Here is a 52,834-nt window from a genome sequence, read left to right as displayed (position 1 = left end):
GTTGAGGTCAAAGACCATGCATCTTATTAAGGTGTGTTGGCAATATCATAGTATCGAAGAATATACATGGGAACCTAAGGCTAGCATGATTGAGAAATACCCCAGTTTGTTCAAGTAGTTATCACATCAAATTTTGAGGACAAATTCTTTTAAGGGAGGAAGGATGTAATACATGAGAATTTTATTTTGGGGATTTAATTTCAATTTAGAGTTGAATTTCAAATTGAGATTTAATTCCAATTTGAATTTGAGTTGTATATGAATTTAATGTGGTATTAAATTTGGATTTGAATTTAATGATTGATGAAGTTGTTTGATTCATTTTTTTTATTAGAATGAATTATTTATATAAAAGAAGATTGATTGATTGATTTGTTTATGAGAATGAATTGCATATATAATAGGGAATGAAGTTATTTGATTTTGTTTTTTATTTTATATGTGTTGTTTATGTAACATGTGATTGATTTGTTTATGAGAATCAATTGTATATAATGTGTATATAACATGAAATGAATATGTGCTTGTAAACCGTGAGTACATGCGAATTTCAGTTTAGAAATTTTGTAAGTACATGCGAATTTCAGTTTATTCTTTTTAAATCAGAAAATAATTTTGCAAGGTACATGTGTTTATTCTTTTTAAATTAGACAGAAATTTTGCAAGGTGCATGCAAAAATTTGTTATATGCATCGCACCGATATTGCAAAAAATTCTTTTTTGCCTCCACCATTTATAGGAGATTCACCCGAAAATTTGTTGGGGAGGGGGGGGGGGGGGGGGGCAAAATTCAGGGTTTGCAAAAATAAAGCATCCGAATGCAAAAAAAGGGATTGAGAAACAAAATGGCATTCTTTCACAAATAAAGGTGTTCATACATTGCATTCATTTTATTCTTTCATAAAATAAAAATTTTCATACAACATTCATTATATTCTTTTATAAAGTGAAGTCGCTTATATATTGCATTCATTCTATTTTTCACAAAATGAAGTCACTTCTCACTGCCTCTTTGATGGAGAGAAACAGAGTATGTACAAAGGTACTTCAATCTCTTGGGTCTCAAGAAAATTGTATATCCCTGCATCTTTGATGGAGAGAAAACACTACTCTGTGTTCCCCTGAATGCTAACTTGTGGACTTTTTATTTTCTATCCCACTCATATCATAGGATGAGCTTACTGAAAAAAACTTATAGTTCATTAGAGCGGAACTCTCAAGAATAGTGCATATCCCGCCCTTACCACGTGATAGAACACTGACTGTGAGATCCATCGACTCTGTATTGATTGAGAGATAAAACATCATTATTTTCGTTCTCTATAATGAAAATGGGTTGTGGATTTTATTTTCAATGCCACCCATACCATAAGATGCCTTTACCGAAAAAACTCACGTCGATGATTTTTCGCCAAGGAAGCATTATTGATCTTCTCACTGTCGATGCTTGGCCTTCAAAAATAGTCATAAAGTCTCACTGGTTGGAGACAACAAAAAACTACTTTCTATGAAACCTTAGCTTTGCTTTTAAACTCTTTGTATAAAATTTCATAAGAAAAAAGAATTCTGCAATACCAGTATCATACTCGTCTGCAATTTCACAATTATCAGACTTAAGTAAATTTTATGATTTTTGTAGGTGATCGCACGAAACTCATCACAAGTTTCACAAATTATTAAAACTTTGTAATCCTTTTATGGAATATCGCAATGTCATATATGATTTTGTTGACGAGCTTTGTGGGTGTATTATTTTAGCGTCTTGATATGCAAAAATAAAAAATTCGCAGCTGCGAGGGTTAAATACGCCAAAACAAAATTAGAAACCTATGGAATTGTCTATTGGACGAATTTGGTAAATTGTGGGGCATTTAAAAAAATGCATCATTTTTATCATACAATAGTTCCATTTTCCACCTAATGAAATCTTTAGCTTTATATATCTATAGAATTTTATGATTATGGGTGTCAATGTTGTCAGTATCGTCAGAAGACTTTTGATATGCTGCTGAATTGGCAATTTTTTAATAAATATAAAAATACCAAAAAAATATTTTTTAATATTATTTTGTCTGGTAATGATTTTTTATTATTTTTTGTCTAATATAGAACGATTCAGCTGAGTGTGGGTATCGGGAGATACAGCTGAATAGGCAGCCCAACTATTCAGGGTCGATACCGATACTGACAACATTAGCCTTGACCAATGAACTATCCACTTTTTTTTTCATCTATGTCTCACTTCACAATACTCGTGAAAATAACACTAAAAAACAATTTTTATCAAAGTGCAACTTGAACCAACTCAGCCTAGGTGAAAATCAAGGGTCATCGCTCATACAGTTTTCAAGAACTCGATTCAGAATATAGTAGCGTTTGAGTGAATTTAGCTCCTAACTAGGTCTGTTTCAATGGTCAACGTAGCACATAAGCAGCCGTAAGTAAGAGTGTCAACGGGTCGGGTTTGGTTCGAACCCAGGTGGTATCAGACTTGGACCTAGTTTTGGGTTATGGTATCGGGTCTAGACCCGGGTCTAATCGGGTCTCCTATAAGAAAAATCATTCTCAGACTAATAAGAATTACATGAACCATACCCGGTAAAACCATATTTTTAATCAGTTTTTTATTGAAAATTTGTGGGTCTTAATTGAAACTTGGGTCGATTCCGGGTTTGGTATAAAATTTCACAAAGGACCTTAAGTTGTGGACTCAGGTCTTAATTAGGTCTTATTATTTATCACCATACCCAGACCCTATAGGGTTTGGTTCGGGTGAGGTACAGGTAAACCAGGCCCGTTGACACCCCTAGCCAAAGAGTTCCCCACACTCGATTGAATGGGTCGGCTAAGGAATGCAAGTTGAAGAACGCTGCAAGTTTGATATCCGAAGAGGTATTAGCGATGCAAACGGGTCAGATCTAGTATGAAGTTTTGTGATTTTTTGTTATTTTGACTTGATCCATGTATTGAACTGATTTGGATCCGATTCAGTCACATGGTATTGGAATGTCAAAACTCCCAACCATAATGGTGGTTTCTCTTTATTAAAAAGAAAAAAGAAAAGCTTATCACATAAACAAATCATCTAGAGACTCAAAGCTTTAGGATAGATTCATAATATTTTTTGTCTTGTAATTTTATGATATGGGTTTGGTAAATCTTTTGACCCTCTCATGTAGGGATGGCAATGAACCCGGGGGAAACGGGGCCCCACCCTCCTTTGCCCCGTTTGAACCGGTGATGAAGGATATGAAATGGGGATGAAGACAGGAATGGAGGTTAAAATCAAAACCCGTGCAGGGATGGAGGCGGGGATGGACTTATGCTTTCCCCCGCCCTGTCCCCATCCTCGATCCTTGCCTTGCCCTGCCCCGCTTCGCCCCATCCCAGATATTTCTTTAGAGATGGCAGTGGACCGAGGAAAAATGGGGCCTCACTCCGTTTGGAGCAGAGATGGAGGACATGAAACAGAAATGAAAGTGGGGATAGTGGTTAAAATCGAAACTTGTGCGAGGATAGAGGCAGGGATAGAGTGTAGGATTTTGATACTGGGTGGAGGTGGAGACGTTGTCCCCCGCCCCTCGCCTCGATCCACTGCCATCCCTACTCTCATGGTCATGGGCATGGTCTCAGGTTTACATAACATCCACTTTGAACTCTTTGTCAATAGCAACCAATGTTGTCAAAATTGGTTTGAATCTGGTCTGGGTCGATTCAATTTATTTTTTTTTTATATTTTTAAAAGAGTTAAAAATAATTTTAACATTTTTTATTTCTTAACAACACATGGAGCTGATTCAAGATCGATTAGATAACTTTTTCACTTTTTTTTCAAAACCGATTCACCTAGTGAACCGATTTTAACAACATTGATATATAGTAACCTGGACACTGGGCTAGTCAGATTTTATTGCCCATCACACCGATCCCACAAAGTTTTCCCATTATAACCTACCAACCAAACAAATACAAGTCAACAGAAGATACGCCCACGAGAAGTCTGCCACCCCACGAGCTACTTGTTTAGTTTCTTTAGAAGTGTACAAAAAATACATCCCTAAATCCACACCATACCTTATTAACGTCCCAAAATACCCTTCCTCAAAGAGCATTCGAGCTAGGGGTGTCAACGGGTCGGGTTTGGTTCGGACCTACGTGGAACCAAACTTATACCTGATTGGGGATTCTGGTATCGGGTCCAATCAGATCCACTGTAAGAGAAACCATACTCGGATCCTATAAGGATTATATGAACCAGACCTGGATCATACCGGATGAAATAATATTTTATATCCTTTTTACATTGAAAATTTGTGGATCTTAGTCTGACCCAAGTTTGGTATGAAATTTCACAAATGATACTCGAATCCATATATTAATCAGATCTTTTAGATCCAATCTGGATTCTAATCAGACCTTATTTATCACCAAACCCTAACCCTCTAAGGTTTGGTACAGGTCGGGTCCGGGTCAAACCTGGTTGACACCCCAATTGCGACAGTCAAAACCAATGTTTCAGTATCGACCTGAATCGGCTGATACGTATCATATGGCAAAAAATCAATATGATACTAACCTGAATTGGTTATTTTTTAATAAATGTGAAAAAATGAATATAATAAAAATTTTAATATTTTTTAAATTGTTTTAACATGTGTCATATTCTGATTGGCACAATATTTTTTATTTATTTTTTAGCCGATTCAAAATGATTCACTTGAAGCCTATGGAGCAAACCAGCTCAGTATGCTTGGTGTAAACATGCAGCGTTCATGGGTCATACTTAACACCACTTGTGTGTTCCTGCTTCCCATCTACATATTTGCATACCACATTGCGAAGAGGAAGATATAGCAAAAATGGCAGCAAGATTTGCTCTTTACATGATACTGCAACTCTTCGCTTAGGGCTTCAACTTTCCTTTACAGAAATTCTTGCAGTCACAAAGCAAGGTCATGACCATGGCATGGATATCAGGAGTAGTCAGTGTTTTTCCACATCTTTCTGAGCTGGTTGTTCATAGTGCAGTTCAAGTGAGGCTTGCCTGGTGCAGCAGTTTCGCTAAACATCTCATGGTGGATTGTGATGTTGGGGCAGTTTTCTTACATTCTCATGGGGTACTACTGTCCAGGAGGTTGGACAGGTTTTACCTGGGGTGCTTTTCGTGGTCTTGGTGCCTTTGCTAGGCTTTCAATTGCTTCAGCGATCATGCTTTGGTAACTGAACACTAATCCAATCTATGTTGGTCCAATGATATAGATCTGTATATAGCTCTCTGAACATATATGGATGTTGCACGAATGACTTGTTGTCTCACTTTATCTGGGCAGAAGCATTACTCTGTATTCCCTGTTAAACATCTTTCTTGTGTGTGCTATGCAGCTTAAAGTTCTGGTAGTACATGCTCTTGGTTGTATTGGCTGGCCGCTTGAGGAACAATGAAGCAACAATAGTTGTTTAAAAATCATGTGGGCCTACATACGTCAAACCACGCATTATAGATTGTCTTAGGTTCAAGCCTGGTTTATGTAATCTAATCTGGTTAGGCTATGTGATATTTCAAATGGTATGGTACATTGTGTGGAGAGACTTGTTCTATTTTGTAATGGACTGAATTGGAGACATACTCCTAATTGGATACACATTAAGTATAGTCCCCAAACCTTATATTAATGACTCTCTCTTTAGACTCACCATTATCAACAAAAAAAATCAGTCCCTCTCTTATTAGGTTCAGAGAAAGGAATATGGCCGGATATATAAGTTCTGGAAGATCATACCCATCAACAATCTACAGGAGCGCTTATGTATTCAGGTATGCTTTTGCATCAAGTTTTGATTTCAACAATTTAGGGAGAAAATGTTTAACGTTCCTCTTTAGTTTTTAGTAGATTTGCAAATCCTACAATTGGTATCAAAGCTTATATTCTCGTTGAATCATTGAAAATACAATTTTATACTTCGCATTGTTTTATTTGCCACAGTGATCCAATAGTGATCGACGTCAAGGCACGGGCGGAAGAGGGTCGATCGACCCTCCGTCTTCTGGATACCAGATCGTCGTCGTGCAACAAGGGTTTACCTATTCAGTTTGCTAGACAGGAAATTCGTCGAGCTTATCCTTTCTTTGTCGATCGAGCGGAAGGGTCATTTGGCCCTTCCCTGTTTTTTTTATTGTTGGTCTGTCGTCGAGTGGTGCAGGACTTGCCCCTATTCAGAGCGTTGTTCGGGCAGACACCCAGTGCGATCGCTGGACATACATCTGCCTGCTTTGATCACCGAACGGCCTAGGCAAGCCAATGATCAGGTTCGACACTGCTTTTCTGGACTATGCTGGTGCACCTCTCAGGCCACGTTTCTTTTTTGCAGTCTGGATCGATCATCTGATCATTGATTTCGGTTGTCCGTCCCAAGCCGGTATGATCATTAGGCATGGAATGGATCGGCAGCCTTTAACCAAGAAAGTTGCCTAGGTCGGTTCACTCACCTGTACAGGGGCGGTTAAGTAGTTGATCCTGGCTCAATTCGGCCATGAGCTTCTAGCCTTTTCAATCATAAAGTGTTGGCCGGTTTGGCCTTTAGCTAATCGACCCAGACTCAGTTTGACCTTCAGTCGAACTGACCAGGGTTGGCTCGGCATTCAGTCGAGCCTGGACCAGCCTATTTATCGGATTGGGGACAGCTGACCTGGTTCAGCTCCCATTTGGTTGCGGGGACTGAATCGAGTTATGTGTCATCTTTGTGTGGGTCGGGCCTGGATAGACTCGACCCATTGCACAGGCCAGCACCCAATTTTTTGTTCTACTGGGTGTGAACCGATACGGGTCTGACCAACTTGAGACCCGCAAGTGGGTCCCGTCAGGTTCGATTGGCCGAACTTGTGCACTATGTCTTATAAAAAAAAATAAGATTTCATAGGGAGATTTGGCGGGCCTATTTTCGGTTACCTTACGGCCCATGCATGTTATGATTATGCTTAACTTATGTTCATATGTATGTGTTAACATATTTTAAATGTTGGTATTATTTTGATTTTGGGTCCAATGTTCTAAATTGAAGTAGTTGAATCAATATGTTGCCAAAATAACCTCTTTTGTGTAGATTAGTTTGTTTTGGAATATTGTGATGTATATATATGTTTATGGTTCATGCCAATAGTGATCGCCCCAAATAAAGATTATTATTTGGCCGAACCCAAATATATACTTTAAGTAATAAATATGGAACAGTTATTTGGTTTTCTATATGGATAACGAGTCAGTCCAAAGAAAGGCTCGTTGTTTGACAGGACTGATTATCCATGTTTTGAATATCGTATTGAGAGTATCACTTACAAGTTGACATTTATGTCCAATGACTAAATGTCAATGTTATGCTAGGTATCTTGTGATGGGGTTCACCATGGTTTGAATATGTTATTGCATGTGATAATGTATGGTAATTGTGAGCTTATTTGTTCTTAATCCAGTTAATACCTCTGCTTCTATGATATCTACAAATATTGATTTCATCATTGTTATGAGTGGTTCAAATTTCAAAAACTGAAAAGAGAATGCCATGATTGTTCTTGAATGTATGGATTTGGATCTTGCATTACGAGAAGATAAACCCTCTGCTCTTACTAATAGGAGTTACATTGATTACATTGAGGACAAAAGGAACTCTGAGTGATGGGATCAATCTAATTGCATGAGTCTCATGATCATGAAACGTGCAATTTTTTAATAATTCAAGGGCACTATGTTCGAAGAGGTGAATGCCAAGCATTTCCTTAAATAAATTAAAAAGCGCTTTGTAAAAAATAAAAAGGCTGAGACAAGTACCTTTCTTTTGAGTCTTGTCTCAATGAGGTATAAAGGTAGAGGAAACATTAGGGAATACATTATGGAGATGTTTCATTTTGCTTCAAAATTCAAGGCACTAAAGTTAGAGTTGTCTGAGGACTTACTCGTGCACATGGTTTTGATATCCCTTTCTGCATAATACAGTCAGTTTAAGGTCAGTTATAACTGTCAGGAGAAAAAATAGACTCTTAATGAGCTCATTTCTCACTGTGTGCAAAAAGAGAATAGGATGAAGTAAGAGAAGATAGAGAGTGCTCATTTGGCAGTAACCTTTAAGGACAAATTAAAAAGAAAAAAAGAAAAAGACTAAAGAAGCTGCAATTGACCCTCAATTGCAAAAGAAACAAAAAAGATATCCGGACCCAAAGTCTAGTTGTTTCTTTTGCAAAGATGAGGGTCACATAAAGAAGGATTGCACCAAGTATCATGTCTCGCATAAGAAGAAATGTACGTTCCTTAGTTTGGTTTATTCTTAAGTTAATTTGACTTTTGTATTCGAACACACTCGGTGGATGGATTTTGGTGCTACCACTCACATAAGTGTGTCTATGCAGGGTTGTCTAAGTTGCCGATAGCCAATTAATGCTAAAAATTTCATCCATATGAGCGATGGCAAAACAGTTGAAGTTGAGGCAATAGGGACCTTTAGGTTACTTTTAAAGACTAGAAATTATTTATATTTGAAAGAAATATTTATTGTGTCGTGTTTTAGGCAGAATTTGGTTTGTATTTTTACTTTAGACAAATATGGTTATTCTTGTTTATTTAAAAATAATGAATTTAAATTATATTTTCATTCAAATCTTATTGGGACCAGTTCCTTATCTATGGATGATAACCTTTATTTGCTTGATATTGTTATCTTATTTAATGAAACCTTGCATTTAAGTTCTCGTGGTACGAAAAAAAATAACAAATAAGAATTTTGCTTTATTATGGCATAAGCAACCTGGCAAAAAATTAAGGTCGTCAGATCTGACCATAGTGGTGAGTACTATGGTAGATATGATGGATCAAGTGAACAACATCCAGGGCCCTTTGCTAAATTCCTAGAGAAATGTGGGATTGTCCCTCAGTATACCATTTCAGGCACTCCTAACATGAATAGTTTTGCTGAGAGACGAAATAGGACCCTTAAGAATATGGTAAGGAGTATAATTTCCCATTCTACTTTACCAGAGTCCCTCTGGAGAGAAGCATTAAAGACGGCAGCTTATGTTTTGAACAAGGTACCCTCTAAAGCAGTAACCAAGACCCCGTATGAATTGTGGACAGGCAAAAAGCCTAGTCTGAAACACTTTCATATTTGAAGATGTCTAGTTGAAGCTAGGCCATATGAAAAGAAACTGAATTTCAAAACGGTTAGTTGCTATTTTGTTGGGTATTCTAAAAGATTCATGGCCTATAAGTTTTATGACCCTTTGAATAAGTCATTTTTCGAAATGGAAAATGCTTGTTTCTTTGAGGGTGTTGAGTTTGGGGGGAGTGATAAAGTAAAAGACATTGTTTTTCAAGTAGAGTTTTTTTCTCCTCCTACAATTATGGTTAACAATGATCATATTTTCATTTTTAATATTATTCCCACAAATCCGGATAAAGAAAATGCTTTAGATCTTCCTATCCAAAATCAAGTTTTTACTCCTGAATTTCAAACTCAACAACCTCAAGAAATATCTGAAGAACTAATGCCATTAAGAAAATTCAGTAGAGAGAGAAGAAGGGCAATTTCTTATTATAATATTGTCTTTCTACAAAAACATGAAGGTGATACTGGCTTAAGAAAAGATGATCTAATCAACTTTCATTGAGCCACACAAAGTTCTAATTTTCAAAAGTGGATTAAAGCAATGCATGAGGAGATTAAATTCATGAGGGACAATGATGTGTGGGATCTTGTCCCATTACCTGAAGGTATGAAACTCATTGACTGCAAATGAATATTTAAAACAAAAAAGGATTCAAAGGGTAATGTGGAAAGATATAAGGCTCATCTTGTTACAAAATGATCTACTCAAAGAAAAGGCATTGACTACATAGAGGCTTTCTCTCTGGTTTCTATAAAAGACTCTTTTAGGATTGTGATGGCACTTGTGGCTCATTATGATTTAGAGTTACATCAGATTGATGTTAAGACTGTATTCCTTAATGGGGACATCGATGAGACAATATATATGGTCCAATCAAAATATTTTGTCTCAGGTGATGCCAAGAAAATGATTTGCAAACTAAAGAAATTCATCTATGGGCTTAAGCAAGCTTTTCGTCAATAACATCAAAATTTTCATCAAGTTGTCTTCTCGTTTGGTTTTGAGATGAATGTGGTTGATGAATGCATATACTGTAAGTTCAGTGGGAGTAAATTTATTTTTCTGGTTTTGTATGTAGATAACATATTACTTGCCAGTAATGATATAGGCATACTGAACGAAACCAAGAGATTTTTGACAAAAAAATTTGAAATAAAAGATCTTGGGGATGCCTCTTTTGTATTAGGGATCCAAATACATCGAGACCATTCTTTGAGTATTCTTATATTATCATAAAAGAGCTATATCGAAAGGATTCTGAAAATATATGGCATGAAGGATTGCGAACCAAGAGATACTTCTATTGCTAAGGGAGACAAGTTTAGTTTCGCTTAGTGCCCAAAACACCCGTCTGAAATTAAGGTTATGAAAAAGATTCTCTATGCATCTGCTGTGGGGAGTCTTATGTATGTTCATGTGTGTACGCATCCGAATTTAGCGTACATTGTTGGGATGTTAGGCAGATATCTTAGTAACCCAGGTATAGATCATTGAAAAACAGCCAAACAGGTTATGCGGTATTTGCAGAGAACAAAAGGTTATATGCTCACATAAAGGAAGTCAAATCAGTTTGAGAGCATGGGATATTTTGATTTTGACTTTGTCGGATGCCAAGATAGTCGCAGATCAACATCAGGTTATGTTTTTTTATTGGCCGGGAGAGTTATTTTTTGCAAGAGTGCCAAGCAGACACTCATTGCTTCTTCTACCATGACAGTAGAATTCGTAGCTTGTTTTGAGGCATCCAACCATGGGATATGGCTATGTAATTTTATCACAGGACTGCAGATTTTGGATAATATTGAGAGACCACTAAAGTTATTTTGTGAAAATAATTTAGCAATGCTATATTCTAATAACAACAGGAGTTTCTCGAAGTCAAAGCATATTGACATTAAGTTCTTTGTTGTTAAAGAAAGAGTGCAGAATGGTCAAATATCGATAGAACATATTGGCACAAACTCCATGGTTGCAGATTCGCTTACTAAAGGTTTGTCACCCAAGGTCTTTCACCCGCATACTGCTCAAATGGGTGTTTTATCATTTTATGATATGTTGGTTTAGTGGGAGTTTATATTTGGACGTTCTATGATATAATAAAGTTTATTTTACCACTTTGGTATAAAGTTAAAGTTTTAGTTTTATTTTGTACTCATCATGTTGTGATCTCACTAAAGTTTTCAAGTAGGACCAGTTGGAAATAGGCATGTCTGATCACATTACATGTAATTTTCATGTTTCACATACATACTTGACCCATGTCATTTGGTTAAGTCGATATACGTGATCTTTCATGGGTTCAATTATATTATTTGTAATAAAGACCGCTTTGGTTTTATGTTGACATGATCAATGGACCGGATTGGTAGAGATATCAATTTCTAAGACGGTATTTTTGAGCTCATAAAGATATAATGTGTGATTATAAGGTTACGTATGTGGCTCAAGTGGAAGACTGTTAGAAAATCGTGTGGGCCTACATACATAAAATCATGCATTATAGATTGTCTTAGGTTCAAGCTCAGTTTATGTGATCTAATCCGATTAGGCCATGTGATATCTCATATAGTATGGTACACTATCTAGAGAGACTTGTTCTGTTTACAATTTTGTAATAAGCTGAATTGGATACATATTAGGTATGGGTCTCAAACCTTATATAATGACTCTCTTTAGACTCCCTATTATCAACAAGAGAATTCAGTCCCTCTCTCATTAGGTTCAAAGAAAAGAATAGGGTCATATATACAGGTTCTGGAAGATCATGCTCATCAACGATCTATCGGAGCGCTTATGGATTTAGTTACGCTTTCACATCAAGTTTTATTTTAGTTTTGATGTCAATAATTTAGCGAGAACATGTTTGGCAGTCCTCTTTAGTTTTCGATCAATTTGTAAATCCTAAATTAACAACCATTTATGTATGGTAATTGAGCTGACCAGAAGACCATGCCCATAATTTTTAATGACAGATTAGTACTTTTTTGCAGTTGATTTACCGCATAAATCTCAGTGGGTGAGAAATCATGATATTCCTGGGATTCAATGCAGCAATTATGTAAGTTGAAACTAAGGGTCATCTCTTTTTAGAACTAATAAACATGAAGAGAAATCATTTGATTTGTTGTGGTCGAAAATTTCTCAGTGTGAGGATCTCCAATGAGCTTGGTGCATTAAGACCAAGAGCAGCAAAGTTCTCAATTTTGGTAGTTGTGGTATCTGCAGCAACCGTTGGAATCGCATTCATGGCACTCGTTTTGATTCTAAGAAATGTGTATGCAATCCCTTTTACAAACAGTAAGGAGGTACAAGAGGTTATCTCTGACCTTTCAGTCTTGTTCGCCTTCACCTTGCTCCTCAACGGTGTTCAACCAGTGCTATCAGGTCAGTAAGACACCCTTCTCATAGAGCTTGAAATGATGACGGTAAAAAATGCAGAGCCAATCTTGTTAACAGCATAAATTGACTCATCATATCATTGTTTTGCTGGTGTTGCTGTTGGAGCAGGTTGGCAATGGTTATTAGCCTACATTAACCTGGGTTGCTATTACATTGTTGGACTTCCTCTTGGCTTCTTCTTGGGCTCTAAAATGAACCTTGGAGAGAGGTAGGATGTATACAATAACTACATTGTTTAATTGCATAATCCTTCTATAACGACGACTCGTAAACAAATCCTTCCATCTCCAAAGCATGATTCACAACAAATTGCCTATGCAGGGGATATGGAGTGGGATGATCACTGGAGTTGGTCTGCAAACACTTGTCCTGACAGGTACTACATTGGCCACAAACTGGAAAAGAGAGGTAATACATACATTTGCTCAACTTGTTTTTTGAATTATGAATGAATCCCATCTTCGTGTATCAAAGTATTAGCTCCATTCATTGATGATTCACACTATTGACGATTTCTGCAGGCAGCAGAAGCCGAATCCTGGATAAGGAAATGGGGTGGTGCAGGCATGTCAAAGAATGATGAAGAGGCAAAGTTTTCATTGAGTAAACTTCTCTGCAACAGTAGAGATGCACAGTTGACTAAAACAAGCATCCAATTTCCACACAATGCCACATATTTTATCTGATGGAATTGTTCTTGTGGGTTGTTATGGATACCAGAATGGTACAGTGAACAATCACTAGGAGATCTTAGCTTAAGGAATGTGGCCTGTGCTGAAAAAATACTATTGGCACTTTCCCAATCGAGACCTCTGATTAGTTTATGGCTCAGACAGAACAATTGCTTCAGACAAAAGAACCAGGTGGCTGCAAAGATGGCACAGTGGTCTCCTTTACCATAAAAGAAGGCAGCATCTCTCTCTCTCTCTCTCTCTCTCTCTCTCTCTCTCTCTCTCTCTCTCTCTCTCTCTCTCTCTCATGTTTGCGTGAGCCAACTAGTTCATAGAGTTTGGAGTAGCTTTAGGTTTGAAGATCCTATTAAGGCTTACATTTCCCCTTAATGAGGTAGAGAGTTTCTGTTTTTCATGGTAAGTTTGAGCTGCATTGGATTGGTATGAGCTTATTTACAAGATTTCTGATCAATACAAATATGCTTTTTTTTACAAGATATTGTTCCTTTAAAGTTTTGTGGAAATCCCGCATTTCAAACTTAGAACCGTTCATTTTCCTTTAAAAAGGAATAATCCGAAAGGTCATATGCTTTCTTCAAAGCTTTCTAGGTCCGCAACGACTATGGTCTACATCCGTTACTTTTCCTTGTCACCAAGCACATTCGTAATTAAAAAATATAGAAAATATATGCTCAAGGCGAAAATTTAAAATAATTAAAGAAAAACTAAAACAAACGGATCCTACTAATTTTGGCCCCAGGACCCATCTTCCTTTAAGCCCAAACTTTTCTTTAAGCTGACAAAATCTCCACTTGAAAACGATGCCAATTTAGAAGGAATTCCCACGTAATCTTTGCCACGTGGCACATAAATTTAAAAACTTTCTAACAGAGTTCTGGCTTGATAGGATCCAGATCCAAATGGATGGGGAAGAAAGGTAATTGTAGGACAGTCTACGGACTCTCCTCTCACAGCATAAAACACAAAACTGGCCTTCTTGGATCTCTCTATTTATTCCTCACGAGATCCCTTGGCCTCTAATTGGCTAGGTTGTGATGAATATAGGGCATTTTGATAAACTTGTGATATTTGAGGGTGAAATATAAGGATGATGACATAATTTAGATAAAGATAAAATTTAAAAGTTGTCAGTGTTTTGCATCCGAAAAGGGATGTTCTCCAAACCAGTTTTGACAGCTTAATTTGCAAAGCCCATAACTTTTCTTTGGTTTATTGAAAAGCTAATATCTTGAATTTTATTTTAGCTTTTAAGTTCAAGAACCAAAAAAACTACATTTATGAGTAAAAACCTAATCAAAATGAAAAATAGGGTTTCCGAGTGATTTTTTTTTTGAGAAATCTGTGTGAAACTAATTTTTTTTTTAGGGAAATCTAAGTGAAGCTTTTTTTTTAGGGAAATATGAGTGAAGCTTTGACTTGAACCACTTTAATTGTTATGGGTTAAATTGGCAACCCAAAAAATGAGTCTATTCATTTTAACTAATGAATATGCTTCACAACATCAAAGTACGGCTCAAAAATCAAATCCAATGGTTCCCCAAGTTAAAAAAATTATAAAAGGGCGACTCAGATCTTAAAAGCACCATCTGATGGTCATCATCTGTAACGATGTGTTGTGAAACTTCTTGTACAGTGTAGTTTTCCTCTAGTGCATAAACAGATCCTTGAGATATCCCCAGGGACATAAACCGGGTCGGATTGTGGTCTAACCAGGTCCTGGATCAGATTTATGTATGGTTGGAAAAAGCTTATTCCTAAAGCTTGGACCCAGTTAACCATTTGATCCTCATGAGATATTCTACAATACAATCAGGTATCAATTTGATCTTTTCCGGGAGAAATGTGAAAAGCCAAAACCAGATCCAAGCATTTAGTTAATGGGCTGCCCCAAGCCCAATTAGATCCAGTTTAATGATAAGTTATCAACTCAACATATCTCAATAACAACTCCCCGAAGTTTGAACCATTGGGAGTAATGACTGATTACTAGGTCATTAGTCCCAGTTACATTCTTTATCCCCCTAATCACAGCCTATCATCATTTTTGCTTGGAAGAAACGGTTTTGATCACTAAATAAGGGTCCACTTATCGGTTCAACAAAAAACATTCCTTTTATCCAAACAATACTGTAGTCTAAAGTTTCTCACTGAGTATATTAAGAAGGAATTCAGAGGAGAAGATGAAAAAGAAGTTGGGATTTGATTGAGAGCAGTATTTAAGAGAGGGTCCATGGGGATGAGACGGAAAATACGGATTCATTGAATCCCCTACTGTTGCTGTCTGGTAGCCCCGGTTTGGGAGATAGAAGTGAAAATAAAGTGGAGATTGCTTCACATATCCCCATTTGAACTCCATCCTAAAAAAATGTAGTTGACAACTCCACTCTCATCACCCATTTTCCTCTCCTCCCATCTCCCAAATAGAGCCTTAAACAAAGGATGCATAAGTCAGATGCAGCAGCAATCCACAAGCTCGGTCATTGATGTTTCGTATGCATTTGAGTGGGGAGCAACCATTGAAAACGAAAAAAAAAGATGAGGTTTAAGAAATATCTTTTTAAAAAAGACAAATAACAACTCACATAACCTTTTAGAATGTCACAAAACAAGCATCATCAAAACTCTGAACCAAAGAATACATGATGCATCCAATCTCTAACACCAAATTCTTCCTCACAAAAAGTTGAGACAGAAAAACCATAGACTTCTGTGCAGCTTCTGAAAAATCACCGCCTTCTCATGCCTCGTCCACGGCCTCGGAAGGCAGCTCCACCTCGACCAGCCATTGCATTTGCAGCAGCCTCACCTTGGGCACTCTCTGACTGCAGCAGAACAATGAAATGAGCATGAATAGACCAACAAAGATCCAAAACATCAAGAACAAACAAGAAGAGCACATATACCTTTGGGTTTTTCACAGTCTCATCCACACTAAGTATAAGACAAGCTGCCTCTGTAGCAGCATTTATAGCATTGATCTGCAACAGAATATTGAGTGATTTTAGTTCGCCAACAGATGAGAGAAATTAATGAGAGAAGCAAAAACTGATTTTAGTTTGCTAATAGATGAGGGAAATTAGTGAAAAAGAAGCAAAAACTGATTTTAGTTCACCAACAGATGAGAGAAACTAGTGAGAAGAAACCAAACCAGTCATGTGGACTGAGTACCTTGACAACTGAAGGTTCCCACACAAAATTTGCAAATGAATCCGCAATTCCACCAGTGTTTATGTCGACCCCATAAAGCGCACCATCACCTGTGTCAGGCAACACCATGTCAGAAAATCTTTTCTTCTTGAAGAGAAAACCAATCAAATGTGGAATGATGTAAGAACCAGATGATAGTGCATGCTTCTGTCTGAGCTTGTTTAGCACATCAGTTGCATCAAAGCCAGCATTATCGCATAACTGCCGTGGGATAACCTGCAATAGTTGAAAAAATAAAATGAAAAGAGGAAAATGAAAGCCTTGATTGTTCAGTTGGATCAAGTAAAATGACATAAAACTTGCTGCATAAGGCAGTTCAGTCACAATCAACCGCTGGATCAGCATTTCCTCAAATGAATCCAAAAAGCCATGTCACACACACACACATATATATATATATGGTGGTTTTGTATCATGATAGCATCCAGTGATACATACTTTTGTTTGTATAGATATAGCCACCAAATGGTAAATCCAACCATACAGACGTGTTTAGCATGGTTTGTTTACTATAAAGATTTTATCATGTCTAATAAACCATAAGATTCCATTTTTAAGACGTGAAAATCAATGACTCACAATGCATGAAAATAAGAGTGGTTTAAAAATGGTATAAAACACAATATTCAAGTCAACTTTAACACATGAAAATAATAAATAGAACATGCTAAACAGGTTCCACTGGTTAGGTTTTGCTTTTGGAGCCTAGATCTATGCAGTGTTGTTAAAAACGGACCTCAAGGCGCAAAAAGAATGCCTCACCTCAAGGTGAGGCCCTTCGTGGCTTGAGGCGTGCATGTGTAGCGCAAAAGGCCCAAGGTGTGCGCCTCATAGGCCTTAAAGCATACGCCTCGAGGCGAGGCATGCCACAGGCTGAGACGCACACCTCAAACTGATTGGGTTAAATGGGGGTCAAAGCCCCTGCTTGACCCAAATCTAATACTTAAAAAAAAGAAAAGGGGGGAAGGCCCTATGGGTTAGGGCACTCCCCCTTCTCTCTCTCCTGCTAAAAGAAGAGGCTCTCTTCTTCTTCTTCTTCTTCTTCTTCTTCTTCTTCTTCTTCTTCTTTGTTCTTTGTTCTTTTTCTTGTTCCTTTTTCTTCTTCAGTTCTCAGTTCTTCTCTCTCTTTTTTTCTTATTCCCTGGATTTTTTTTGCAATTAATTGACTGTATATAAAAATTGTATATGTCAATTTTGTTAGTTTGTTTGTATAAAAATAGTACATGTGAAATTGTTAATTTCAATTTGTGTAATTCATTTGCAAATATGCATGTGACTGTATCATAGTGACAAAAGTTTAAAATGTGTTTCTTTCGACAGTCAAAAACTCATGAGATTTTGAATTTTTTTGAAAATCTCACATTTTTTTGGTAAAATCTTGGTAATAAAAAATACATTAAAAATACAAAAAATAAATTTTATAAGAAAATATAAATAAAAAATATTTACAAATAAAAAACACGTAATTTTTTCACAATAAATAGCCATTTAAAATGTAAATATCGTGTTTAAATCACAATATTTATGTTTTGCCAAAAAAATCATGATATTTTGAAAATATTGTGAGAAATTGCCGTTTTTAACTTTCAGGCAATTTCTCGTGATATTATCGTGGGATTTTCATAAATCTCGTGATATTTGTCACTATGTTGTGTATTTACATGTAGCTGACTGTTAGATTATGAAAATTACAAGTAACTTTTTGTTAAATGAAAATATTTGTTTTTTTTTGTTTGTGAGACTAAGTGTAGATATTGATTATTATGTGTGATTTTAGTAGTTTGATAGAGCTAATTTTTCAAACAAGCATGCATGAAAAATTAGCTTAATGTTTGTTTAGAACTTTAGATGAATTTGTATGCATTATATGATGATGTTGAGGAATTTGATCGTTAGTGATTTTGTTAAATTTTCATTGAATGCTCATATTTTATTTGTTAGATACTTAGATAGATCAAGTTGTCGTGTTAATGTTACTTTTACTGTTATTACATGTTATTCTCATATTTTCAGTATTTATTTGATATTTCCTATTTTATATTGGTTGTTGCTTCATGAATAAAGCATTTTTTATTGGTACTTTTTGATATATTTTTTAAAGTTTTTAAAAATACAATTTTTAGGCTTATGCTTTAGGCCTCGCTTCATTTTTGGTGGAGCGTTTTGCTACACCTCAATGCTTTTCACAACATTTGATCTATGTAAATCAAGTGTACCACCATAAGCGCTATGGTATTCTAGTAGCACCCATATATATATATATTCAAAATTCACAATCTAAAGCAATAAAAACATCAATGCTGCCTTAAAAGTGCAAATTCTCAAACAGCAATTAAGTCATCGTGATTAATAAACATTAAACAACAGATCCAAGACAAAAACTGAAAAGCATAAAATCAGTGACAAATTCTAAAAAGAAAAAAAAAAGAACTAGACAATAGAGGGTCGATGTAATAAAAAAAGCCAGAAACGGAGTTAAAGACACTGTAGTTTGCATCCTATATAGGAATTTGGGTTTTTCAATCAAGTGTTGTGGCATGCGTAGGGTCCATGTCCTGTTCACACATGGCACACACTAAGTGAAGTTTCCACGTGACATAGGCAAGAAGTAATTGGTATCACTAAATGTAATTAAGCAAAAAATGTCCCGAAAAAGAAAAATACCAACCTCAAGTGCTTTGGCATATGAGTTTATAAAAAGCTGTGATTTCCCAGCTATTGTACGTGCATGTTGCCTCAAGTACCTACTGACCTCCATCTACCAAAATAATAGAACACAATAAGCAACGAATAACAGAATCCTTCACCAGGCCAGCAGCATAAGAAATCATGATCAAGAGAAAGAAAAGTACATCAATGGCACCACCACCGGCCACAACAGTGGAATTCTTCAGAGCTCTTCTGACAATCATTATAGCATCATGAAGGCTCCGCTCTGCTTCTTCGATGAACTGAAATAGATAGCATTATTCCTATCATTCAAGAACTCCAACAAACAGATATCATAAACTGGCAATGCAGCAAAGTTTTAAAAACAAACGGGCATGCATTTTAATTAGATACCAGGTCAAAGGACACATCATACCAGAGTTACCGGAAGCTTCTTATGTAGGTGGGAAGCTCGCTTCCAGAAAACTCTTCGGAAGCGCGATACTCCTCGCTTCCGAAACTTCATGGGAAGCTCGATTCCCCCATGCTTCTTCTATGCTTTACATACACATGGTCTATGCATATTATATACTTTTCTCACTTTTTTTTTTATCTTTTTCATGTATTTTCTCTCACGCTTTCACTCACTTTCCATGTACTTTCTTTAAATTGGTAACCATTATTGTTAGATTTTAACAAAAAATTTAACTCTTTTATAGACAAATCATGAAATATAAAAATGATCAATTTTATTTTAGTTTTTATTTGTTTCTTGTTTGATTCCATATTGCTTCATTTTTTATTCATATTTTTCTTTTAAATTGAAACTCCGCTTCCCGCTTCGTATAAATTTTAAAATGCCTCGCTTCTCGTTTTCGCTTCCCATATCGTTTCCCGCTTTCACTTCCTAGAGTTTGGCAACCTTACATCATACTATACTTGATTTCATTCTCATGTCATAGACCTACACACACATACATTGTTTCACCTTTCAAACTAAAATTATATGACACACTTTGCTAAGTTTTCAAAAAGAATTGTTTGACTTTTTTTTCTCCAAAACAAAAGTACTAAACAAACTTTAAACTATATCTTTCAAAAAAATATATATTAGGGTGTTTTGGTCATTTGAATCACTTAAACACTGCCAACTTTAATATAAAGCGTTAGTTAGATTAACCACACACATACATATATATATATGCTACAAATGCTTGTACCCACAATCAACTTAGCAAAACCCTGTTTTTCTTTTTTTTCCTTGGTAAATTTAAATATTTGGGATCTATCTTTCAAAAGTACGGAGAAATTGATGGAGATGTAAATTATAGGATAAAGATTGGGTGGATGAAATGGAAAAGTGCAACTGGATTGTTGTGCGATCGTAGAATGCCATTGCGGTTGAAGGGAAAGTTTTATAGGACGACTATTAGGCCCGCTTTACTATATGGTACAGAATGTTGGGCTGCCAAGAGACATCATATTCAAAAAATGAGTGTAGCTGAGATGTGTATGCTTAGATGGATGTGTGGAAATACAATAAAAGATAAAATTCGGAACGAGGAGATACGTAAGAAGGTAGAGGTTGCACCCATTGAAAATAAGATGAGAGAGAATCGTTTACGGTGGTTTGGACATATTCGGCAAAGGCCTAATGATGCTCCAGTTAGAAGGATAGAGAAATGGGAAAATATATTAGTTAAAAGAGGTCGGGGTAGGCCTAGGAAGACTTGAATGGAGATGATAGGAAAGGATATGAATGCGGACATGGCATTGGATAGAAATGATTGAAAGAGAAGGATTCATGTGGAAGAAGACACAGAATGATTTTCTTTGTTGGTTCATATCGCCGACCCCAATTGTTTTGGGATGAAGGCGTAGTTGTTGTAAATTTAACGCCATAGATTTGATTTACATACTCCATTTAGCAGGAACCGCCTTTTGGATTGCCACAATCCACCATGAATACAGTTTTTTCTAGTGATGCAAAAATCAACAGCTGGAAATGCACCAAATTCTTTACTAAAAAAACATGTTTTTAACAAAGAAACATGATCCAAGGGCTGATTCCCACTGAATCAACCAAGCTGAACACATCTACAAGGTCAGATTGAGTAAAAATGGCTTGCATTGTAAGACTCCAACTAGATTGTAGGTACAATAGATTGTGTGTGTGTGTGTGTATATATGTCAAGGACACTGTCACGTGGGAATATGATCAATTTCTTGTTGAACAAATCAGACACTATGGAACTTTTTGATAACTAAGGCTATTAACAATCGAGATCTTTAATCCAAGCAACTCTTCATGACCCTCTCCATGAAACATGCCTCTGACCATAGCAAGCCATAACCATGCTGTATCTGTTTATTTCAACATGTAAAATTTAACTGAACACTTTCATCCATGAAGCAAAGATAAAAGATAATGTCTAGAACCTGATCTGCTCCACCACGCAGAACAATTGTTGCTGTTAGACCAGAAGGACATCCACTGAAAATATTGAATCTTTCATTTCCAACTTGTCGTTCCTCAAATACCTCGCAGGAGCCAAGGACCTAATGGACAATGCAGAGAACCTGATCAATCGATGTAGGCAGCTTGTTCATGTGCAAAACACCAAAAATATGAAGTTTTCCAGTAGCAACATAAAATGGAGATGAATACTAAATATTTACACCCAGCAAGTAATATTTTCAGACCTAAAGAGATCAAAAGTGGAAGAAGAAGAAGACCTCATTAACAATGTTGTTCACAGTTGTCTGCACAGTTCCACCAGTTGCTGCGGCAACACGTTGCAGATCTTCTTCAGTTACACGACCAGCACAAAAAATATCTCGATCAGCAAAATACTGCAAAATAAACAACACATTAATTCTTTACTTGACATAATATGAATTGCATACTTTGCACGACAGTGAAAGATACCTGTGTTGCTAAATCACCAATAGCCAATCTTGAAAGCACAATCTTTGCTTCACTTTCAACACATTTGTCCAATTTGTCATATATGATATTCCACTCAGCATCAACAATTGACTGATATTCCAGCGGATCTGAGAGTCTGCAAACAGCAGCAAAATCAACAGTGCACATTTCCAAGTTCAATAAAATAAATTCCAATTGTGAGTTTTATTGACACTACCTCACTTCTGCATTCTCCTTCTCTGACTTCAGCTCTAACTCAATATTCAACAAAAGTATCTTGGGATTCAAAAACTTCTTTGGTTGCTGTTCAAAGCCAGCATAAGAAAATGTCTTTTTGAAAGCAACACCTTTTACAAGAAAAGAGTCACGCATTGTTCCTCCTGGGACCTACAAAGAAAATTAAACAAATGGGCTAATGGCTTCATACACTCACCTGAAGTTACCCACTTAAGGTGACAAGGAAAGCAAGGCTGTGTATGTCATGGACTTAGCCTGCTTCAACACTCACAGCTAAACATTTGTGTGTGTGAGAGAGAGAGAGAGAGAGAAAGAGATCCAACTAGTGGTTAACAGCAAGATAGCAGAAGAAAGAAATACCCAGCACTAGCTTACAAAGCATTTCATTAAATTATTACATTATTAACCGATATTAATGAATCGAGTAATTCGACTGATGCCACAGTTATGTCTCTACTAAAGCGAACTGTCGTATCAAACTGACAGACAATTCAAATAAGAACATTACACTCAATAACATCTGTTACAAGTAGCAAGAAAACATCAGTCTTTAGCCTTTGATACTATCAAGAAAAAAATATATAGCTACTTATCATGCATTTTTTACTATCCCATGTTCCAAATGCTTTAAATCAACAAAACTCACATTCTGTAGGTGTTATTCGCATTCGTTCTCAAGCCATTTCAGAATAATCAGATACATAATTGTATTATTATGCTAAATCAGATACACTGTGTTAATCAATTCCATTTTTTTAAGTTGCTTTGTCCTCATGACCCTTTTTTTTGGTAAGCCTCCATTGTTAAAATGTATACATATATTCATATATGTATATATTTGTTTATATATATACATGTAAATGTATATATATATATACATATATATACATTTATATGTATATATATTATGTTCCTATGATTGTAAATTAGTAATACCCACCAGGGTCATTTTCTCCCTATGTAATAGGAGCTGCCCATTAGGAGCAGCATTGTAATCTTTCTTCTTTTTTATTATTCTGTTTGGTGTCCCTTTCACTAATGTGAAAAGGCATTTTTTGTAAACAGCCAATACCGCTGTTGGGAGATCCCCAACAGCTCCATTGAGCTGCCATGTGGCCTAATTAAAGAGGGTTTCAGCCCCTCTCTTGTTAATGCTTTTCTTAAGCATTTTAAATACAAATTATATTTATTTTTATTGTGCTCTCTTGCTCCTTTTGTGAGTGTGATGTATTAGCTCCTTGTGGCTTATTGTATTTTGCACATTAGAGGCTTTTGTGTGTGTGCACACATTGTAGCTCTTAGCGGCATTGTTCTTATGCATAATAGACCCGGAGGTTTTTTGTTATCATGCTTGTTCTTTTGACAAGTAGGGCACTCTCTTACATACCGGTTGATTCTTCCCTTCATACCTTGCATGCTAAGTCACAGGGATTCGGCCAACCAGGAGCCGCACCCGCATCGACGCGACGTGACGCGGGTGCGCGTGCGGGTGTGGCACCCGGTGCTGTCAATGCACCCAGGATCATTTCTGTCCAATTTTTGGACCTTTAAAAAAAATATGCCCGATAAAATGGCAGAGAGGAGGATTAGGGCAAAATTTTTTTGCCACAATCCTCCCTGCCTCTCCTCCCGACCTCTTCTCCTGAAGCCGAAGTCGGTGATGACCTCTCTGCCGGACCCCAACACCGACGACAACCTCTGCGCTGGGCCTCTCCTCCTCAGGTACTCTCTCTCACTCACTTTGTCTCTCTTCTCTCCGCCTCTCACTCTCAATCTCTCTGTCTTTCTCACTATCGCTCCCTCCGTCTCTCACTTACTCTCACTCGCTCTCTACATCTCTCCATCTGTCTTCTCCCTCTGTCTCTGTCTCTCGCTCCATCTCTATCTCTTCTCTCACTCTCAATCTCTTGCCCCTTCGAACTTTTGGAATCATCATAAACTTGGATACAGTGATTATTCTGACATTAAAAAAACTGTAAGTGATTAGTAGAAGAAGAAGAATCTCAATGTACAGGTTTTTTCTAGAACAATGTAATAAGAGTAAATCCAATGTTGTACCACAAGTGGCTCCGATGATTCCATGGCTGCATATTGAATCTTATGAAAAACCATGTCAGTCTTATGAACTCCCAAATGAAAAAGTGATGTTTACTTGCATTTATTTATACACAATGAATCTTAAGTAATTTGAAGTCTCTTAGAACCAATTGCAATTTCTTGCAAACACTGAGAACACATCAGTGCAAACTACTGATTCTATCAGTAACACACTTCAAGACTTCATTTGAAGACAGTTCTCAGCCTTTTCATGAACAGCACTGACGAAAGGCATTAAACTCAATAACCAGAATTCGCAGAAATTCATTTGAAAGCCATGCAGGCCTCATTCATGTGGTTTGACGTTTCTAGCATGTAGAGTGTGAATAGTATTAGGTGCTTAGGTCTTGTCTTTGACCCTGTATTTATACAAACTTTCTGTTTGATACTTTGCTTAAACAAGTATACCATTTGATGTGACTATACAAGTAAATTGGTTAATTTACTAGTGTTCAAATTTTAATAATTAACAAGGTTACTGGTTTTTGCCGCACTCCCGCACCCCCACACCCAAGTTTTTTGAAAGTGCCGCACCCCTGCACCCGCACCCATGTGACATAGCTTGCATGCCAAGCAAAGCGCTATTGGTGAGCTGTGTTTTCATTAGATGGTATCAGAGCCCCTAGGTGTCCTCACCCTTGGGCCTTATTGTTTGTAAGTGTTTGTGAATGGTGTGATCTTCAAAAACACATTTTTTATTCTCTCTTTCCTCTTTCGTCATGGCCGACAAAGATGTTGACATAGATCTCTCCTTCAAGTTAAATGGAACAACCTACATAGCTGCTTTGGAGAAAAACCTCAAGGAAAAGAAACTTTGGGGATACATTAGTGGTTTAATTCCGGAACCACAATTAAAGCTCACTAAGAAGGAACCACAATTAAAGCTCACTAAGAAGGAAGGAGGACTAGAATCCACAATGGAGGATTGGGAAAGTGAACATGCTAAAATACTAGCATGGTTTATAATCAATATTGACATAAAGATATGCGCTAATCTTGCAAAGTTTATAAAGGCACACGAAGCATGGATATTCATGAAAGATATGTATACACAAAAAGACCTTGCTAGGCATTTCTTTAAAAAAAATAGATCTACGAGGCAAGGTGATACGTGTATATGGGATTACTATAGTACCCCGATGAGAATGAAGAGCCATTAAAATGAGACAACGTTAAACTGAGAGAAAACTTTTTTTTAGCTTCTACATGGCCTTCGTACAGAGTTTGAACAATTGAGAGGATCCTTACTCCATAGAACTTTCTCTCCTCTTAACGAAGCACTTGCCGAGTTATGCCAAGAGAAAACTCGTTTATCCATAAGCAAGGAAGTTGATGAAGTACATACATTGTCAAAACTGGGGAACAACATGAAAGTATATAAGCATCCTCATTTTGGGAGAAATAACTATAGTGGAGGGAGAAAGATTATTTGTCACTTTTGTAATAAGTCGGGACATATCAAGCCTGATTATACTAAGCTTAAAGGCAAATGAAGAATCAAAGAGGGATGAAGACATCAAAAACTCCATGGATCAACTTATGGAAACTCTCTAACAATTTATGAAAAGTCACTCTTCTACTTCATCCACTTCCGAAGTCGCGGTCTCATCACCTCCCGGTATGTCTTCTTGGATAATTGACTTGAGTGCTTCTTTTCATATGACTTTGAAGTTTGAATGCCTCTCTTCTATCCGAAAAAAGTTTAATTTTTTTTAAATCTTTTGTTTCTACCACTGATGGTACATCCTTAGATGTTAAAGGTATTGAAAATCTTAAAAAAGTTTTAAACAAATCAAAATAATTCCTTGTTCCAAAAATTAGAATCATTCTGAAACTAAATTTAAACCTTTTTTCAGTTTCTCAAATATCCGATTAAGGTTGTAGAGTCTTTTTTTCACCTACAGATTGCTTTGTGCAGGATCTTCAATCCGGGAAGTTGTTCGGGTAAGGCCATAGGAAAGGAGATTCCTACTATATAGATTTTTTGCCTTTACCCTCTAAATCTTTTTTAATCATGTTCAATCTAAAAATGTTATCATTTAGCACAAAAGACTTAGCCATCCAAGTGCCTCTAAATTGTATATCTTTTTTTTGGAAAAAATTTGTAATGAAAATGTACTTGCAATAATTGTATTCGTGGAAAAATGCATTAAACTCCTTTTCATAATAGTAACTTTGTTTCTAAAAGACCCTTTGAGTTGGTGCATTCGGATGTATGGGGACCAGCTCCGGTCATGTCTGAAGGAGGTTTTTCTTATTATGTCATTTTTATTGATGATTATACTAGGTATGCTTGGTTGTACTTCATTAGGTTGAAATCCGATGTTTTTTTCATATTTAAAGAATTTTATGACCTTATCAAAAACCAATTTTAAGCCAACTTATCTATTTTTAAATTTGATTCGGGTGGTGAATATATGTCAAATGAATTTCAATATTATTTTAAACAAAATGAATTTATTCACCAAAGATCTTGCATAAAAACTCTCAAACAAAATAGACTTACGGAAAGAAAATATAGACATCATTGAAACAACTAAGACTTCTTATTTCAAAAAATGTCCCTAAAAGTTTTGGGGTCGAAGCCGCTCTTACATCTATATATCTTATCAATAGAAAGTCTTCCTCTTAAAAAATATTTCACACTTTGAAAAATTATTCAAAATATCACTGGATTTCAAAATATTAAGGGTCTTTGGATGTAAATGTTTTGTTCTCTTTCAAGGAAAGTATAAACTTTCTCCTAAAGCTCTTGAACGTGCTTTCATACGTTATGGAGAAAATAAAAAAAGATATAGATGCTATGTCACATGGGTGCGGGTGCGGCACTTTCAAAAAACTTGGGTGTGGGGGTGCGACAAAAATATAAAAAATTATATATATATATATATATATATATATATATATATATATATATAAAGTCCAAAGGTTAGACATAAATGACCATGGGTGCATTGACTGCACCCAAGGTCAGGTTGACCACATCGGGTGTGACGCGGGTGCGGCACCTAGTTGAAGAGTCCCTGTGACATAGTACAGATGTTATGATATGAATGTAAAAATGGCAAACTATATATTTCAAGAAATGTGATTTTTTTGAAAGATCACAATGGGTTTGAACACAATGAACCTAAGGAGGAAGTTGACTACTCTTTTCTCTTTGAGTTATTACCTAGGAACAATTCTGATGTTTATATTATTGAATGTGGTGATGAGACTGTTTATCTTGATATTGATAGGGATAATACCCTTGATGAGAACTTCAATGAAGTTCGTGTGTATACCCAGCGGGATGGTGAAAGTAGATATCAAAATGCTTTTGAAACCTATTCCCAAAAATATGCATTTAGAAGAAAATCTAGTTAAACCATTGCCTAGAAAAACTCCTAGGATGTCTAGCAATGTTGTGAAAAGTATTGAGGCTTGGCGTAGCGCTCCACCAAAAACTAAAGCGAGGCATAAAGTGTAAGCCTCAATTTAAAAAATAAAAAAACCCTTTAAAATATCTACAAATACAAATAAATAAAAGAAATGCTTTATTGATGAAGCAACAACCAATAAAAAATAAAAAATAAGTAAATGACTTGTTTTGGGGTTTTTTGCTTTTTTTTTATAAAATTACAAGATTCAGAATAAAAATCATCAATACAAAAAAAAATGATTCAAATCGCATCTAAGGCCCATATGCTTTTCTAGATAGACAGCAGCAACAACAATGAAAAAAATCATCAATACAGAAAAAAAAGGATATAATTACAAGATTCAGAAAAAAATCATCAATACAGAAAAAAGCATGATTCCGATTGCATCTAAGGCCCATCTGCTCTTCTAGATAGACTGCAGCAGCAGCAACATTAAAAAAAATAATCAATACAGAAAAAAATGATATAATTACAAAAAAATCATCAATATAGAAAAAAAGAATGATTCATATTGCAATAAACAGCAGCAACAACATTGAAAAAAATCATCAATACAGTAAAAATGATATAATTTCAAAAAAATTATCAATACAGAAAAAAGCAAGATTCATATTGCAATAGACAGCAACAACATTGAAAAAAATCATCAATACAGAAAAAAATGATATAATTACAAAAAATCATCAATACAGAAAAAAAGGCACTTGTCGGCAGAGAGAGTCGAACTCAAGTTCTTCTTAAAGATGAGACCCAAAAGAGAGGGAGAGACGATAGGCGAGAGAGAAAGAGAGAGAGTGAGTCAAGAGGCAAGAAAGAGAGAGAGGTGAGATGTGTTAAAATGTAATCTATATATATCTACATATAGAGAGAGAGATACATATACATATATATCCTATATCCTATATATATGTATATATATAGATATATATTTTTTTGTAATACCCTATAAGAGCAAAATAGTCTTTTCCATTTTCATGCATATTCTTTTTTTGAATATGCTCTTTTTCTTTTTATATTTTTTTTTCTTATTTTTTTTCTTTTTGTTTTTTGTCTTTAGCCATTGAGGGGCTTACATCATATAGACGTTGGGCCCCTCCAACGGTCGATAATATGACCGTTGAAGGGGCTCCAACGTCTATATGTGGAGCCCCTCCATGGGTTCTACTGAGTATAAATAGGGGTCTCACCCCCTTTGTAATTCTTAAGGTTTAAAAGCTCTTTCAAGTATTCAATAAAGATTCTTTTTATTTCATGATTTCGTACCTTTGTATTCTTTTGTAAGTGTTCATCTTGTGCCTTTGTGCACACATTTCAAGTGTTCATCTTATGCATATGTGCACACATTTCACGTTAAGAACTTAGCGCCTTTGTGCGCATAGTCTCTTTGAAGACATTTTCACATGGTATCTGAGCTTGGTCTCTAGAAGAATAGCTCGTGTGTTGCGTCATCACGGTGGTCACCTCGAAGAACGTGCCCATCCCTCATTCTTGTTCTTTTGGCATGGAAAGCTCTTGCAATTTATTTTAAGTGAGACGCACTACATCAAGTAAGCTCAAAGAAGACCCATTGTGGCAAGCTTTCAAATTAAGAAGATTCTTTCTCATAAAAGTCTCTCCATGGGGGAAAATGATTCTCATTTTTCCCTCGGATTCAAACTCAATGGGTCAAACTATCATGTTTGGTCCGGTAATATGGAAGCTCATATCAAAGGAAAGAACTTTGGGGCTATGTCAAAAGTATGATCCCCGAACCAAAAATTACTATAGTTTAAAAAGATGAAATTAGGGTTCCTGATGGAAAAGAAAAAGAGAAAGCCTTTGAAGAATATAACAAAAACATGAAAAATAAGAAATAAAGAATTACAAAATCCTTTCATGAATTTTTTCTACGGTGGAGACTAAGATTAATGCCAATATTTTGAAATTTAAAAAGGCATTTCAAGTTAGAGAATACAATACCCCAAAAGATTTATCTATAAATATTATCTTCAAAAAAGGGCATTGACTCTTCAACAAGGAGAAATGTCTATTAGAGAATACTTTGCTGAATTATCATCCATTTGGGATGAGCTTGCACTCCTTTAACCAAAATGGAGTGGCTATTGAGCTACGGCACAAGCAATTAGAAGAAGATCACTTCTTCAATTTTTTGAATGGGCTTAGACCCGAATTCGAGCAAACTAGATCCTCTCTTCTATCTTCTTTTACCTCTCCACCTTTAGAAGACGTTCTTAGTAAACTAAGTAGAGAAGAAACTATATTAGGAATGAACAAATCCAGTCAAAATGTGTTGGTCGTTCCTTCAACAAAAGATGAAAATGAAGTAGCTTATGCCGTTTCTAGAATGGAAAATAATTTGAAAACATATAAACCCCCTCATTTTAATAAATTCTAAAATCAAAATCAAGGAGCGAGAGAAGATGGTGGCCAAAATGAAAGGTACCAAGGAAGAGATTATGGTAAAATCATTTATTATTTTTGCAAAGAACCGAGACACATTAAACATGTTTGTCCAAAATGAAAGAAGAAGGTGTCCATATCTACAACATTTCAACCACACAAGGAGGAGGGCCCATCTACTTCTAACAATGAAGCACTATCAATAAGTCAAATTATGAAATCTCCTCAACCGCTTCTTAAGGGATCCATTTTCGAGGCTGCCATGTCAACCTTCTCTCCTCCGGGTAAGACGTCTTGGCTTTTAGATTCGGGTGGCTCCTTTCATATAACACCAAATATTTTTGCTCTTTCTGAATACACAAAAATTATATCTCTTTCTTTTGTTTCGACCGCGGATGGTACTTCTCTTGAAATCAAAGGGATTGAAAATTTTGAAAATCAAGGATTTTTTATTCTCAAAATTAGATTTATACCTAAGCTAAATTTAAATTTGTTTTCGGTCTCTCAAATATCAGACCATGGGTGTGATATCAAGTTCTCATCAAATAAATGTTGGATACAGGATCGTAGGTCCGGGAAGTTGATTGGGGAAGGCTCTAGGAAAGGAGATTTATACTATATAAAATTTCTTCAAATTCCAAAACACGCTTTTTGTAACATTGCCCAACATAAAGATATAAATGTTTGGCATAAACGTCTTGGGCATCCCAATATTGTCAAGCTTTCTTATTTGCATTTCGTTAAAGATCTTTGTAAAAATGACTTCACTTGTAATGATTGTATTCTTGAAAAAATGAGAAGCTTGCCTTTTGAACAAAGATCTATGTTTACAACCAAACCATTTGAACTTGTGCATTCGGATGTATAGAGACCAGCACCCGTTATATCTAAATAAGGATTCTCTTATTATGGCATTTTTGTTGACGATTATTCTATATATTGTTTGATATATTTTCCTAAACATAAACATGAAATATTTACGTCTTTTAAGACCTATCACATGATGATCAAAAATCAATTTGATGGCAAGTTAAAGATTCTTAAGACCGATTCCGGAGGAGAATATCTCTCAAATGAATTTAAAAACTATCTTGAGATTAATGGATCTGTCCATCAAAAATCATGTCTCAAAACACCTCAACAAAATGGCTTAGCCGAAAGAAAACAGACATATAGTTTAAACCACTAAAACCTTGCTTATTTCTCAAAAAATTCCTAAAAGATTTTGGGTTGAGTCAGCTCTTGCATCCGTTTATCTTATAAATTATCTACCCTAAAAAAAATTAAATAAAATATCACCTTTTGAAATTATGTATCAAAAGGAACCCGATTATAATAGACTAAGAGTTTTTGGATGCAAATGTTTTGTTCTTGCCGACAAAAATCATAAACTTTCACCAAAAGCTATTACTTGTGCATTTCTTAGATATTCGGAAACACAAAAAAGATTTAGGTGTTATGATGTTAAAAATGATAAATTATATGTTTCTAAAAATGTAACCTTTTTAGAAAAGGTTAGTGGTTTTGAAGATTATGAACCTCATGGAGATAATGTGGATTATTCCTTCTTGTTTGAATTATTATCTAGAAATGATGATATTTCTAGTGATGATAAAATGATATTTGATGCTCCTTGTAATGATAAACAAGAGAGTAATAATTCTCAATTTCTTGAGCAACCTATCAAAGAAGTAATATCTTGTAAACCAATCACTTATACCCATAGAGATAGAAAAACTTTTAAAAGTATAATTGAGAAATATAGTGAATCTAGTGAACCTACCTCAATAAATAATCCTTGTAAGACCGAAAGAACTAGGAGAAATCCTTCTAGATTTATATCCTATAAATCCTTCTCACCTAAACATAAAGCATGTCTTAGTGTCATTCGTTCATACGTAGAACCTAAGAATTTTGAAGAAGCCAAGAAATTGGTAAAATGAAGGGATGCAATGGATAATGATCTTAAAGCTCTTAGAAAAGCTAAAAGTTGGGAATTTCAAGATTTACCTAGAGGAAAGAAAACAATAGGATGTAGGTGGGTCATCAAAGTCAAAACTAAGAATAATGGGTCTCTTGAAAGGTATAAAGTTCATCTAGTTGCCAAGGAGTATAGTCAAAAATATGGAATAGATTATGATGAAACTTTTGCCCCCGTTGCGCGAATGGTCATTGTTAGGTGTCTAATTACAATTTTCTATTAAAAAGTAAAACATATATCAAATGGATATTAAAAATGCATTTTTAAATGGAGACCTAAATGAAGAAGTTTGTATGGATGCTCCTCCAGGTATGGATGTTCCTAAAGGTAAAATTCTCCGTCTACAAAAAGCTCTCTATGGTTTGAAACAAACTCCCAAGGCTTGGTATGATCGGTTTAACAATTTAATGGTAGATAATGGTTTTATTTCATATTATACTGACATTGCCCTGATTGTAAAAAAATTTGATGCAGGAAATATGATTTTATTATTATATGTTTATATGTTAATCACAGGTGATAATGCCAAAGGGATTAAGAATATCAAGTCTACATTAACAGAAAAATTTAAAATGTCAGACTTATGTTTTCTGACATATTTTTTAGGCATAGAAGTTGCCTACTCTTTTTTGTCTCAAATTAAATTTGCTTGTGAGATTATCGACAGGTCAGGAATTACAAATGACAAAATTTGCGAAACTCCTAAAGTAGTAGGAATAAATTTGAAAATTGATGATATGGTTCCTCTAGAAGATCTCACTCATTACAGGCAACTCGTTGGATCTTTGATGTATCTTAGCATCACTAGACCGGATATCTCTCATGCTATGCATGTTGAGACTCAATTTCAACATGCCCCTACATCAGTTTATATGAGTGTCATTCTTCGAATTATAAGATATATAAAGGAATCCATAAATAAGGGAGTATTTCTATCTTCATCTTTTAAATTAAATTCAATTGTTTATATTGACTCTGATTGAGGAGGTGATCCAAATAATTGTCACTCCACCACTGGTTTTTGTGTCTTCTTAAGTGAATCGTTAATTTCTTGAAAATACAAAAAACAACAGAAGGTATCTTTGTCATCTACTAAGGCTGAGTACCGAGCCATGGCAACTTCAACCATGAAAATTGTTTAGATTCGACAGTTGCTGAAAGATACGGGGGTTCGTGTTCAAGGACCTACAAAGGTGTGCTACCAATATGTTAGAGAATATCAATTGGTTGACTTCTTTACTAAGGCACTCTGTTCTAAATTCAATTTTCTTATTGGGAAACTTTCGATCATTACACCGTAAGTTTGAGAGGGGATGTTAAAATGTAATCTATATATATAATACCCTATAAGGGCAAAATAGTCTTTTCCTTGGGTGTGTGCACACATTGTAGCCCTTAGTGGCATTGTTCTTGTGCACTTTTGTTTTCATTACAGACATATCCTCATATCTTAGACCTTTATAAGCCTCAAATCGCCATGCTCCTTGTGCTTTTTCTTTCAAAGCTATTTAGATTTCAAGTCCAATGACCAAACAAAAGACAGAGGGACAAAGGTTGGGTTTTTTCATGTATTAAGATCCTATGATTGTATTTTTAACTACCAAAATGGATTTGCAAACCAGAAACAGATGAAGCTTAACTGTAGAAGTAAAAAGCCCCATATAGTTAAATTGAATATGTAATAAACAACTCCCAGAGCCCATTCAATAAACAAGATCTTACAACTCAACTAAACAAAGCTCTTCTCATAGCATAATGAGAAATTCTTTACAAACAGATATAAGAAAAAGTACCTTTTTAATACCAATCATGCTTAGTCTATCATCATTTCCGATTGCCATTACAGCATTCACAACCATGGAGGCAAAAAACTCCTTTTCACCACCAATCAACTTTGAAGATAGAGTTGTTGCAGCACATTTTGCCAATAAACCCCGCTTTTCTTCAAGGTTTTTGCCCTCTATACTGACAGAAAGCTCTTTGATTTTGTTAATTGCCTGCAAGAAAAGGCAGCACATGGATGGCTTGGAGTCCTTGTCCAAAGAAAAGGTCCTAAACTAGAATGTCAAATTTACCAAATTGCAAGCAGTGCGATAACTGCGTATGAGATTTTGAGGATGTACACCATCCTCAATGAAAGGCTTTGCCTCCTTTAGAAACTCTCCCGCAAAAAGGACGACGGTAGTTGTTCCATCACCAACCTACAAAAAATAACAAAAGGTGAAGCAGAAGCCATAGACCTGAGTTGACTAGCAATACTACAAAAGAATAGCTTGGCTAATGCAATGGTCAAAACTCTTATGCAAAATAATTCCAAATCCACCTGAAATTAGAGTCTTTCATACAGTTAAGAAACAAAGTATAATCACAATGAAAGCAACAAAAAAAAGGAACAAAGTAGAACATTCCAAAAGTACAAGTGGAAAAGCCAGTGGGGATAACTCTTCAAAGCCAAAGTAATGCCAAGTCCATAATTGATAAATTATCAATAGATGAGTTAAGAAGTAGGAAACCATTTGTGCCACATAAGGCAAAAAAGGGTCCTAAAAAGGACATGACGATGAGATGCAGACGTGGTTGATCGTTTAACAAGGAGTGGAAACAAAAGCTAAGCAAAAAGTGGTGTCTAGAAATTATTGTTATTTTTCTAATGGAAGCTGAATAGTAACCCTTGTTACGGTCATGCAGAATAAACCAAATTAAAGGACATGAGCAACATATCAGAAGCCATTATTCAGAATGAGAAAACTTAACAACACTGTCTCATTTAGTCGATATGGTGCCTACAAATGTGAATAATTCATGGGTCATGTTTGCAAAGCTTTGAGAAATAGGTTATGTAAGACACACTCAAAGGCATGCCAATTCTAACCAGACCCAAGTTTTTAACAAGTTAATTACTTAAAAGCAGTAAGGCACTGAACTAACTCTTACAAAATAAAGACCTACCAAACCATCATGAGTTACAAACAACTTGTTGCATCACATTGTTTCCACTGCCCCTGCAAGAATGTGGAGCAGGTCTGAACCTCAACATGGCAATAAAAATCCATGCAATCAAACCAAACTATTTCACTTATATACTATACTACTTTCACATTAATGAACAATAATGAACATGAAAAAAAAAATCATAAAGCAGAGCCATTGAAAATGCACCAGCCAAATACCAAATGCACCGAAAATGATGGAAAAAAACTAGATAAGAAAGGTCCGCACATGGTTCTACACATATTGTGTGCGAAGATTTTCTAGCAAAAATGAAATAAATGAAGTTTTTTTGTGATGGCAAAACCTGCCAAAGTGTCAGACTGCTCCATGGGTTTGTACCACTTTGGACCAGCCCCTTGTTGGGCAGAAAATCCCGGCTATTAGCCCCCTTCCCCACAAGGAAGGTGTCCCCTTTAGCTTTACCGCATGGGTGTGCACACAGGGAATCGAACATGGAATGTCCGGGTGAGCACGGACAATCATGTATCGCACTAACCATATGAGGATGCCCGTTATAGGCTCATCAAATAAATGAAGTTAGATGGCTAAAGCAAGAGAAAGTATCAAATGAAACTCTCATATTCTTGGCTAGAGTTTTGGTCAATGACATGGAGCACACTACCTTTGTCATATATGAATCTATAAAGGGATTCAGTATGACCATTCTCATCCTAACTGCCCATTCCCAAGATAAGAGAATTAAGTTTCAGGTGAATAATGGGTGCTTCACAATTACATAAATAGATCAACAAGCCATCTTCTCAGGACCATGTTGATTACATAAAAGACTGGCAACCCAAATTTTCCTTTATCATACACGTCACCAGAATTTCCATCTTCAATAAAGAGCCTCCTCATGATAGAACAAATATTGCACACTTTTGATCCCAATGAGCTACTAAATAGCATTTCTTAACTTCATTGTTTGCAAACTCTGATCATAATATCACTGCCTAAAACGTGACAGTTGCATCATGATTCATGATTATGCCAACCATTTCCAAAAACAAGCAGCAATAGAGTAGAACAAAAAAACTTCGATTTTCCAAAATAAAAACATAGATTTGATCGAGACGCGAAGGCAGTTAAAGGAATAAAAGAAACAAACATAGAAATCACGGTGGGTAGACTGAGAAAATGATGAAATTGGAGAAAGGGAGAAGATGGGTTGCCTCTGAATCCTGAGATTTGGCGATGTCGACGAGGATCTTCGCGGCGGGGTGGACGATATCAAGGAGCTTCATGATGGTGGCACCGTCGTTGGAGATGGTGGTGTTGCCCTTGTCATCGTGGATGAGCTTGTCCATGCCCCTCGGCCCGAGCGTCGTGCGGATGGAATCCACCACGACCGTGCAGGCGTTGATGTTGCTGATCAGCTGTGCCTTCCCCTGCGACGTATCGGTGCCTTCCTTTAGCAGGATGATCTGGGGTTGCTGCACCACCAACACGAAACAGATAAGCAATGAGAGAGATTTCTCAGACACCACCATCAGAGAAGAACGAGAAGAGAACAAAGACGAAGGGAAGAAGAAAAGGAGAGTACCCACCAACATAGCAGCCATTGTTACACAGACACACACACACAGAGAGAGAGAGAGAGTAGGGTTTAGTGGGGGCGTGGGAAAGAGAGTTCGAGAGAGGGAGAGAGAGTAGGGTTTAGTGGGGGCGTGGGAAAGAGAGTTCGAGAGAGGGGAGGCTTCGAAAAAACGAAGAGAACCGAAGACAAAGTGCCTTCAAAATGGAGGACTTGAGACTCGGATTTTTCTGAGACGATTCCGTTCTTCCGAGTAAGAGATGTCCTGTTTTTCTAGAGTGGGTCGGATCGTTGTCAAAGCGGAACCATATCTGGTTCCAAAAAAGTGATATAGGATCCGGGGTTCTCTGAAAAAAAAAGGGTTAAACTTGTTGGATAAGACCTATGTCACATGGATACTGGACATGATGCAGATTTGCTTGGTACGATTAGATAATTATCAATAATTAGGACATCGAGACATTGTTGTACACACACATAGTAGATCGCGATTAATCGGCAAATTCGTGAATTTTACATCAATAATTGTAAACAGATAAATTTTAATGCATAAAGATAAATAACAACTCATCTATGCTCTTGGAATTGATATCATGCTAATATCTTAATTATATGTGTCAAGAAAATGATACCATTAAATATTATATCAATTAAAATTTGAAAATTCAATATGTTGAAATCAGGCCAACAAAATTGGTGAACATATTTAAATTTAAAGAGAATATATGGTCTACCTTATTCAAAAAATGGTTAGTTTTGTAATTAACTTATTAAATCAATATAACCTTAAAGAGGTAATTATATATATAATGTTTTTTGTGAATTTAATTGCATTCTTATTGTAATACCTGCAATTTTTGGCATGTTAAAATTTGAATAATATTGCAAATAAAATGTTAAATTTTAATTTTGGAACCAATCAAATCAATTTGTATCAGGTATTGGGTTATGAGTCTCGAATGGATCTAAGATCCATTTTGGACATGGACATGGGTTTTAAATGTATTTAAATATGCCCATAAGTTAAAATTAATTATGCATATGAATTCAAAATTTAATCCCAAGTGAATTGGAATTTTAAGTTAAAGTTAAAATGGAATTGGAATTTAACTTAAGGTGAATTTCATGTAAATTGGAATTTAAGTAAAATTTATGGTGAATTTGGGTTTAGATTTAATTTCAATTAGATTTGGATTTACTATGCAGGTTTGGATCCAAATTAGGTTTGAAAACTAAATTAGTCTTGATTAGGTATGAAATCCAAAACCTAAAATGGATCCAAGATCCAAAATGAAAATTTTAAAATTAATAAAAATGCAATAACTTAATTAATGTGGAAGGTCAATCCAAGAGGGTGGGATGTTGCCCTAGGTAGGCGTATACCTCTTGGCTGGATTTTGGTTTCCTAAAATAAAATCTACTTGAAAAAAAAGAGGTAAGAAAGTTAAAACTTACTAATTTGGAATCAAGGCTTGGGAAAGGAAGCCTTGAGTCCAAATTGGATGCCAAGTGGCAATCAAGCAATGAGGGAACCCATATGGGACGTCCCTACTTACTTGAGAATAAAGAAAAAAATAATAATATCAAACAAAGAAGAAAGAAGGAAAAAAATATAAACTTTTGAATTTCAACTTGTGTTGGATTTTTTAAAATAAGCAAAAGCAAAAAAAGGGAGGGGGGGGTCCACCGGCCCTCTTTCCTTAACTAATTAGGCTGCTAAGGCAAGCCCAAGATCTTGCCTTAGTTAAACCCAAACCTTATTCAAAAATCAAAGGAGCCCAAGGGGGGCATCCCACCCTACTCTTTCTTAAACATCTATCTCTTTCTCCCTTAGTCTCTCTCTTCTTCTTTCAGCTTTGGAGGAAGGTCCAACAATCATTAGAGTTGTTACAAGGTGCTACATCAAGGTAAGAAGGCTTGTAAATCGTTCGGAAGCATTGTCGAGGTAAGTACCTCTATTATATAGGATCAAAAAGAGATTTTAGGTACATAGAGAATGCGATATTAAATTATAAGGTGATCCATGGTGGATCAGCTATAGAACCTAGTGTAAGAGAGGTTCTAAATGTCTATAATGGACATGACTCAAACATAAGAGTTTCAAAATTACCATTTCTTTGAAAACATTGGTTTGTTTTGGGGATTTACCAAAACGATTTTTTAAAAAATTATGTAGTCTTGTAGATTAGATACAAATCGGTTTCAAAAATATATATTTACTGATTTGTGTACATGTTTAGATGATTGAATGATGTTGAAATGATGTGAATGAGGGTTTAAATAGATTTAGAAAATTGGTTATATTAAATCCTATGTTCGTGAAAGAAAACACACTTTTTTTAAAATAGTTTTAAATCTTGGCAAAAACGTGTATTGAGTTGTGATTGAATGTATGTATATATTTATTTTCCAGGTTACATGATATTTGCTTTATTATATGTGTAACATTCTTAGAAATCCATGATAAATGTGTTTGTATGAGTGTTTTCATGTATATAATGAAATCTGAAAATTTACTACATGTTGTTTGTATTTTTCCTAACTGAACGATGTTGGTAGAAAATCATAATGCGTAAACAATTCAGTTTTTGACAAAACCCTTATATGTGGGTCATGTAGACATGTACACGGTGTCCCAGCAAATAGGTTTTGAGCAGAAAGTCATTTGTTTGAGGGTTATAGTTTTTGCAACATGAGCAAAACTAAATCTGACAATTATTGTTACAAAAAATCTAAAAAACCCGTTTTATGATTTTTTGGGCTTATTTTTTTATGTGTTGTAAGACAACTCGTAGAATGCATGAAAATAATTAAAAAATTGTAACTCTTGTCTATAAGTACTAAAGCTTCATCCAAGATAGTAAAATTTTGTTACCTGCAGAAAATCAGGACTTATATAATCTCATGACAAGGGTCCAATATAGTTTTTAGAATGCATGAAAATAATTAAAAAATTGTAACTCTTGCCTGTAAGTACTAAAGCTTCATCCAAGATAGTAAAATTTTGTTACCTGCAGAAAATCAGGACCTATATAATCTCATGACAAGGGTCCAATATAGTTTTTTTTTTTTAATAATGCTATGGAGTTTTTTAGCAAGAGTGAATTCAATTGAAAGCTAACAAATAATGCTACTATAAAAAAATAGAAAAAAAAATATAAACCTTTGGATAGGATACTAAATCATTGTTTCTTCTAAGAACAAAATTATGCACTTGTGTAATTCGACAGAAAACAAATTTTGGTCCAAGAATTTCTATAGTAAAAATATAATAGGTTTTCTAGATCCGTCAATTAAAAATGTTAGGGGGCACATGTAATGTCACCTGGATTTTTGTACAGACATGTTGTACTCTGTGTATAGTGTAGCAGAGCCTGGAACACAAGTGTATTTTCTATTAATTACTATCTTTATGCATTAAATATGAACATATGTTATGAGATACATATCATACTTACATGAATGTTATGAATGTGTAATTCATAGTACTACTCCAAACTTTATGCATTTGATGTATGACAATATGATAAATGTATATGCATGATGATTACGATGAATTACATGCTTACTTGATGTGATGCTTTATTATGAGGTCGATCATATGTGATGGCAAATTATGTTTGAGGCATATATGACATGTTATGAGCATGTGTGATGATGCATAATTTGTTTATCATTTTATGATATACTGCGAAATTAACATTAAAAACTATGTTTAACTGATATTTGTGCATTTTCCAGTAGGGTAGTTTTTGTTCTCAATTACAGAAAAAAATAAATAAGTTTGCACCCATTTGAGTTTTTTTAGAAAAGTTTAGTTTTCATTAACAAGTTTTTAGAAAATAATTTTTGAAAGAGGTGGTTTTGAGAAATTATTAAAAATTAAGGAACTTGTTTAGAAAAGTTTCTTAAACCCCCTAACCTAACTTAACATTATAAATAATAATGCTAAGAGAGAGGGGGGGCATCCTCCTTTTCTGAAAAATATGCCCCACCTCTCTCTTCTAATCTCACTCTCTCTCTTTCTCTATTGACCCCCCTCTCCTCTCTTTCTTCTTTCTCCTCCCCTTTTCTTCTTCGTTTCTCTTCCTTTTCCTCACCAACTGGGAGCTTTCTTCTTTTCCATTGGAGGTACTACATGATGTGTGCAATCATCGTCAGAAGACCGCTCTGTTCTCCCCAATCCATCGGAGGTGAACCCTAGGTGCACTTCTTCTCCCCCTTCTCTTTACATATTGTTGCATATAGGGAGTTTTGTTCATTATTGCATGCATTAGTTTTTTTTAGTTTGCTGCATAATATAGGTTTCTGGTTAATTTTTTTTCCTAGCATAGGTTAGTTTTTTATTCAACTTAAATAGAAAATAGAAAAAAAATAGGCTACTATTTTTCTTAGATCGGTCAATTTGATATTCCAATCAGATCTAAGTATTATGCAAACCCAGCCACCAGACCAGATTTAGCAGGCACGTTGATTAGATCTGCTAACGCAGATTAATCTGCGAAAAAAAAATCACACCTAGTCTAATTTGTTGAGTTGCATCGGGCTCAATTTGGGCTCGTGCCAGCCCTAATATGACCGGTAGTACTGCCAGGCTAGATCTGGCTGGCTAAGTCTGATTATTTTATCAGATCTACTAGCAATGGTAGATCTGATATGCTATCATTGCCCAGACCCAATCTGGTCAGCATACACAATCAGATCATATCAGTCCAGCTTGGGTCTCTATATTTTTTTTAAGCCAATCTGTAATAGACTAGCGGTCGGTTGCTAAGACTGATCTCCAATCAACAAGCATATTGATTTTTTTTTACATATCAGAATCGATCAACCAATAGACCCCATATTTGTGTTCAGTCAGGTAGGCTAGCAACCTGCCTGTCGACCTGAGTATTACCAGATCAGTCTATTCGGCTAGTAGGTTGCTCAACTCAGATCTATACAGATTTTTTTTTACCATTCTGATCTGATCAGCCAGCCAAAATTTGGCAATCAGATCGCTGGTCTGATAGGCCGAACCTGCGTGATATCATAGTGATCTATTTTGATTAGAGTTGCATATTTAATTAGCAGGCGTGTCAAATCAACCCCCTTGTGGATTGTGTGGACTGTGTGCTGATTGGTTTTAAACAAGGCTCGATTAAGGTAGGTTGTGTGTTGCAGTTTTTGTTAGTATTTTTTTTCATTAGTGATAGATCTTAGGTTATTGAATTTGTTTTTAGATTTGATTCTTTTGTTAGATTTAGATACATTTAAATTTTTGGTTCTTAGATTTTTTTTCCCTACAACTAACATTAACTAGATTAGGTACTCTAGTTGTGTCGTTTGTTTTGGTTTAGAGTTTTGCAGGTGAGTACAAGTTTGTTTACAATAACACGATAACGAGGGCCATGCACGTGCAAACAATGGAAGCTATATTGCAGAGGGACAGAGTCTTATAGCTTTAGTTTTCTTTATTTTTAATTTTTAATTTTTTGGGGCCTCTGGCCATTTAATTTATTGGGGGGTAATAATTTTATTTTTGCTCGAACCTCTGTAATAGGGTAGTCTGTTTTCTTTACATTTTATTTAAGGCAATAAAGATTGTTCTGCGTGGAGTACAAAGTTCTAAACTCGTTCCCTGAGTTCAACACAGACTTTACCACTGTTGTGAACCGATTAATTTAAGATTTGATAAATAATTTACACTAATAGTTTTTATCAAAAAAACTCTTTTAAAAATACCTTCAAGGAAAGTTGCATCAATTTTTTGGCACCGATGTCGGAGAACGACAATTTAAAACTAAGTACTCATTTTATTGCCTTTCTTTCACGTATATTTAAGATTGCTAGTTTGTTTTTGCATTTTTAGGATTGCCTAGTTTACTTTTCTGTTGATATTTAAGACTGTTTAGTTTGCTTTTGTTCCTTAATTGGGACTACTAGAACCATGTTGTGTGTAAACCATAGAGCCAACTTACTTTTTTTGCACGACCTACCTACTAGGATACCATCTTAGGTGACTACGCATATAGTTTGCTTTTAAGCTCTATATTTGCATTTGAGTGGTGTTTGTTTATTTTTCAGTATTTTTTTTGTTTTGCTTGCTTTGTATTGTGGCTTGATTATGATTGCATGCTAGTTTAGGTAGAAAGCCCTAGGATGAGTAATGCACTGGATCTCAACGCAATGATGTATGCAAGGACGACATTCTTTTGGCCCTAAACTTATATATCCTATTGAGAACCCTAAATTAATCATTAAGAGATCTCATAGACCCACACCCATGGTGATATAAATTGCCTCAGTTCGTCCCTTGAGAGAGTACTTCATCCCTATGGAGTATAATCTGTTGTCCTGCATATTGAGACCTAATGTAGGAGCACCCCATTACGAGATTAAGGCCAACATTATCCAAATGCTACTATCATTCTATAGCCTTAGCAATGAGGACCCTTACTGTCATCTCGATGAATTTTTAGAGATATGTTTTACTGTGAGGATCAACAATTTTGGAGCTGACGGCTTAGGTTGATTTTGTTCTCCTTCTCCCTCAAAGATAAAGCCAAACATTGGCTAAAGTCTTTGGATACGGTCCAGATTACCACTTGGGATAAAATGCAAACAGATTTTTTAAAAAAATACTTCTCAATTGGTAAGACGAACCAATTTCGTAAGGCTATCACAAGTTTTACACAAATTGAGGGAGAATAATTTTATGAGATGTGGGAGATGATGATGGATCTTCTTCAAAAGTGCCTTCATCACCAGGTACCCAGATGACAACTCGTGCAATACTTCTACGATGGGTTGACTGAGAAAATTCGATAAATGGTTGATGCAGCCTATGGGGGCATATTTATGCTCAAGAGTGAGGACGAAGCGTGGAGCTTGTTCGAGACCCTGAGTGAAAAATCAATGCACCATGCTTTAGCCTTTAGATCAGAAAGGGCAATACATGCTATTGTTTGAGTGAAGAAGGCTGGCATGTATGAGATAGGGACAAACCTTGAATTGCAAAACAAGGTTGACCTTCTTTCCTAGAAATTGGATTAGTTGGTGTCAAGCCGCTCCTCAACTATGCAGGTGTGTGCATTGTGTTCTAGCCCAGCACACTATGTGATTGATTGTCCCGCGGTGTCACAATATTCTGAATTTGTGCAAGCGCAAGTTCAAGTGGCACAAGGTTTCATCGAGCCCATGAATAATCTATTTTTAAACACCTATAACCTAGGCTGGCGAAACCACCCCAATTTCTCATGAAGAAATCCACAACAATCCTCTGCCCCTTCCCAGACCCAAGTTAGATCAGGTGGCTATCAATCAAGCTAGCAGAGACCTAGTTTCCCTCAGGCTCAACCCATGTTTAGCCATCTAAGAGCCCACTTCTAGTCAGACTTTTGAAGACAAAATGCTTCAAGCTTTTGCTGACATAAAGGCAAATCTGCACTCCCAAACTCAATCTATAATGAAACTAGAGACAAATGTGATAGCTTACCGAGGCGTTAAGCAGGCATAGAGAAATAACGCTACCTAGCCAACTGATGGTCAACCCTAGGAAAAAGGAACATATTCATGGCCTGCATATGACTGATTCACATCAAGAGCAGGCTAAGGTAGTCACTACCCTTAGGAGTGAGAAGGAGTTTCATGTAACAAGGGAGTCTACTGAACAATTTCAAAGACAAACAAGTGAGCAGTTGGTCCCCTTAGATATACCCCCAAAAAGTGGGAGGCCTCCACAACCTGAGCCTTCCAGATCCTATATACCCAAGGCTCTTTTCTTGAAACACTGGAGAAGCCCAAATCATTTGGCAAACAAGAGGTGAAGATGCAGGAGATGTTTGAGATATTCAAGCACATTCATATTAACCTCCCCTTGTTGGATGCTATTCAACAACTTCCTGCATACGCAAAGTTCTTTAAAGAACTTTGTACTAAGAAGAGGAAGTTGAGGTCCAATGTACCCAAAAAGATGTCTTTGACTGAGCAGATAAGTGCGATGTTGCAACACCAAATTCCTTCTAAGCTAAAGGACCCAGGGGCTCCTATTATCTTCTGTGTCATTGGTGATATTACTGTCGAGCGAGCTTTGCTTGATATTGGGGTAAGTGTGAACATCTTGCCAGGTTTCTTTTATGACGCTTTCGGGTTTAAGGAGATAAAACTTACACCTATGACTCTGTAGCTAATGGATAAATCAATCAAGGTCCCGCGAGAAATTCTTGAAGATGTGTTGGTTAAGGTAGAAGATTTTTACTTCACTATCGACTTCATCATTCTAGATATGAAGGGAGTTGATCAGGTTAGGCAAACGCCCATCATCTGAAGACAACCCTTATTAGCTACTGTCAATGCGTGTATTAATTACCGCACTGGAGCAAAGGACATATCATTTGGCAATAGAAAGATGTGGCTGGATATTTTCAATGCTTCCATGGGCCCTGTGGGCGAGGATGCTTGCCTCCATGTTGATTTGATTCAAGACCTGGTAGAAGCAGAGCCTCTATAGACATTGAGTGATCCACCTCAAGAGGAGAAGGATGAATCACTCGAAGAGGATGGCGTATGATTGATTGATAGATTGTCAGATGAACTGAATTGGATCTGGTACTTTGAGCCCCTTCCGGATTTGGCAAAGCAACCTGCCAAACCTTTGATTGAGAACTCATCTAAGCTTGAGTTAAAGCCTCTACCAGCTTCTCTCAAGTATGCATTCTTAAGAAAAGAGCAGACCTTGCCTGTGATTATTGCGACAGACCTGACGAGCACTCAAGAGTGCCAACTTCTGCAGGTTTTGCATGAGCATAAAGAAGCGATAGGTTGATCAATGACAGATTTAAAGGGAATAGATCATTCTTTTTGTATGCATCCTATCATCATGGAAGAAGGTGCTAAACCCTCTAGATAAATGCAAATGAGGCTAAACCCTCATATGAAGGAGGTGGTGATGAATGAGGTAGTTAAGTGGTTAGATGCTGAGATTATATATCTCATCTCCTATAGTTAGTGGGTGAACCCAACTCAGATTGTCCCTAAGAAATATGGGCTCATCATGACCATCAACGACAAAAGAGAAAACATCCCCATAAGGACTACTACAGGGTGACAAGTATGTATTGATTACCGAAAGTTGAACAACACAATGCAGAAAGATCATTTCTCATTGTTGTTCATTGATCAGATATTAGAGCGACTCGCAGGTCAACAATATTTTTGTTTTCTAGATGGATATTTAGGATATAATCAAGTGGTTGTTTACCCTGAAGACCAGGAGAAAACTACGTTCACTTGTTCATATGGCACCTTTATTTTTAGGAGAATATTATTCGGGCCTTATAATGTCCCAACAACCTTTCAAATGTGCATGATGGCTATTTTCTTACATATGGTGGACGATGTCTTCAAAATCTTCATGGATAACTTCTCAGTGTATAGCTCATTTATCGATGATTATCTCCAAAAGTTATCGAGAGTGCTTAAACGATACATAAAGATCAATTATTGTGCTCAGCTGAGAGAAGAGTCATTTTATGGAGGTAAGGGATTGTTTTGGGATACATTGTATCTCAGAAGGGGATTGAGGTTGATAAAGCGAAAGTGAAGTCTATTGCAAAACTTTCTCCACTGACCTCTGTGCGACAAGTTTGATCATTTTTAAAGCATGCGGTCTTTTACAGGCAGTTCATTAAGATTTCAGCAAAATTTCATGATCGCTTTGTAACCTGCTATCAAAAGAATAGGCTTTTCATTTTGATGATGTATGTTTGATGGCATGTCTTATTATGAAAGAGGCTCTGACCACAACACCCATTTTGAAATCTCTCGACTGGGCATTGCCCTTCGAAATCATGTGTGATGCTTTTGACTATGTGGTAGGATCCATTCTAGGTCAAAAAGTTGAACGAAAACCATTCGTTATTTAGTACGCTAGTAGAATCTTTTCTAATGCTCATATTAACTACACTACCATAGAGAAGGAATTGTTAGCTGTTGTGTTTGTGTTGAAAAAAATCTGATCATATTTATTGGGCTCGAAGGTTGTTGTTTACTCATATCATGTCGCTCTACGGTAATTGATGAGTAAAAATGACACCAAACTGCATCTCATTCATTGGATCCTGTTACTCCAAGAAATTGATTTTGAGATTTGAGATAAGAGCGGATGTGAAAATCTAGTAGAAGATCATCTATCCAGACTAACAGTGGAGTCATCCACTGATCAGGGACAGATAGATGATTTGTTCCCAGATGTGCAGATTTTGTACGTCAAACATCTTTCCTAGTTCATGGATATTAGTAACTATTTGGTGACCGAAAAGTTTTCCGCACATTGGAACAAAAATGAGAAGGTTCGATTTATGGTGCAGGTGAAATAGTATTTATGAGAGGATCCAGAGTTATTTAAATTATGCCCAGACCATATGATTAGGAGGAGCATCCCCTAAGGGAAGAGTGAATCAGTACTAGCCTTTTGTCATTCTCTGGCCTGTGGAGGTCATTTTTTAAGTCAGAAGACCACAACCAAGGTCTTCCAATCTGGTTTCTGGTGGCCTACACTGCATAGAGACTCACATGACTTTTGCAAGCGATGCTTGCGGTGCCAGCAAACATGAAACATTTTTAAAAGAAATATGATGCCCCTGCTCTCCATTTTAGTTGTTGAGATCTTTGATGTTTGGGGCATTGATTTTATGGGTCTCATCTCGCCTTCATTTGAAAATGTTTACATTTTGGTGGCGGTTTATTACGTGTCCAAGTAGGTCGAGGTTGTGGCCACTTGGACCAATAATCATAAAGAGGTGCTTAAGTTCATTAAGCGCAACATCTTTAGAAGGTTCGGGGTTTCAAGAGAGATAATTAGCGATGGAGGTAGGCATTTCAAGAATGTATAAGTCGCTTCCTTACTTAGAAAATATTCTATACATCATCAAATTTTTATACCATACAATTCGCAAACCAATGGCCAAATCGAGGTCTCTGACAGGGAGATCAAACAAATTCTGAAGAAGACTATTAGACCAGATTGCAAGGATTGGTCTCAACGCCTGAATGACGCTTTATGGGCGTACAGGACTGCATTCAAGACTCAAATTGGCATGTCCCTCTACCTGTTGGTATTCAAGAAACTATGCTATCTCCCAATTGAATTGGAACACAGAGCTTATTGGGCGATAAAAACATTTAATTTTGACATGGTCCAAGCCGACACAGACCGTAAGCTTCAGTTGAGCGAGCTCGAAGAGTTGGGAAATGATGCGTATGAAAGTGCCAAAATATATAAAGCTCGAATTAAGAACTTTCACGATAAGCATGTCTTGAGAAAGCAGTTTGAGCCTGGTCAGAAAGTTTGGCTCTTTAACTCATGACTCCAACTTTTTCCAGGAAAGCTGAAGTCAAGATAGGATGGCCCGTTTGTAGTCTAGGAGGTATTTTCGCATGGTGCAGTTGATGTTCTAAACCCTAGAATGGGTGAAAGATTCAAGGTCAATGGGCAAAGACTGAAGTCTTGTATTTCTGATGTCGTAATAAATCAGGATATTGAGGTCATTGACCTCGTTGATGTATAAAGAAGTGCACAATTGTATATTATGTTAGGAATAGGGTGCAACTTTTGTGTAGCCAGGTAGTTTTTGCTGCTTGTTTTTTTTTTGTTCTATGAGCATGAATGATAGATCATGTATATATTTTATTTCTTTGATAGTATTTATGAGTTACAGGTGACAGGCCAGCTTGGAGCCCTCAAGAAGCAACTATAAAGTCAATTCAGCAGGAAATCATGCATGTGCGTGATTGTGGTGTACTAATTAGGCATAAATCAGTGCATACAAGGTTCCATCGTATACATCACGTGATATCTATATGTTCTCTCATGTTTATCTTATTCAATAGTTTGCATTAGTTCAGTTTCATATACGCACGGGGGAGTGCCACTTAGGACAGTGTAATTCAAGCATAGGGGAGGGTATAGTATGCACACATCCATTTTTTTTCTGACCATATATCTGTTTTGATAAAAACTCATAAGATTAGGTGTTGAGAAATAAGTTTTTAAGCATATATGAATGTTTTACACAATCTGATATTTTAGAGAATTTTTAACCCCCATGTGAATTTTTTTTCCTGAAACTAATGTAAAAAGAATGGCTATTTATGTGGATTTCAAAGAAAATATTGTATATAAATGTTAGAGTTTGTTTTGAATCACAAATATGAATATGCATAACTTTATTTTTAAAAAAATAAAGAAATAAAAAATATAAAGAAATAAGAGCTTCGAAATAAAAAGAGCATATGTTTAATTTGTCTGATATCTTGGTTGTTCTCTAGTAGTTGAGCTCAAACACAGGTTGAAGTGTTTGCTTCCCATATTGAAAAGGACAATGAACGATATCACTTCTTTGTCTAGTCAATATCTATGACCTATTTGGTTCAAGCAAGTAAAGCCTAAGGGGTGTTTACGCCTGGTACCCTAAAGCCATCTGGTTTGGGAGCCACCAACCCGAAAGCCTGTTACATGGACTTTATAGAGAGCCTAAGGGATGTCGACATTGCACATGATAAGAAAGAAACTATACGTAAAACTATGAAAATATAAGGTTTAATTATTCAAGCAATTAAGTTTGAGGGATACTTTGTATCTGGTGCGTTAAGGTTGTCTGGCCTGGGAGTCACTGACCCAAAGCTCGTTGCACGGGGCACGAAAACCAGAAAATTGATATATTGTTCAACTGAAAAAGAAGAGTGAACAAGTGTGAAAATTAAAAAGAAAAAGCATAACAAGAGCTTATTGAAAATTCATTGCTTAGAAATAAATATGAAAAATGTGCAAAAAACATACAAGTGACAATAAATGAGTAATAACATGAGTGTACTTGATTTTCTGAGAATAAAGCACAGATAATTATAATTTTTAGAAAAAGTAAAAGAAAATATTTGTCTTTTGTGGTGGCATGTTAAAACTCTAAATATGTCATGAAAATATAATTGCATGAAATATTTGTTTAGATGAATTTCTTAAATGCCTAATACTTTTTGAAAGAAATTCTTATATATATATGATAGAGATGTTTGTGGGTAGCATCACTGCAAACCCTCATGAGACCTTACTCATCCACATGGGGTAACCTAGGGGTTTAAAGGGCTTGTTGCATATGCTAAATGCAACTGTGATTCCTACGAAAGTGAGTTAGGTGTTGCATAATAATGTTTGCATTTAGGATATTGATTTGCATGTTTTGTTTTGCTTTTGTTAAGAGTAAGTTTGCTTGATGGCTACCAAACTATAAGCATGAGGGAATTTGATCAATGCATAATTTCTTCATCATTTTATATATCTTGTATGCATGATATACTGCAAAATTATCATTAAAAACTCATGTTTAACTGTATTTATGCATTGTCATGCAGAGTAGCTTTTGTTCTCAATTACAGGAAAAAATAAATAAGTTTTGACCCATTTAAGTTTTTTAGAAAAGTTTAGTTTTCATTAAAAAGTTTTTAGAAAATAATTTTTGAAAGAGGTGGTTTTAAAAAATTATTGAAAATTAGAGAACTTATTTAGAAAAGTTTCTTAAATCCCCCTTAACCTAACTTAACATTATAAATAACAATGTTAAGAGAGAGGGGGGAGTCCTCCCTTTCTAAAACACATGTCCCTCCTCTCTCTAATAATCTCTCTCTCAAAGGACCCCCTCTCTCCTCTCTTTCTTCTTTCTTCTTTCTTCTCCATGTTTCTTCTTCCTTTGTTTTCCTTTTACTCGTCGGCTATGAGCTTTCTTCTTTTCCATCGTGGTGTTGCGTGACATGTGCAATCATCATGAGAATACTGCTCTATTCTCCCCAATCCATCAGAGGCGAACCACATGTGCGCTTCTTCTCACCCTTCTCTTTACATATTGCTGCATATATGTAGTTTTATTCATTATTGCATGCATTAGTTTTTTTTAGTTTGCTGTGTAATATAGGTTTATGGTTAATATCTTTTCCCAACATAAGTTAGTTTTGTATTCTGCTTAAATAGAAAACAAAAAAAAAACTAGGCAACTCTTTTTCTTAGATCGGTCAATCTGATCTTTTGATCAGATCTAACCAGATATGAGTATTCGGCAAGCCCAACCAGTCTACCAGATTCAGCAGGCACGCTACTCAGGTTAGATAACGCAGACTCATCTGCAAAAAATTTTTATGCCTGGTCTGATTTGTTGAGCTGCATCAAGCTCAATTTGGGCTTGAGCCAACCCTAATCTGATCGATAGTACTGCGAGGCCAGATCAGGTCGGCTAAGTCTGATTATTTTATCAGATCTGCCAACAGTAGTAAATCTGATCTGCTATCATTGCCCAGACCCGATCTGATCGACATACCCAATCAGATCATATCAGTCTTGCCTGGGTCTCTATGTTTTTTTAAGCTAGTCTGTAGCAAACTAGCAGTTTGCTGCTAAGACTGATCTCTAACCAGCATGCACACTGAACAAGTCTGCCATATCAGACTCGATCAACCAATAGACCCTATATTTGTGTCCATCTAGGTTGGCTAGCAACCTTCCAGCCGACTTGAGTGTTACCAGTGCAAATCAACCCATTCGGCTAGCAGGTCGCTCAACTCAAATATGCAAAGATGTTTTTTTTACCAATCTGATATGATCTGCCAGCCTAAATTTGGCAATCAAATCGCTGGTCTGACAGGCCAAACCTGCGTGACATCATACTGATATATTTTGATCAGAGTTGCCTATTCAGTTAGCAGGCCTATCAAATCAACCTGCTTGTGGACTTTGTGACTGTGTGCTGATTGGTTTCAAACAAGGCTCGATTAAGGTAGGTTGTGTGTTGCAGTTTTGCTAGTACTTCTTTCATTAGTGATAGATCTTAGTTTAGTGAATTTAATTTTAGATTTTGTTCTTTTGTAAGATTTAGAAACATTTAAATTTTTGATTTTTAGATTTTATTTTATTTCATTCAACTAACATTAACTAGATTAGGTACTCTGGTTGTGTCGTTTGTTTTGGTTTTGAGTTTTGCAGGTGGGTACAAGTTTATCTACTATAATGTGATAGGGAGGGTCGTGCATGTGCGGACAATGGAAGTTAGATTGCAGAGGAATAGAGTCCTACAATTTTAATTTTAATTTTTTTGGAGCCTCTGGCCATTTAATTTATTGGGTTGTAATAATTTTATTTCTGCTCGAACCACTATAATAGGGTAGTCTATTTTCTTTGTATTTTATTCAAGGTAATAAAGTTTATTTTGTGCGGAGTACAAAGTTCTAAACCCGTTCTCTGAGTTCTACCTGAACTTCACCACTAGTGTGAACCAGTTAATTTAAGATTTGATGCATGGTTTACACTGATAGTTTTTATCAAAAAATTTCTTTTAAAAATACCTTCAAGAAAAGTTGCATCAATGTGCATCATGAAGTATGTAAATAGTGTATGTATATAGCATGTTGGATGTGTCTATGTGCATGTGACTCATGAGTGAGTCGGGGTTCTGTGGAACCACTACAGTGTTTGTGTGCACCATATCATGAATGATAATTATACCTACTCTTACATACTTAAACCTCAAGGGAAGAATGAGTTAAGGGTACTTTCGAGGGAAGTATGTTACCGTGTGTGAGGGCTCAAGGGTATCCCAAAGCAGAAATAGGTTCCTGAGAGCCTAGTTTTGAATGGGTTGAGATTTATCTTAAGTTGGTTGTGAGAGCATCTTGAGTGGAAGCTCTGGTTGGAGGGCCTTGGGTGTTGAGGTACTTGAGTTGACTGATGAGTATAATCAAGCAACATTAACTAACATGTTCAAACTATTGTTTACTTTAGAGATGGTAGGTGGTACACACAACTGAGAAAAGAAATGATTATTTTAGAGAGTGAGGCGTCAACCCGATTCTCCATTCCCAGCGTAGGGAACCAGAACTACCTGATGAGGCCTATGTAGGTAGCTCAACGACTCTGCAAAGTAGGAATCAATTCTTTGTACTACTAGAATGTCTCTCGATTTAGATTGATTTAGTGTGTGTTTGTAGATTTTTCTAAATCCTTTAGGATAATAAAATATATGACATAATAAACAACCAATTGGATTGGTGAAGTTGAAGTCCCTTGGAGTGTAACCCTTCAAGGTGATAAAAGAGAAACAATATACTAGAGATAAGGTTCACAT

At 36.1% G+C, this 52,834-nt stretch overlaps 1 protein-coding gene and 1 pseudogene across 1 annotated transcript; one reads left to right on the top strand and one right to left on the bottom strand.

The window, feature by feature from the left end:
- The first annotated feature begins 3,404 nt into the window (after positions 1-3,404).
- LOC149832975 (protein DETOXIFICATION 33-like) lies at positions 3,405-13,452 on the top strand (annotated as a pseudogene).
- A 2,344-nt stretch (positions 13,453-15,796) lies between these two features.
- LOC149832974 (T-complex protein 1 subunit eta-like) lies at positions 15,797-36,842 on the bottom strand. The gene is made up of 14 exons (XM_090012662.1): positions 36,703-36,842; positions 36,328-36,588; positions 34,240-34,365; positions 33,958-34,161; positions 22,245-22,414; positions 22,028-22,163; positions 21,835-21,951; positions 21,538-21,657; positions 19,302-19,400; positions 19,118-19,207; positions 16,578-16,665; positions 16,411-16,499; positions 16,146-16,220; positions 15,797-16,064 (listed from the first exon to the last, which is right to left on the bottom strand). The coding sequence occupies exons 1-14, from the start codon at positions 36,715-36,717 to the stop codon at positions 15,969-15,971; spliced, it is 1,686 nt and encodes a 561-aa protein (XP_089868788.1). The 5' UTR covers positions 36,718-36,842; the 3' UTR covers positions 15,797-15,968.
- Positions 36,843-52,834: the final 15,992 nt, after the last annotated feature.

The sequence above is a fragment of the Nuphar pumila genome, chromosome 7 (genome assembly GCF_984573655.1).
Source record: "Nuphar pumila chromosome 7, dmNupPumi1.hap1.1, whole genome shotgun sequence".
Classification (NCBI taxonomy): Eukaryota; Viridiplantae; Streptophyta; class Magnoliopsida; order Nymphaeales; family Nymphaeaceae; genus Nuphar; species Nuphar pumila.
Note: the sequence above shows the minus strand (reverse complement) of the source record. Positions and strands in the feature narration are given on the sequence as shown.

What these genes read in the sequence shown, in the direction of transcription:
- LOC149832974 (XM_090012662.1), bottom strand. An exon ending in TGCGTGGTGGAGCAGATCAG is followed by an intron (nt 19,401 to 21,537) that starts GTTCTAGACATT and finishes TATCTATTTCAG; the next exon opens with TTCATCGAAGAAGCAGAGCG. An exon ending in CCGGTGGTGGTGCCATTGAT is followed by an intron (nt 19,208 to 19,301) that starts GTACTTTTCTTT and finishes TTATTTTGGTAG; the next exon opens with ATGGAGGTCAGTAGGTACTT.